This window comes from Bolinopsis microptera, chromosome 5, assembly GCF_026151205.1.
Source record: "Bolinopsis microptera isolate Bmic1 chromosome 5, MBARI_Bmic_1.0, whole genome shotgun sequence".
NCBI classification, from domain to species: Eukaryota; Metazoa; Ctenophora; class Tentaculata; order Lobata; family Bolinopsidae; genus Bolinopsis; species Bolinopsis microptera.
The window spans coordinates 15,192,012-15,264,100 of record NC_087076.1 but is presented as its reverse complement, the minus strand read 5'-3'; the positions used below and the strand labels follow the sequence as shown (position 1 = coordinate 15,264,100).

Sequence of the window (72,089 nt, the reverse complement as noted above, 5' to 3'; positions counted from 1 at the left end):
TGGGAGAGGTAAAGCGCCGGCGACGTTTCTGATCAATGACAAAATGGCCATCCTTGACCATACAGTTGGTGGCAGGCTTAGTATAAAATTCTGTCGCACTGGATATTTAACTTAGCTTAGGAGTAAACATCGACTCAAGATCTTTTTCTACTTTACATACACAAGAGGAGAGCCATCAAGTTGTATGCGATTGGAGGAGATAAAGATGGTTTTCCTGAAACAATAAGCAATTTAATTTTGCTGGATGGAATCGCATTTTGTTTCTTTGTGCCCAGTCAGAGGATAGTCTATATCATTGGTAATTACGTATTATCTAGAAGATGAATGTTTTACGACCAGATTTTTTGTTATCATCGGATACAAACCAATATCAGATTATCCGAAAGGCAAGAGGAATATCATGATAAACAATACAAAAAGTAGGGACCAAGATTGAGAGCCATAGGGGAACCAGAATTAACTGAGAGGGTAGTTGGATATCATACCAAAACCACTCTTTGGTAACGGCCTTGGAAGGTTATTGGTTAGAAATTTGTGAAGTTTGTTCCGTCAATGTTATATAAGGTCTTTAGCTTATGAAGAAGGATTCATGATTTACAGAATCAAATGCCTTAGAAAATCAAAATACACAAAATGATTGATATGTTTTGTTAAGAGACAATGCAGGCTATCACAAAAGTCAACCATATTGGTTGTGCATGACTTGTTGCTCTAGATAAACCATCGCTGCCTGGGATCAGAAGGGTACTTGTTCAAAGAAAGCAGTTTACGTTTAACAATGCGTCAAAACTTTCATGATAAACAAGTAAGGGATATTGGTCTATAGTTTTCAACCTCATTTTTCTTACCTTTCTTAATATTGGGACAACATTTGCAAGTTTCATTTCTTGTGATTGTTGCCGCTGTTGTAGATCACGGAAAAATGAGGTTAGAGGGTATGCTAACCTACGGAACAATTTTTGAGAATTTTACCGTGTATGCCATTTCTGGTCCCTTGGGCTTTATTGAATTAATATTTGGAAAGAGCATACGAACATCCGATGAATCGTAGTCTATATAAAATCAACATCTTTGTCATAGGAGATATCAGTGTCATAAGTGAAAGGATCCGATAAACTGGTTCTAAAAGAAAGAATTGAAAAGTTCGCTTGAGCCTTTGGGTTGAAACGAAGCTGTCCAGAATAACTAACACAATTAGGAATTGGCAGGAGTTAGATTGATTATTAAACTGTGACCAAAAACTTCTTCGTTATTAGCGCTGGATCATCACTATTGAAAAGATTGTCTCTTATTTGGAGATGAAAGCCTCTTAAAAATCTTTACAGGCTAGTAACAAACTTAACTCATCAGAAATAGAAACCAGAATTTTTAAATTAGATCTGAGTCTATCCTTTTTTACGGCATGAAGAAAATGTTCACTATCGAACCACGGGGTTGAATCTCTGATTTAATAGTTCTTTAGGAATAATGTATATCAATATATTCATAATGCAGTCTTTAAAACTAACTTCCAAGACGAATTCAGATCTAGGCATTCTAGGACTTGCCAATTAATCGAGCATATTCCACGATTAATTCCATGTCAGTTTGCTTTCTTATAATTATAGTTTTACGTTTAGGAGTTTTCTTGCGGGATAGGAGCTTTTAATTGAAAAAGTGACGGAAAATGATCAGATTTGCACACGGAATGAGGGTCACAGACATTAAGTTATCGATTGTGTTATCATAATTACTGAGAAGAATGATACTGTTTACCACTTTTATGGGGTGGGTTGATGTGATCAACTGGAGGAGAGAAAGATCACTGAAGAATCTATGAAGGTTTGCTCATAGGTACGGTACTGGATGAAGATAGCAGTCTGTATGGGGGAGTTTAAAAATCTCCAATAACATAGATTTTAGGGGGGATTCTTTTGGAAAACTAGCTTGCGTATATAACTACTATGACATCATGATTAGGTAACCCAAGAGTTCCTACTCTATAAACAAGTACAGATTACAATTATCTCTTTGTTTGGAAAAGCAATTTTAACGGCAAGCATTTCTGACCTTGGCTAAATGGTAGTCGGGTGTAGTGGCATCGTAGATCAGACCGAAATAGCCAAAGAACACCACTCCATTTTCCCTATACTTTTTTAGGGTTTTTAGGATCTCCTTTAACCTTCTGGGAGAGTCTTTCTCGGTGCGGTCATTGCGGAAGATGTCTATTGAGAAGAGGGAATGATTCGTTGCCTAGATATAGATTTTTTGAGCCAAGTCTATTTAGGGCAATTATGTCAGGCTGTCTATGTTAGCAAAGGATTGAAGTTCGGAAACTTATTACCTATCAAGAAGGGGATGGGAGGTGCTTAGGTTACTGAAAGGAATAAGACCTTGGAATTTTGGTAGATGTATAGATAGGGAGTTGGGACTGGAAGTATGCATAAAGATTACAAGAGTTATTCTCAAAAAAAGTTAAGAGAGAAAAACCCAAAGATGAATAAAGATACTAGACGCCTGAGGCGGCTGGAATACTTGACTCTATTCATCTTTCCTGGAGAGAAATTTCTTATAAACCATGAGGAGGATAATTACAAGAACAGTTTGATGTGGGAGCAAGCAAGAAATGGTATTAGATAAGTGGGGGCTGTCAAGGAGTAGAGAGGAATGAATATTAGAATCTAGGGGGGAATTACGGTGTTCATGGCCTAGTGTGGAGGAGAAAGAATTGGAGAAGGTAAGTCATGATGTGAGAATAGAAGAGAACATATGATTATGATAAGTTGTAGTTGATGTGTGGGGTTGCATGGAGATTTAAATGTGTAATTTTTGTTAGGGTATAAAGTGCTTGATATTGGTATATGTGCATTTCTTGACTGTGTACGAGGCCTTTTGCATGCAAAAAGACCTATTCTAAGTCTAACGATTTCTTTGTCTAAATATGGAAAAATGGGCAAGTGACGGAATGTTCTGAAATAGGAGGCATAAATTTGAGAAAAAGATGAAATCGAGATTTGTTTGAGTTTTATTTTTAGCGCAACGTCTTAATCAAAATATTAATTGAAAGAAAAGTCAAGATTTAATTCCCAGAAGATTATTTACAACCTTCAAAAACTGTGTTCGTTTACAACAAACTAAAGCAAGTGGACAGTAAACATACTCCTCTCATGTTGAGATGAATCCAATCATGGTATAGAAGTTTATTACATGTTCTAAGTCTCGAGTTAAAAAGTTTGAGAAACAGTCTTGGAAAACACGCAATATTCTTTAGGGCATAAGTTCTTAAGTAGATTGTTAAAATTAGAACATTCTTTGCTTTTGTAGGAATATAAAACACTATAATAGGAAGATCAACTTTGACATTTATATTTGCAGCGGAAATAACTGTAGTAGTGTCAATTAATTCAGAAAGTACTCCTATAGGATCTGAACCCCATACTTTAGAATGTTTATGTCATTAGTACCAACACTCCAATATTAATTTTTTTCCCAACATCGTCAGCTCTGCAGCTGCATGGTTTTATTGAAAATGATGGAAGGAGCTTGTAAGGAAAACATGGGATTTAATTAATTTAATAAGTTATTCTGACACTGTTGATTGCATTTGCATGAAACTCTGGAGTTTGTAGAATCGTTGTGTCATTAATAATATTATATATGTATATATATATATATATATATGTTATATATATTTATATATATATATATATATTTTATTTTAAACTTGAGAAAATTTCCCCGGCAACGGGGGACATAGACAGAAAAAACACGAAAATCGACCTCAAATTGACCCCTTGGTGATGCCAAACCCAGCTCGCAAATGGAGTTGAAACCTCGCCATTTTTAGCAGGGTTGTAGAAAAGGATAGGATAGGCTATAGGCATTCTTAGGAATTTTGATTTAGGCTTTCGATTTTTTATAATTAACGTCGGAAGTGAGGTTAAATAATCGTTAGATTATGGCGTTATCTTAGCTAGGGTTTTACTGCGCTGTTGCGTAGCAACGTTAATAATGCACGTGCGCGTGCAACCACAGATTAACATCGCGCGTTGTTATGCTGTATGTACGTCATTTATTTCTAAACTAGTCACTTTTACGCTCACGCTATGGACCTTCTTATAAAACTTTGTTTGTGATTGGTATTTTGATGCGGTAAAAAGTATCGTTTTGGGAATTCGTATATACAATCGCTGTCGCCATTGTTAGATAAATTCCATTTATGTCGACAGCGTTGTTAGTATTCGGATTCCCAAAACGGGTACTTTTTACGCATAAAAATACCATCACAAACAAAGTTATATAGAGTTCATAGCGTGAGCGTAAATGTGGAGCTATTTTGATTTATGAAGTAGCATACTGCTTATCAACGCGCGTTTGTTAATCTGTGGTTGCTCGCGCACGTGCATTTTTAGTTGCTACGCAACAGCGCAGTAAACCTTTGCTTAAAAACGCCATTATTTGAACGTTTATTTAACCTACTTTCCGGACGTTAATTATAAAAATCTAAGCCTAAATCAAAATTCTAAGAATGCTATAGCCTTTTTTCCTATCCATTTTCTTCAACCTGCTAAAAATGGTCGAGGTTTCAATCATTTGCGAGTGGGTTTGCATCACAGAGGTCATTTTGAGGTCGATTTTCGGTGTTGTTTTCTTTCTAGATCCCCGTTGCCGGAGAAATTTCGTCAAGTTTAAAATTTAATATAGATTTATATATATATATATATATATACTATTATATCTATATAGATATATATATATATATATATAATGAAAACAACGATTCTACATTTCAGAGTTTCATGCAAATGAATCATCAGTGTCAGAATAACGTATTTAATTTAATAAATTCCTGTTTTTCCTGACAAGCTCCTTTCATCATTTTTCATAAAACTCATTCTGCCTGCAGAAGCTTGGTCGATATTGATAACATTTAGATTGAGTGTTGGGGTACTAATTGACATTAAAAATTCTAAGTATGGGATTCTGTTACTTTAGGAGTTTCTGACTGATTTAATTGACACCACGAAGCAGTTATTTCCGCTGCAATTATATTGTCCCTTGTTCGTCTTCCTATTAGTGTTTATATTCCTACATAGAAAGGAATGTTCTAGATGATTTTAACAATCTACTGAAAGACTTTTGCTAAAGAATAATTGCGTGGTTTGAATGTTTCTCAACTTTTTATCTCGAGACTTTAGTTCATGTTATGAACTTCTATACTTGATTGGCTTCATATCAACATGAGAGGAGTTGGTTTACTGTTCACTTGGCTTAAGTTTGGTTGTAAACGAACTCAGTTTGTAAGGGTTGTTAATATTCTTCTGGGAATTTAATCTTTGATCTTTTTATTTCATTTATTATTTTGATTTAGACGTTGCGCCTAAAATTAAAACTCATATCAAATCTGCGGATTATTCGTGTCTCATTGTTAGGCCTCCTATGTCAGGTTCATTCGGTCATGCCCATTTTTCCATATGTTAGACATGAATCGTTTAGGACTTAGAATAGGTCTTTTTTGCATGCAATAGGCCTCGTACACAGTCGAAATGCACATATACATTCAACAGTTTATACCTAACTAAATTTACAATTTAATTCTCCATGCACCCCAAAATCACCTACAATTATCATAATCCTTTGTTTCTCTTCTATTCTCTCCATCATGACTTACCTTCGCCAATTCTTCCTCACGACTAGTCATGAACAACCGTATTACACTAGATTCTAATATTCATTCTCTTACTCCTTGACAGCCCACGGTTATCTTATACCATTTGTGCCTTGCTCCACATCAAACTTTTCTTTGTTAATTATCTTCTCAGGTTTATATGAATTGTTCATCTCCACCACGCGTAAGATGATTGCTCGTCTAGTATTCCAGCCCGCCTCTGGCGTCTCGTCTCTTTTTTCATTCTTTGGGTGTTCTCTCTTAACTTTCTTTTGTAAACTCTTGTTAATACTTCTATGGCTTAACTCCAGGTCCAAACTCCTATCTATACTTACCAAATGTCCAAGGTCTTATTTCCTTTCAGTAACTAAGCTCTCCATCCCCTTCTTGATGGTACATAAGATTGTCCGAACTTTCAATCCTATGCTACATAGAGCAGCATCCTGACCTAATTTCGCCCTAAATGAGACTTGGCTCATATATATTATTCTTGCAACGAACTTCTTTCCTTCTTCTCAATATGAAATCTTCCGGCAATGACCGCACGAGGAAAGACTCATCTCAAGATTCCTAATAACCCTAAAAAAGTTTAGGGAAAATGGATGTGGTGTTTCTTTTGGCGTTCGGTTGATCTCGTTGCCACTACAACCGACTAACCAGTTAGTAGTGCAGAATAGCTGCCGTTAAAATTGGCTTTTCTAACAAAGTGAGTATTGTAATCTGTACTTTGTTATAGAGTAGGAACACTCTTGGGTTACCTAATCATGATGTCATAGTTTGTTATATTCGCAAGCTAGTTTCCAAAATGAATCCCCCTTAATATCTATGTTATTGGTGATTTTTAATTCCCCCCATTCAGAACTGGCTATCTCTTCCAGTTACCGTACCTATTGAGCAATCCTTATAGTTTCTCTTCTGTGATCTTTCTCTCTCCCAGTTGATTCACACTCCACCATAAACGAAGTGGTAATACATTAGACATTCTTCTCAGTAATTATGATAACACATCGATAACTTGAATTTCTGTGATCCTCATTCCGTGTGAAATTGATCATTTTTCCTGGTCTCTTTTTCAATTAAAAAGCTCCTTTTTCAGCAAGAAAAATCTAAAGTATAAAATCTATAATTATAAGAAAGCACAAACTGGGACATGATTATCGGGAATTATGCTCGAAATTGGCAAGTCCTAGAATGCTAGATCTGATTTCGTCTTGGAAGTTTGTTAAGGACTGCATTATGATTTAGGTGTTATACATTATTCTTAAAGTAATATTAATTCGAGTTTCCACCCCGTGGTCCGCTAGTGAACTTTTTTCTTCATGCCGTAAATGGATAGACTCAGATCTAAATTTTAAAATTTCTGTTTATTTCTGATGTGTTAAAAGTTTTGTTACTAGGTAAGATTTTTAGAGGCTTTCACAGCCAAAATAAGAGGACATCTTTTCAATATTGATGATCCAGCGCTAAAAACTAAGAAGTTTTGGTCACATGTTAAGTATAAATCTAACTCCTGCCGGTTCCTAATTGTGTTAGTTATTCTGGATCAGCTTCGGTTCAAACCAAAAGCTCAAGCTTGAACTTTTCCATTCTTTCTTTTAAACCAGTTTTCGGATCCATCACTTTATGACACTGATATCTCCTTTGTAAATGATGGTGATTTTGATATTGACTTCGATAATCGGAGTTCGTTAAGCTTCCTTTCAAATATTAATTCATATAAAGCCCAGGACCCAGGATGGCATACAGGTATATTCTCAAAAATTGTTCCGGGAGGTTTAGCTTACCCTCTAACATGCATTTTTCGTGGATCTGTACAACAGGTACATTCCACAAAAATGGAAAACTTGCAAATGTTGTCCCAATATTTAAGAAAGGTAAGAAAAGTGAGGTTGAAAAAAACTAAGCCCAATATCCTTACTTGTTTTGTCATTGTGTAAGTTTTTGTGCGCATTGTTAATCGTAATCTGCTTTCTTTGACAATTACCTTCTTGATCCAGGCAGCATGGTTTTCTAGAGCACAAGTCATGCACATCCAATATACGGTTTGACTTTTGTGATAGCTGGCATTGTCTCTTAACAAAAATTATCAATCATGTTGTGTATTTTGATTTGCTAAGCCATTTGATTCTGTTAATCATGATATCTTCTTCATTAGCTAAAGACCTTATATTACATTGATGGTACATTCTCAAATTTCTTGCCAAGTACCTCAAGGCCGTTACCAAAGTGTGGTTTTTGTAAGGAGATGTCATCTACCCTCTCTGTTAAATTCCTGGTGTCCCCCAGGGCTCTATTTTGGTCCCTTACTTTTTGTATTGTTTATCAATGATATTCTTCTTTGGCCTTTCGATTATACTGATTTGTTTTGTTGCCGTTGATACAAAAATCTGGCGTAAAATACATTATCTTCTGATAATACTAATGTACAATGGATATAGACTATATCTCTGATGGGCACCTAAGAAACAAATGCGTTTCCATCCAGCAAATGTAAAGTGCTTATATGTTTCAGGAAAACCATCTTTATCTCCTCCATTGCATACATCTTGTTGGCTCTTCCTCTTGTGTATGTAGAGTTAGAAAAAGATCCTTGGAGTCGATGTTACTCCTGAAGCTAAGTTGGAATCAGTCAGTTGCGACCAGTATTTTATACTAAGGCCTGCCAACAACTTGTATGGGCAGAAAGAGATGGCATATTGTCATTGTTCAGAAACGTCGCCGGGCGCTTTATCCTCTCCCTGGTTGTAGCCAATTCGAAAATTGTTTCCATATCTGGGCCCTTGTAATAAATCACTTAGTTGATAAATTAGGAAGTCTCCAAAAGAGAGTATTAAATGGATTTCTGTCGGAAGAGGGCGCAGTTATCACTGAGCATTATTTCTAAAAGTCATGCTTGTGACATTCTCCTTTGTCTCAAAAAGTTTGTCTTGAATGTTCGTATTTTTTTCCACAAAGTTCTTAACAATTTAATTCCTGTATCACTTGCCTCACTATTCTCTTCTTTTATCAGGGCACTTCTCGACTAAGACGTTGCCACTCCGTCAGTCTGTCTATTGTGTCATCTATTTCCTAAGTTAAGTCTGAATTCACACACCACATGTACTCTATAGCCCACTGGCAAAATCATTTTTTACAGAACCCTATAATGTGGAAGGGACTCCTTTACAGGTAAGACAGATTGTGGTTTTACCTAGTCTTTTCAAAGCTGAGGTCACTAAGATCTATGGAATTGTTTATAGGATAGTGTAAAACAGTCTAGGCTAGTCTCTTTGCTACCATATTATTATTATTTTTTGTTTTATTAATTTTTTAATCTACCTTCCTATATTTCAACTCATATCACACTTCACCGCCACACATTCTCGACATTTATGACCATTTCAGACCTGTATCTAGAATGTATCTGGAAATTTTGACGTATTGAAATACAAATTTTTGATAATCTATATCCACAGTTATTCACATGATTGTTTGGTGTTTATATAGTTTTCATAAATTTTTGGATTTAGAGTTAATTCGATTAATGGGTCCAAGTTACTGCGGGACATAGTTCCTATGTGTTACGTGTTTGGGTGCCATCTACTATTTTACAGATGTGGGGCGATATTTTGTAGTTTCTATTTTTATTTTTCATCTATTGCTGTTTCTCTGTATAAATTTGGAAAGTATTTAATAATAAAAATAAATTAAACCTTAACTTATCTAATCATAATAAAAATCAAACGAAACGGAAACGCAATTTGAAACGAAAAAATGAAATACAAGAACAAAAACTAAAATTAAATTAAAATGCCTAAAAGCTTTTCTTCAGCATAAATTGTTGTGTGCCTACATTTACTTATGAGTTCCCTCCTCCTATTTAATAGATTGCCATCTTTTATTTAAAATAATATAAAGTTTTTCAGTAAGGCAGAGATGACAATCTTTGTACCCACTTGGTACGGAATGGCATGGGTTTGATTATTTCAAGATAAGTTATTTGGTGAATGTTTATCTTTCAACTCCATATTTTCTTGAAAGCTCGTCTGAATTCGTAGGTTCTCGAGTTGGAAAAGAGTTGTGTGTGAAACTGTAAGGGTCTAAAGTGTTTTTTCAGTAAGCCAATATATTTGTGCTCTTTCTTTTCAAATTTTCCACTGCAATTCGTTGCCTTCATATATCACAGCTGTTCCAGGGCATTGCCGTTCAGTGGGCTAATTTCGGCTTTCTGCAATTTCACGTTTTCGTTTAATAGTGGTTCTTTCTGAGCTTGGGCTGGTGCTCTCTAAGACGGATTCCTTCGTTGGGTAGGGCAACTGTATGGTAGCTTAATTGTGTTTTTGTTGAAAATTTTTGTGAAATTGGTGTCTCTGGGAAGTGCTTTTCTTTCAGTTTACCACTGCAATAGTTGCTTCATATATCACTGCTGTTCCAGGCATTGTCGGTTCAGTGGGCACATTTCGGCTTCTGCAAATGTAAACAAACAACTTAGCACGTTCCTCCGATTACTAGGACAAAGATTCCAGAGGAACCAATTTCACAAATGTTCAACAGAAAACAATTAAGCTATCTTAACAGTGCCTACCACGTAAGGAATCCATCTTAGCGGCACCAGACACCAAGCTCAGAAAGAACCTACAATTAATCGAAAAGTGCAATTGCAGAAGCGGAATTGTGCCCTGAACGGACCACTGCTGGAAGCATCAGTGATATTTGAAGCAAATATGCAGTGGAAAATGAAAGAAAGAGAATTATTGTGGCTGATGAAATCACTTTAAGACCGTTTTCAGTTCACACAAGTCTTCAAACTCGATGAAGCTACGATATCAGCGGAGTATTTAGAAAAATATGGAGTTGAAAGATAAACAAACACATATAAATATCTGGAAAAAATAAACTGCTATCGTACAAGGGGGTACGAAAGATTGTCATCTCTGCTTACTGAAAAACTTTATATTATTTTAAATAATGATGGCAATCTATTAAATGGAGAGAGGGAACTTCATAAGTACTGTAGGACACCAACAAAGTTTATGCTGTAAGAAATCGTTTAGGAATTATTTTAATTTAGTTTTTGTTCTTGTATTCATTTTTGTTTCAAATTAGTTTCGTTTCGTTTGATTTTGTTTTGATTTTGTTAAGTTAAGTTTATTTTATTTCTTTTTATTAAAAAAACTTTTCAAATTTTACAGAGTTCAGAATAGAGAATATAAAAATAGGAATCGTTCAAAATATCGCCACCATCTGTAAAATTGATGGGACCCAAACCACGAGTAAAACACATAGTGAAACTATGTCCGCAGTAATTGGAATTACATCGAATTAATGCTAAATCCAAAAATTTATGAAGAAATATTCATAACAACATAATATGGTGAATAACTGTGGATATAGAGTCCAAATTTGTATTTTCAATACGTCAACTTCCAGATACATTAGATACAGGTCTGAAATGGTCATTATGTGTGAGAAGGTGTGCGGGTGATGTGTGTTTGATGTTGAAAGGTATAGGAAGTAGATAAAAAAAAATTAATAAAACAAAAAATAATATTATGGGGAGCAAAGAGCTAGGCTAGATGTTGTTTTCACTATCAATAGAATTTCCATAACTGCTTAGTGATAGCTTGAAAAGATAGTAGACACAATTGTACTTACTGTAAGGGAGTCCCCCACCCCACCCATTCCACAGTATATGGGTTTGTAGAAAAATGGATTTTGCCAGTGGGCTATTTGAGGTACATGTGGTGTGTGAATTTGACTTCTTAGGTAAAATTATGGGACTCAATAGACCAGACTGTCGAGGTGGCAAGTCTTCGTCGAGAAGTGCCTGATATAAAGAGAGATTAGTGAGGCAGTGATCCAGGAATTAATTGTTAAGGGAACTTTGTGGAAAAAAATAAGATCATTCAAGTCAAACTTTTGAGACAAAGGGAGATGATTGTCGACAAGCTTGCACTTTTTGACATATTGCTAGGTGGATAAACTGCGGCCCTCTTCAGACAGAGTCCATTTAATAGTCTCTTTTGGAGGATTTCTAAATTTATCAACTAAGTGAATTTATTACAAAGGGCGCCAGATTATGGAACAATTTTCGAATTGGATAACGACCAGGGAGAGGTAAAGCGCCCGGCGACGTTTTGATCAATGACATATGGCCAATACTCTTCTGACATCCAAGGTAGGTGGCAGGCATTAGTATAAAATTCTGTCGCACTGATATTCCACTTAGGTATGAGTAAATCGACTCCAAATCTTTTTCTAACTTCTACATACACAAGAGGAGTGCCATCAGATTGTATGCGAATGGAGGAGATAAAGAGGTTTTTCCTGATAATAAGCACTTTACATTTTGCTGGATGGAATCGCATTTTGGTCATTAGTGCCCAGTAGAGAGATAGTATATATCCATTTGTAAATTGTATTTATCATGAAGATGATGTATTTTACGCCAGATTTTTGTTTAATCGGCATACAAAACATTATCAGTATTATCCGAAAGGGCAAAGGAATCTCATTGATAAACATCAAAAATAAGGGACCAGAATAGAGCCATGGGGACACCAGGATTAACTGAGAGGGTTGATGACATCTCATTACCAATACCACTCTTTGGTAAATCGGCCTTGAGGTAATTCGGTAAGAAATTTGAGAAGTGTACCCATCAATGTTATATAGGTCTTTAGGCTTATGAAGAAGGATATATGATTTACGAATCAAAATGCCTTATGCAAATCAAAATACAAACATGATTGATAATGTTTTCGTTATGAGACAATGCCAGGTATCACAAAAAGTCAACATATTGGTTGTGGCATGACTTGTGCTCTAGAGAAACCTTGCTGCCTGGATCAGAAGGGTACTTGTCAAAGAAAGCAGTTACGTTTAACAATGCGTCAAACTTTCAGGACTAAACCAAGTAACGGGATATTGGTCTATTGTTTCAACTCACTTTTCTTCCTTTCTTAAATATTGGACACATTGCAAGTTTCCATTTTTGTGGATGGTAGCCGCTGTTGTAAGATCCACGAAAAAATTGCATGTTAGAGGGTAAGCTAACTTCGGAAAAATTTTGAGATTTACGTGTATGCATCTGGTCCCTGGCTTTATTTGAATTATATATGAAAGAAGCTTACGGAACATCCCGATGATCGAAGTCAATATCAAAAATCAAACATCATTGACATAGGAGATATCAGTGTCGCATAAAGTGATGGTTCCGAAAAATGGTTATAAAGAAGAATTGAACAGTTCAGTTGAGCTTTGGGTTTGAACCGAGTGTTCCACGAATTACTAACACAATTAGGAAATACGGCGGAGTTAGTATTTATATTATAATGTGACAAACTTCTTTGTTATTGCGTGGATCTTCACGATTTGAAAAGATTGTCTCTTATTTTGGTGATGAAAGCATCTTAAATCTTTAGGCTAGATACAACCTTTAAACTATCAGAAATAGAACAGAAATTTTAAATTTAGATCTGAGTCTTTCCTTTTTACGGCATGAAGAAAAAAGTTCATATCTGAAACCACGGGGGTTGAAAATCTGATTTAAATGGTACTTTACGGAATATGTATATCAATAAATTCATAATGCAGTCTTTAACTAACTTCACAAGACGAATCAGGTTTAGGCATTCTAGGACTTGCCAATTAATCGGCATTAATTCACGAATTAATCATGATTCAGTTTGCTTTCTTATAATTATAGATTTTACGTTTAGGAGTTTTTTGGGGAAAAGGAGCTTTTATTGAAAAAGGGACAGGAAAATTGATCAGATTTGCCACGGAATGAGGATCACGACATTCAAGTTAGCGAGTGTGATATCATAATTACTGAGCAAGGGAATGTCTAATGTATTACCACTTTTATGGGTGGGTGTTGTGATAACATGGGAGGAGAAAGAATCACTGAAAGAATTATGAGGATTGCTCATAGTACGGTATGGATGAAGATAGCAGTCTGGATGGGCGGAGATTAAATTCACAATAAATAGATTTTAGGGGGATTCTTTTTTGGAACTAGCTTGCGAGTAACTAACTATGGGACATCAAGATTAGGTAACCCAAGAGTTCCTACTCTATTACAAGTACAGATCTTACAATACTCTCTTTGTTAGGAAAAGCACTTTTAACGGCAAGCATTTCTGCACCTAGGCTAACTGGTAGTCGGGTTGTAGTGGCATCGAGATAAGACGAAAAGCCAAAATGACACCACCTCCATTTTCCCTAACTTTTTAGGGTTATTGGATCTCTGAGGGATGAGTCTTTCTCGTTGCGGTCACTTGCGGAAGATTTCATTATTGAGAGAAGGAAAGGATTTAGTGTAGAATAGATTTTTTGAGCCAGTCTCATTTGGGCAATTATGTCAGGCTGCTCTATGTTAGCAAGGATTGAAGTTCGGAAAATTTATTCCATCAAGAAGGGATGGGAGGAGCTTAGGTTCTTGAATGGAATAAGACCTTGGACTTTTGGTAGAGTATAGATAGGGAGTTGGGACCTGGATTAAGCATAGAAGGATTTAACAGAGTTATCAAAGAAAGTTAGAGAGAAAACCAAAGAATGAATAAAGATACTGAGCCTGAGGCGGTGGAATACTTGACTCTATTCATCTTACAGGTGAAGAACATTTCTTATAAACCATGAGAGATTAATTACAAAGAAAAGTTTGTTTGTGGGAGCAAGCAAGAATGTATAAGATAACGTGGGGGCTGTCAAGGAGTTAGAGAGGAATGAATAATAGAATTAGGGGGGAATCGGGTTTCATGGACCTAGTGTTGAGAGAAAGAATTGGGAGAAGGTAAAGTCATGATGAGAGAATAGATGTAGAAAACATATTGATTATGATTAAATTGTGTTGATGTGTGGGGTGCTGGAGATTTAAATGTGTAAATTTTGTTAGGTATAAAACGTGTTGTATGTATATTGCATGTCTTGTCTGTGTTACGAGTGCTTTGCATGCAAAAGGTCCTTTTTCTAAGTCTTAACGATTATTGTCTAAACATATGGAAAAAGGGCAGTGACCGTATGTAACCTGAAATAGGGAGGCATAAAATTGAGAAAACAAAAAGGATTTTAAAAATAATCAGAGATTTCGTTTGAGTTTTTAATTTTAGGCGCAACGTCTTAATCAAAAATTATTAATAGAAAGAAAGATCAAAGAATTAAATTCCAGGAAGGGAGTATTTATAAACCTGTCAATAAACTGTGTTCGTTTACATCAATCTTAAGCAAATGTGGCAGTTAAAAACCTACTCCTTCTGTTGAGGTGAAGCCTAATATGGTATTGAAGTTATTACATGATCTAAAGTCTCGAGTTAAAAGTTTTGAGAATAAAACAGTCTCGGAACACGACAATTATTCTTTAGGCCATAAGTCTTGAAGTAGATTGTTAAAATCTAGAAATTCTTTGCTCTGTAGGAATATTAAACTTAATAGGAAGACAAACTTTGGACAATTATAATTGCAGAGGGAAAATAAATGCTTAGTGGTGTCAATTAATTCAGATAAGATACATTCCTAAGGAACTGAACGCATACTTAGATGTTAATGTCATTAGTACAACACTCTAATAATTTTTTCAATATCCGTCTGACTTCTGCAGCCTGCATGAGTTTTATGAAAATGATGAGAGCTTGTAAGGAAAACTTGGATTTATTAATTTAATAAGTTATTATGACAGATGATTGCATTTGCATGAAACTCTGAGTTTGTAGAATCGTTTGTTTTCATTATTATATATATATATATATATATATATATAATTTATTTATGTATATATATCTATATATATATATATCTATATTATATTTTAACTTGACGAATTTTCCGGCAACGGGGACATAGAAGAAAAAACACGAAAATCGACCTCAAAATGACCTATGGTGATGCCTAACCCCAGCTCGACAAATGGAGTGAAACCTCGCATTTTTAGCAGGGTTGTAGGAAATGGATAGGAATGGCTATAGCATTCTTAGAATTTTTGATTTAGGCTTAGATTTTTTATGAATTAACGTCGGAATGTGAGTTAAATAATCGTTAGAATAATGAGTTATTTAGTCAAATGGTTTACTGCGCTGTTGCGTAGCAACGTTAAAATGCACTGTGCGCGGCGCAACCAAGATTCACAACGCGCGTTGTTTTGCTGTATGTACGTCATAATATTCAAAACTAGCTCAAATTTTACGATCACGCTATGACTCTGATAACTTTGTTTGTGATTGGTATTTTTGATGCGGTTAAAAAAGTATCGTTTGGGAAATACGATTCTAACAACGCTGTCGCCATTGTTTAGATAAATTCCATTATGTCGACAGCGTTTGTTTAGTATTCGGATTCCAAAACGATACTTTTTACCGCATAAAAAATACCAATCACAAAAAAGTTATAAGAAGTATAGCGTGAGCGTAAATGTGAGCTAGTTTGAGATTATGCGTAGCATACAGCATAAACAAGCGTCGTTGTTAATCTGTGGTAGCTTCGCGCACGTGCATTTTAAACGTTGCTACCGCAACAGCGCAGTAACCTTTGCTTTTTAAATAACGCCATTATTCTAACGATTATTTACCTCACTTCCGACGTAAATTATATAAAATAAAGCCTAAATCAAAATTCTAAGAATGTATTGCCTATTCCTATCCTTTTTCTAAAACCCTGCTTAAAAATTGGCGAGGTTTCAACTCCATATTGCGAGCGTGGTTTGGGCATCTCCAGAGGTATTTTGAGGTCTATTTTCGTGTTGTTTTCTTCTATGTCCGTTGCGGGAAATTTCGTCAAGTGTAATATATAATATAGATTTATTTATATATATTTATATATGACTTATATAATTTATATATATATATATATATATATAATATATAATGAAAACAACGATTTCTACAAAAAGGGTTTTATGCAAATGCAATCATCAGTGTCAGATTAACTTAATAAATTAATAAATCATGTTTTCCTTACAAGCTCCTTCTCCATTTCTTCATAAAAACCATGCAGCTGCAAGAAGCTGACGATATTGAAAAAAATTATATTGAGTTTGGTACTAATGACATTAACATTTAAGTTTGGGGTTCGTTCCTTAGGAAGTATCTTACTGAATAATGGACACCACTAAGCGTTATTCCCGCAGCAATTATAATTGTCCAATGTTGTCTTCCTTTTAGTGTTTATATTAGACTTAGCAAAGAAATGTTCTAGATTTTAACAATCTACTTAAAGACTTATGCCTTAAAGAATATTTGCGTGTTCCTAGACTGTTTCTCAAACTTTTTTTAACGCGTGTCTTTAGATCATGTAATGAAACTTCTATACCTGATTGGCTATCTCAACATGAGCGAGGAGGAAGTTTACTGTCCATTGGCTTAAGGTTTTGTTGTAAACGAACACAGTTTGACGGGTTGTAAGATTCTTCTGGGATATATAATATAATCTTTGATCTATTCTTTTATTTAATATTTTGATTAAGACGTTGCGCAAAATTAAAACTAAAACAGAACTCTCTGTTTAACTTTTTTCTCAATTTTTTGCTCCTATTTCGGTACATTCGGTCTATGCCCATTTTTCATATGTTAGACAATGAATCGTTTAGACTTTAGAATAGGTCTTTTGCATGCAAAATGCCTCGTACACAGTCATGAAATGCACATATACATATCAACACGTTTTTTACCTACAAAATTTTCACATTATTCTCATGCACCCCACACATCAACTACAATTATCTAATCTTATTGTTTCTATTCTATCTCTCATCATGACTTACCTTCTCCCAATTCTTTCTCCAACGATAGGTCCATGAAACACGTATTCACCCTAGATTCTAATATTCATTCCTTTACTCCTTGACAGCCAACGTTAACTTTTACCATTCTTGCTTGCTCCCACGCAAACTTTTCTTTGTAATTATATCCTCATGGTTTATTAGATAATGATCTTCTCCTGGGTAAGTGAAATAGAGTTAAGTATTCAAGCGCCTAAGGCGTCTAGTATCTTTATTCCATTCTTTGGGTTTTCTCTCTTAACTTTCTTTTGATAACTCTTGTTTATCCTTCTATGCTTAACAGGTCCCAACTCCCTATCTATACTCTACCCAAATGTCCAAGGTCTAATTCCTTTCAGTAACTAAGCTCCTCCATCCCCTTCTTTGGTGGTAAATAAGATTTCGAACTTCATCCTTTGTTAAACCATAGAGCAGCTGACATAATTGCCCTAAATGAGCTTGTCAAAAAATCTATTTCTAGCAACGAATCTTTCTTCTTTCAATATGAATCTTCGCAATGACGCAGAGAAAGACTCATACTCAAGATCTTATACCCTAAAAAGTTTTTTAGGGAAAATGGAGGTGGTGTTATTTTGCTGTTCGGTCTGATCTCGATGCCACTCAACCGATACAGTTAGCCTAGGTGGCAGAAATGCTTGCCGTAAAATTTGCTTTTCCTAACAAAGAGAGTATTGTAATCTGTACTTGTTATAGAGTAGGAACTCGTGGTGTTACCTTAATCTTGGATGTCATAGTCTAGGTATATTCGAAGCTAGTTTCCAAAAAGATCCCTAATCTTATGTTATTGGTGATTTAATTCTCCCCATAAGACTTGGCTATATTCATCCTGTACGTACTATTGAAGCAATCTTCATAGATTTTTAGTGATCTTTCTCTCTCCCAGTTGATCACATCAACACCATAAAAGGGTAATACATTAGACTTTCTTTCAGTAATTATGATAACACAATCGATAACTTGAATGTCTGTGATCCCATTCAGTGTGCAAATTCTGATCATTTTCTGTCACTTTTCCAATTTAAAAGCTCCTTTTCGCAAGGAAAAACTCTAAACCGTAAAATCTATAAATTTTAAGAAGCAAACTGGGACAGATTAATCGTGAATTTATGTCGATTAATTGCAAGTCTAGAATGCCTAGATCTGATCGTTTGAAGTTAGTTAAAGACTGCATTATGATTTAGTTGATATACATATTCCTAAAGTAACTATTTAAATCAGAGTTTCAACCCGTGGTTCGATAGTGAAACTTTTTTCTTCATGCGTTAAAAAGGATAGACTCAGATCTAATTAAAATTTTGGTGTTTTACCCAGTGTTTATTTTGTGCGTTAAAGTTTGTTACTAGCTCGTAAGATTTTAAGAGGATTCATCAGCCAAAAATAAGAGACAATCTTATCAATAGTGATGATCCAGCGCTAATACTATGAAGTTTTGGTACATGTTAAGTCTAAATCTAACTCCTGCCGTATCTCCTAATTGTGTTAGTTATTTGGACAGCTTCGGTTCAACCTAAGTCAAAGCTGAACTTTTCAATTCTTTCTTTATAACCAGTTTTCGGATCCTTACTTTTATGAATGTTATCTCCTATGTAATGATGTTGATTTTGATATTGACTTCGATCATCGGGATGTTCGTAAGCTTCCTTTCAAATATCTTAATTTCAAATAAAGCCCAGGGACCAGATGGCATACACGTAAATTATCAAAAATTGTTCCGTAGGTTTTGCTTACCTCTAACATTGCATTTTTCGTGGATCTTACAACAGCGCTACATACACAGGAATGGAAAACTTGCAAATGTTTGTCCCATATTTAAGAAAGGTAAGAAAAGTGTGGTTGAAACTATAGACTGTTCGGCATTAATAGCCCTAATTGGTTACTTCGCATGCAGCTAGCTGACGCCGAGTAGGGTGTTTTGGCCGTTCTAACTTAAGACTTTTATGAATTAAAGCAGCCGTATTGATCTTCCAAACCTACAACTTTCGAGGGCTAGAATTCGCTGTATTTTGCCGTTAAAACACAACTTGTACTGTTTAACTTCATGATTGAGCCGTAGGTAATTCAAAAGCAAATTGGCAAGAAGTGATGCTCACGGTCTCACTTAACGTCACTTATCGCTCAGTTAAGAGCGACCATGGTCTTAAGCGACAGACAGCCTGCAGGCATATGATCCGAATACGAAATATCCTTGTGTTCGGCATTTAATAGCCCTAATTGGTTACTTCGCATGCAGCTAGCTGACGCCGAGTAGGGTGTTTTGGCCGTTCTAACTTAAGACTTTTATGAATTAAAGCAGCCGTATTGATCTTCCAAACCTACAACTTTCGAGGGCTAGAATTCGCTGTATTTTGCCGTTAAAACACAACTTGTACTGTTTAACTTCATGATTGAGCCGTAGGTAATTCAAAAGCAAATTGGCAAGAAGTGATGCTCACGGTCTCACTTAACGTCACTTATCGCTCAGTTAAGAGCGACCATGGTCTTAAGCGACAGACAGCCTGCAGGCATATGATCCGAATACGAAATATCCTTGTGTTCGGCATTTAATAGCCCTAATTGGTTACTTCGCAATTGACAAATAGTAAGCAATATTCATTTAATTAGACAAGCGATCAATTCTTGTAACACGCGATATAATATGATTTGTAATTTGTAAAAATTTGTATTCCTTAAACTCAAAAGTATGATTTACTTTTATTCCCCAAAGGACCTGTAAATAATTTACGGGCGATGCTTACCTAGCTTGCTAATTATTGCTTGTTTCTCTCTGCACGCACCCGAATAAAAGATTTTATGTAATATATAAGCTTTGACATGCGCACACGCTGTAACCCCTTTTGTGTTTTGATCGAGTGCACGAGAAGTATACAACGTGTAGCAAAATAAGCTTGAATCTTACCTGAGGACCCCAGGCTATCATGTTCATATAGATTTGGCGGAATGACAGGCTGAGCGCGGCCCAGTAAGCTTGAATCTTGAATCTTATAAATCTATTTTATTTTTGGAAATTTTAAACAATGTACACATAATTGTCACAATGACCCTATTATATATATAAAAACAACCTTTCTAAAAATCAATATATTCCCTATCTCAAATATTGGGAGAAACACTACTGGGCCGCGCATCAAACAATTCCTCTTGGTAGATCGGCGAGATTGGAAATGCACCATTGGGCCTCGCCGACCTTTGAAGGATTGACATCTTAAATCAATTGATCATCATAAATTTCACATAGTCATGAGTCGGTAAGCGCGCGCTATACTTGACCATTGTTAATGGTTTGGCCCGGCGCGCGCTACTTCATTTCGAGAAGAAAGTGGCAAGCTACTTCGAAGAAATTTAGAGGAGTAACATCCGTCAAGCGCTATACTACCTTACTGGGCCGCGCTCAGCCTGTCATTCCGCCTAATATAATTTCTATTAGTTTATGAACATGATAGACTATTATGTTTATGAACATGATAGCCTGAGGTCCCCAGGAAATATATTACCATGCAAGCACGAAGGCTTTCTCATCTCTGCATTAGGTAAAATCACAAATATTTATTTAGTAATAATTATGAGACATCCAATAATAAACTTAACGGGTGATACTCATAAAATATCTGTTCCATATATATATATATCCGTCGACGAGTCCAACTCGGCGCGCGTCCTGGTAGGTTGTAAACCTACAATAATAAACTTGTTAGGTCCAGTACGATTTATAGAATGTCGCCCAACTAACAAAATAAAAAGAGCTAGCATGTTCATTGTTCATAGTTTAATTCAAACGCGCATACTTAAGCTGTACGGGAATAGCTAAAATTTTACGTTATATTAAAAACTCAACATTATTTTTGAGATACAAAAATAAATTTTATTAAATTTTAAAGAATATCAACAGTCAGAACTGGATTGGTTTAAATCTAAATAATTAATAACAACTGTTGGCATAACATAAGCTGTTATAGTAGTGTAGTGTACCTTACTCGGGAATATTATAGCGGGTTAATTTATGACTGGGAAAATTAATAACCGGGAAAAATATGGCGGAATTTCCCAAAACCCGCCAAATTATCCCGGTCATGTATTTACCGGTGGCCGACCTTTCAAGTTTTTTTTTCAGAGGTCAACAAATTTTCAACCGAAATTTCTGTTTTTGTTACTTGTTAAAGAAGTTATTTCAATTTACAGTTACTGATATTACTCAGAAATAGAAAAAAAGACACGTCTAGTATTTAAAGGAAAATAAATCTATAGCAATAATAAGTCAAATCTTCATTAAAGCGTATTCTCATTCTCATTATCGCTAATGTCCCCTCCATTATCATTATTGATATCCCCCTGCTGCTGACCGTCAAATTCGAAGTTGTATTGTTGTCTTAACAAGACTTTCATTTTGTCCGCTAATGGGGCTACTGCTCTGAAGGTCAGCCGGAGCTTAATTTCCTGCCCACCGCTTGGTATTGGGGAACGTCTTGGCTTTGCATCTTCAACTGCTCCAGTAATCAATCCACCGTGGACCATGAAATAGTGGCACAGTTTACTCACTTCATGGGCAAGAAAAGTGAGAATCACGGTCCACCCTGAAATCTGATTTCTATAACCAAATTGTGATTTTTATAACGAAATTATGGTAGCAACCGCCAATAAAGTTACAGCCCTCCATCCACTGCTTCAAAAGTATTCTCTAGCACATATGAGACTTCAGGTAAAATATGATGATCACCACCCCCTTGGAACCCCATAATCTGAGTCGGCGGGTTTTTTTATGACTGGTAAAATTTTTGACCGGGAAAAATATGGCGGAATCTTTCAAAACCCACCACTTTATCCCGGTTATAATAATCCCGAGTAAGGTATAGTAGTGCTGCGATTTACTGAAGGGTACCCTTAGAAAAAAAAATTGTTTTACTAAATCTTTCAGCAGGATCCCCAATCCCTCGATTACAGATTTCCCGATTATTGGTGTCCAAAGACTTAGCCAGAATTTTTCGTTGAAGCATGCATTGCCCCAGCCGTGATCACACAAAGCTGGGTAATTCACATGATTGACGATAAACCATGGAGCAATTTCAAAGCAACTCCGAAGATTAAAGATTGTGGTCACTGAATGCGTTTTCCATGCATCCTAGCACAGAAGTTTTCAGGAAAAATATTGTTTTCTTGTGGATAAAATTTTTGAATTTTTCACCTTTTCAAGCCCAAGATTCACAAGATAACCCATGAAACTCGAAGCATGGTGGCAACTGTGGCTTTTGACCTGTTTCTGCACTTGCTGCAGTTGAAATTTGGTGATTGATATCAATGTGAACACTAAAAGTGTGTGCTTTTTTCTTAATAACATGAACATTATTACATTGTTAAATTTTCAAGAGCAGGCAAAGTGTTTTCTGGAGCAAGCATTGCCTGCTTTTGCCACAGCCTATCTATGTCTCTGTTGGTACCATGACTGTTCTGTTACCTCTGAGCTATGTGACAGTGGCATAACGTTGCCTGTTGGCACCCCTGCCGAAAATGCGCCCCCCTGTTGGCGCCCCTCCCCTTTTGGCGCCCCTCCCTAAAATTGAACAAATTTGGTGATTTTAGAGGATACGCCGGTAAAATCTCTAATAAAGTGTGTTTCTTGAGCCCCTAAGATGGCGCCCACCGCACAGCTGGGTCAGCGGGGCCCTTCGTTACATCACTGCTATGTGAAGGGTGGCAGCATTTTTATGAATTTGAGACTAAAAGGTGTACAATATCTGAACTAACTCTAAGTACTGTTAATGGATAGTAATGTTATTAGTTATGCCATGGTGGTGAATTTATTTGTTACTGCCATATAATGAATCTAACTCTGTAGACAAAATTGCCTGATGGCCAAAGAGCAAGTCCAAATGTTTCCTTTCCTCTTGTGAATATAGTTTGGCCTTGGTCATGTATCAATTAAAGGATTTTAAAGACTTCAATGAAGCAGTGTCAGAAATATTGATTACAGATATTCAATAGCTATGCAACTAGTTGTAACAATACTCAATGATTGTACTTCTACTACAATCCACATATTATCTCAGCAGGCTTATATCTAACAAAGCAATAACCTGAGTACTGCATGCTAATTTAACTCTCTCTCTCTAGACTTTACCATGTGAACTGATTCCATTAATGCTTGTGACAATTGTGACAAAAGTGAGGTCGAGTTGGTTTAAAGCTTACTGATATAAGGTACTGTCATTCAAAGATCAGTATTACTATATTTAAATATTTATGATATCACCTTTCCTCTATAATATTTCATGTACACAGTCGTACTGAAAAATATTTTAAAATATAAAATATGGTGCTATTCGATTATTCAGATCAACACGTAATATAAATATGCCATAAATTATATTGTCTGTGTCCAAAACTTTACAAATCTGTGTTTTTATTTCTTAGTGAATTATGGTATAAATAGTATTAGATTACCAGTTTTTTATGCCACTTAGAATAAATATATTCTGTCCTTGTTATTGTAATGAATCGCAATATTATACAGAGATCTCTTTCAGACATGCAGCAATACACACGAACTAGTTGCTTTGGATTCTGGCTGAACATCAGACTTCTTTCTTATGGCACGAAAACGACCAACATTTTCAAAGATCTTTTTCGAGGATTTACATTAAAGCACCTTGCAGAATCTTTTCTTGGTATGAGATAAACATTTATGATTAAAATATTATCATCATCATTGCTAAACTTCAAAGTGATGAATGACAAATAGATTTCAAATCAAGTGATGTTACCTTTCAGATTAAACTTCATGAGAGTGTAAACTTAAACTTTTCCAAGGTCGTGAAATGAAAAAAGTTCAGTCGTGTGATGAGTTGACAGATCAACAAAAAAAGACACGTATTGAGTGGATTATTGCAGAACTACAAGACAATGATATTTTACCTTACAACTATGTGTACGACAGAGATCGCTTAGTAATCGGTGACCAGGAGGAGGTTAGTTAGTTTAACTTTTTGCCAGTTTTCAACTCTCAAGAAGTAAATAAATAATTGAAATTTAAATGGGTCAGTGAACTTTTAGCAGCGCGATATAATATGATCCACACCGACTGTTTATTTTTATAGGAATGATCTTTTAAAGTTGTAACTCAGCTTTTCCAATCAAGATATCCTGGTTCCTTTGGAATCTAGTAAAATACGACATTCGTGAAACGTGGGACAAGACAGGAAAGTACCATGCCAACGAGTTTATGATATTAAACGAGTCCTATTCCTGGATACCACAACCCAGACCAGAGAGTCCAGGCTACACTGATGGTAACAACTACTCCTACAAACAAATGCAAAATCAGGTGAGTGTCGTTTTATACAATTGGATGTTTAAATGGATAACGGAATTATTGTATTATTCCTTTGTTTAAACTAAGCCTTCAGTAAATTCGTATCTTATCCTAAGATTCTGTCAGTGATTTTCCAGATGATTATTTTAAATTTAAAAGAGCTTTAATCAATTACATAATGCAGGAAAAGCAGCGAAAATTGAAAGACAAGAAAAAGAAGATGAAACCCGAAGAATCAGTCATTGAGGTACTTGTTTAATTAATCCAGTCTTCAGCTAATCTGTTAATCATCTCCGACAGTGAACATTACATTCCGTTTAATCACATGCACTCACTTTATTCCTGTTCTAATCGGCTTATACACGCACTGGATTCATTTATGCTTCTTACCATTTGATAGCATGCATAATATGATTATTGATCTGATTCTATTGTCATTTATGCAATGTGTATTGGTATGCTTGTAATATAAAATAGCAACAATGGACTAAATATTACTATAATCAGCATGATATATTGTGGATGATGGAATCGGTTGTGGTAAATTAGATCGTGAAATAGTAGTGCAGTGGTCTGAATCATCTGTGTAGACCACATCGTTTTTAGATTAATAATTTTCTGGGTTGATAGTGTAGTGGTACTTCAAATTAACGATGAGCATTGTTGAGCACAGGTAAGTTTCATTAAACTGCATTAAAAGAGTCGTCAGACTTCATCTCACTATTCATAGAATAGTTCTAGTGAATGCATCTTTATTCCAGGCGATACAAATATATATCGATCATGAAGGTTCAAGTGGCAAACGATCACCACCTCTCAACGATATTGAAGATCTCTCCGACACAAGAATACTCCTCAGATTAATAAACGCTCTCTTCCCCTCCACTTTTACACCTGAGGTCCTCCTTAACGACAGGTCAGTAATTTCTAGTTTCTTGCTAAACTAACAGTTGTACTAGTGCTGTTCAAATAAGATTTTGGTTTCTCAATTCATACGCCATAAAGCAAGATTCAGTAAAAGTGTTCTTATCTTTTGTTTTGTTTTAAATAGAACTGCTGTTCAGATGGACAATAAGACTAGCACTGGATTTAGTGGGTGAGATGATGGGAGTCGACCACAAGGTGGACAGTGAGGACCTGGTCCACTGTGATCTCATGGCTATCTGCGCTTTCTTTATTGCCCTCCTCATGAGAGGTCTTCAGTTCAAACAGGCACTTGCTGTCGTCAACCGAGTAGGTAATTCTGAGCTATCCTGCGAGCCCTTTTATCATCCTCACCCCTTTTAACAAGAGCTCAATTTCTACATATACTTGTTTTGTTCAGCGAATACGTAATAAACGAGCTTGGTGAATCGCATTAAATAATAAGAATACAATTTGGGTATTATTTGTGATGAAAACTGTAATAAAGTACCACTGCCTGTGTTCCAGATTCGCTGCAAGACAAGTTAGTTCTAAACACAAAAGCACTGGAAGAGTTACCCAACATCGCACAGTCTCTTGACATCATCAGACAGAAGAAGGAGTACACACTGAAGATAGAGGTTATTGGAAAGGAGCTGTCAAAGTTGGAGGGCGTTCATGAGGTCCCCAAAATGAGGAGCTGGTCCAAGAAACTGTCAGTTCTTCAAGCACAGGTGGAAATTGTGTTTTAAGAATATTAAATATAATACTATTTTGCGGAACAGTGGATCAGATTTAAAGTTTTCTTCACGTTCTATAACTATTATTTGTATAATTCTATTTAAATATTTATCAGGTAAACGAGGATATAAGTACGAAGATAAGGGACAGGTTTGAAGTAACGGACGTTCCTCGCTCCACGACTATTAACAGTCTGGTAAAGTTCATGTACATCAACCTCAACCTTACTACAGGTGAGTAGCAGAACTGATTGTTATACGATCAAGATATTAAATCTATCACGTGGTTGATATCACCTGATTTTGTATTATCACAATTTTTAAAGTTATTATTTCAAAATGATGGCCATATGAAATAGTAAAACAACTTTTTGGAGACAAGACTGAATTTAAATAAAATACCAGATTATTTTATTAAAGCAAGCTTCTAAATTCAGGATAGCCTGTGGCAGGCAACGCCCGATTCTAATGCTTCTACAGACCTACACAAGTACAAAAAATTATTAAAAACGAATTATAATTTGGTTGGCCTGCACTCAATAGCAAGATAAAGATAACCACAAATCAGAAAGCACAGAATACCACAAAAAATACCCCATTTTAGTTCAAATTAAATCATACATCTAATGTTTTAGGGACCTCTTTTTTGATCTCTTTTTTTCGATCTATCTTTCGTAAAATAAACGGTAGTACTACGCACACATTCACCAGTACAGGCGCCCAATCAAGAGTCCAATGAGTTCCGTGACCAATGATTATTCCTATTATCTGTAACAAGATGGAAGCTAAAAATAGAACTATGCAGACGGCTCTTTTAACGTCGCTCGTTGTACATTTTCCGCATGTCAGACAACAAACTATGTAGCTACACATACTGTAACTGCACTGATGTGGAACCAAGTCTCAGAACAGGTTCACGTTTCCGTTCATACCTGGGGTGACGAACACGTTATGTTCACGTATAATACTTCTACTGCTTGAGTACTTGTAGTCGAGCGCTTTGAACTGCATACTACAATTCTCTACCTGACTATTGCAAATTAGATGGATTGGTATGGATTGATAAAAATCTATCCTACACCTACCTTTTGGCCGGGTATTGGCAATGTTCAGATGAAACGAAGAAACATTATTTCCAACGGTAAGAAAATTATGCAACTTACGAAACACAAGGAACGAACAAAGAATAAAGCACTTATCCGACAAACTCGATCACAGAGTCTTATGACTTAATGCTAAGTGCAGATCAAAAGCATAAATGTTGAATATACTGCTTTTTGTATGATTCCACGCAATTTCTAGTGATCATGCCAGCTAAACGGATTTCTTCCCGCACCCGGTGTCACAACATTCTGGTGAAGTTCATGTACATTGTAAATTGTACATTGTACATTGTACATTGTACATTGTACATTGTACATTTTACATTGTACATTGTGCATTGTACATTGTGCATTGTACATTGTACATCAACATTCAACCTCCATCTTACTAGGTGAATAGGGTGAACTAATTAGGAGAGATCTAGATATTATCCTCTATCACGTGGCTCATGGTTCATATCACCTGATCTTATAATACTTTTCGGGATGAGTCTTCAATGATGGAGTGCCATCTTAATGATGACACAACGTTTTTGTAAATAAAACAGATCTAATGATAAGATAGACAAACATCTCATGTTAAAAAATAAAATACTGAAATGGTAAATTACAAATTGGTTGGGCCATAATTTCCAGCATATGTACACACTACACAAGATCAATATTATTGCCAAAATAGGGAAAGTTTGAAACTCAAAATGATCCCAAAAAGACCACATGTGTGTTAAAGTTAAATCATATGTTTGACGAAACTGAACTTATGTCACTTAACTAGGTAGTCCGACCTCATTTTTACAACATCGTAAATGGATTATTTCAACTAATATGCAGACATTTATAAGTAATGGCATCCATTTGTAAAACTTTTCCCAATCAGGGTCTTTAGAGGAGATTCCTTTTATCTGTAGAAAGATGGAAATTAAAAAGAAGACTATGCAGACAGCTCTCCTCAAGCCGCTTGTTGTACATAATCCGCATGTGAGACAGCACACGATATCTGTACACATACTGTATTTATCTGCTGAAAAGAGATGGTTGTCTTGAAATAAGCCTCACAGATTATCTTGATTTCTTAACTATCAAATTTGTAAAGTTTGATTGTGACACAACTGGGCGATAATATACGTCATAAGTGTTGCACTTGTAGTTGTATACCACTCCTACTCGTACTTGATCACTTTACATGTACGATTTTCAAAACAAATGTTGCAACTTATAAAGATTTATCAATATTAATCCTACACTTACCTTTTGGCTGGAATGTTCAGATGAAACGAAGGAATATGAATTTCTCAAAGTAAAGCATATGATATGCTAGTACGAAATAAGAACGAATAAAGAATAAAACAATCAGCCGAAAACTTGGTCACAGAGGTTTATGACTGCTCAATGTACGCATTTGCCAGTGATCCTGCCAGCGAAGAGTGGTTCTTCCACCCAATGTCCAATCATCAGTTGCCACGTCACAATGAGATGCGATAACAAGCTAATGTTGTTATTTGATACACCTATATAATATTATTATTTTTTTTTATTAAATACTTTTCAAATTTTACAGAGTACAGCAATAGATGAATATAAAATAGAATCGTTCAAAATATCGCCCCCATCTGTAAAATATGATGGGCACCCAAACACGGTAAACACATAGTGAACTATGTCCGCAGTAACTTGGACCCATTACATCGAATTAATCTAAATCCAAAAATTTATGAAAAACTATTTAATAACAAACAAATCCATGGTGAATAACTGTGGATATAGAGTCAAAATTGGTATTTCAATACGTCAAATTCCAGATACATTAGATACAGGTCTGAAATGGTCATTAATGTGTGAGAAGGTGTGCGGGTGAAGTGTGATATGATGTTGAAAGTATGGGAAGGTAGATAAAAAAATTAATAAAACAAAAATAATAATAATATGGGGAGCAAAGAGACTAGGCTAGACTGTTGTTTCACTATCCAATAAACATTTCCATAGATGCTTAGTGACCTCAGCTTTGAAAAGACTAGTAGACACAATCTGTCTTACCTGTAAAGGGAGTCCATTCCACAGTATATGGGTTCTGTAGAAAAATGATTTTGCCAGTGGGCTATTTGAGGTACATGTGGTGTGTGAATTCTGACTTAACTTAGGTAAAATTGATGACACAATAGACAGACTGTCGAGGTGGCAACGTCTTAGTCGAGAAGTGTCCTGATATAAAGAGAGATAGTGAGGCAGCGATACAGGAATTAAATTGTTAAGAACTTTGTGGAAAAAAATAAGATCATTCAAGTCAAACTTTTGAGACAAAGGGAGAATGTCGACAAGCTTGCACTTTTTGACATATTGCTCAGGTGGATAACTGCGGCCCTCTTCAGACAGAATCCATTTAACAGCTCTCTTTTGGAGACTTTCTAATTTATCACTAAGTGATTTATTACAAGGGCGCCAGATTATGGAACAATTTTCGAATTGGCTACGAACCAGGGAGAGGTAAAGCGCCCGGCGACGTTTCTGATCAATGACAATATGGCCATCTCTTCTGACCATACCAAGTTGTTGGCAGGCCTTAGTATAAATTCTGTCGCACTGACTATTCCAACTTAGCTTAGGAGTAACATCGACTCCAAGATCTTTTTCTAACTCTACATACACAAGAGGAGAGCCATCAAGATTATATGCGAATGGAGGAGATAAAGATGGTTTTCCTGAAACAATAAGCACTTTACATTTTGCTGGATGGAATCGCATTTTGTTTCTTAGTGCCCAGTCAGAGAGATAGTCTATATCCATTTGTAAATTAGTATTATCAGAAGATGAATGTATTTTACGCCAGATTTTTGTATCATCGGCATACAAAACAATATCAGTATTATCCGAAAGGCCAAGAGGAATATCATTGATAAACAATACAAAAAGTAAGGGACCAAGAATAGAGCCCTGGGGGACACCAGAATTAACTGAGAGGGTAGATGACATCTCATTACCAATAACCACTCTTTGGTAACGGCCTTGAAGGTAATTGGTAAGAAATTTGAGAAGTGTACCATCAATGTTATATAAGGTCTTTAGCTTATGAAGAAGGATATCATGATTTACAGAATCAAATGCCTTAGCAAAATCAAAATACACAACATGATTGATAATGTTTTCGTTAAGAGACAATGCCAGGCTATCACAAAAGTCAACCATATTGGTTGTGCATGACTTGTGCTCTAGAAAACCATGCTGCCTGGGATCAAGAAGGGTACTTGTCAAAGAAAGCAGTTTACGTTTAACAATGCGCTCAAAAACTTTCATGACTAAACAAGTAAGGGATATTGGTCTATAGTTTTCAACCTCACTTTTCTTACCTTTCTTAAATATTGGGACAACATTTGCAAGTTTCCATTCTTGTGGAATGTAGCCGCTGTTGTAAGATCCACGAAAAATGCATGTTAGAGGGTAAGCTAAACCTACGGAACAATTTTTGAGAATTTTACCGTGTATGCCATCTGGTCCCTGGGCTTTATTTGAATTAATATTTGAAAGAAGCTTACGAACATCCCGATGATCGAAGTCAATATCAAAATCAACATCATTGACATAGGAGATGTCAGTGTCATAAAGTGAAGGATCCAAAAACTGGTTATAAAAGAAAGAATTGAAAAGTTCAGCTTGAGCTTTGGGTTTGAACCGAAGCTGTCCAGAATAACTAACACAATTAGGAATACGGCAGGAGTTAGATTTATACTTAACATGTGACCAAAACTTCTTAGTTATAAGCGCTGGATCATCACTATTGAAAAGATTGTCTCTTATTTTGGCTGATGAAAGCCTCTTAAAATCTTTACGGCTAGTAACAAACTTTAACTCATCAGAAATAGAACCAGAAATTTTAAATTTAGCTCTGAGTCTATCTTTTTTACGGCATGAAGAAAAAAGTTCACTATAAAGACGATGAAGACCTAATAATATCACAGTCCAGCTCCATTTGCACTTACTCAATAGGGGCTCCGCGGTCACTTGAGTTTGTGCTCGATACAACCCAAGTAGAACAACGCACAACTAGGGCCTCTAGGTCAAGGCCAGCCCAAGAGTTGATTAACGCAGACTTCACCCTTCCTGCCACCAATGGCACACTGAACATCATGAAGCCTGGTGCACAGCAAGTCATGAGGCACAGGATTGCCCCAGGAGTTGCACCTTCTGACAATGAAATTTGTTGGAGGTATAGTCTCTCCTTCAGAAAGTTAACCACACCTTCCTCTTCCCCTTCATCTCCTATTCTTCCCTCTCCTACATCCGACAGTCCTAATAAGGTACCCCCAAAAGCTCCCATCACAGACTCTCAAAAACACCAGAAGTCTATCATCCTCATTGCTGGTGACTCCTTTGCTGCTCGATTGGACGCTGATCGCCTCAGTAGAGGTAAAGAAACTGTCACCAACATAGCTAAGGGTGGGCTTAAGATCTCAGCTATACAGAAATCTATTGAGGCCTTTCATACAAAGAACCCTCTTGTGCAGGTAAAGAAACTGTTCTTAAGCTTCGGTGCCAACGACATCCGGTACTGTACCCAGGGTGTCAATCATCTCAAGACCCCTGTGAGTGACCTTATGAAGACAGCAAAAAAAACTTTATCCAAATGCACGTGTTTTTGTACAAGCTATTCCACCAGTCCACCCCAACGGACAAGATAAAATCCCTGGTAATGTTTGTGCTATGAATAATTTGATCTTTGATCGCTGCTCTAGGCATAAACTGTTTTACCTTGATGTTTTTTGGGCTTTCTTAGACCGCTATGGAAACAGAAACGAGAGATTATTTCCTAAATTTGACAAAAGGGGCTTTTATGATATTCATCCCAGCCCCAAGGCTGGGATGCCAGTGTTGGCAAAGTTCTATCTCAGAATCATACACTCAAAGTGGTTTAATCCATTGGGATACTGATGTGGTAATTCAATTCAATATTTAAATTTTTCATTGTCTGCATCAGTATCCTATTGGATCTGATCATTTGGATGTTATTTATATGTATTCAAACGAAGTGATAGCATAATGTATGTTACTTCATATTATAGCACAATACCTAACAAAACACAACGGCGAGACACAATTCTGTTAATCATATACTTTAAAGTTCCATGGGAATATCGGCTCAACAACACCGTGTTGCAACTGGTATGTTTTCTAGGTATGTTATCATCAGTAAAAGTAATAGAGGTAACGGGGAAAATTTGTTGTCCTGTCTTCTGTCTCGTCATATGTTATGTGCTCTATTGGGTATATTTTATTCTTATGTTATTTTGTATATATTTTCTTTGACTATCGATGCTAATATACTCCCCTACAACCTAAAATACACTCTGTACCATGTTTGAGGTCATCCATAAATCTTTACTTTATGGTAATATTTTGTACCATTTTTCTCAGACACTTTAAACTTGTGTATAGGGGGGAGGGGGGCATTGGGACAGCCTTAGCTGCAATTTCTGTAAAATTGCTATCTACCACAAAAACCGAACTGTCACCTACCATGTCACCGAAACAGACTGTTAAGTTACTTTTCGGTATAACCAGCAGCTGGCTTGGGGTCATGTCTAGGTGTGGTCTGGTTTTTCTATCTCTCCTTAATATTTCCCTGATAGTAATTTGTAATTGTTCCTTACTGAACCCTGGACCAAATTTATCCGTTGTTTACAATAATGTCCATGGTTTCCTAAATACACGCGATTTAGCATCAGGAACACCACCACTAAATATGACCAAGATACATGAATTCCATGGTTATATCTACAAACATAAGCCTCACATCATTATTCTAAACGAGACATGGCTGAAAAATTCCATTCTCAGTAATGAGGTGCTCCCTGACAAATACAAAGTATTTAGGCTTGACCGATCCTTAAGATCGCATCCAGTGGATGCAACCCAGCCCAAGAAATTCAGAAAAAACGGTGGTGGTGTTCTGATTGCCCATAGAACAGACATTGATATCTCGAGTCTAAAGTTCTCTAAAGTTAGTGTTCAAGCTGAATTATTATCCATCATAATTAAGACTCAGTGTGGAAGAAACTTTTGTATATCAACATTTTATAGAGTAGGAACGCTTGGCTTAGATAATTTTGAATCTTTCAAGAAACATTTTGTTACTTTAGCATCTGCCAGAAAATTGCAAAGGCACATTCTGGTAGGTGACTTTAATTTGGCTTCGATTTCCTGGCCAGATGGTCAGTCATCTTGCCAGCTACATTCTAGCTTTGTAAATTTTCTCACTGATGACCTCGGACATACACAACTTATTAGCTCCCCTACTCACAAGTCAGGCAACACCTTAGATCTTGTGTTCACTAACATTCAAAACCTTATTAAGAATGTTAAAGTTTTAGATCAAAACGAAATGTGTATGTCCGACCACTTTTGTATCACATTTGACATTGATATTAAGACCAAGTATATTAAGCAGCCTAAAAGAAAGATCTTTAATTATAGTAAAGGTAATCTTAGGGGCCTGAATTCTGAGTTATTTAGCATCGATTGGGATAGTATATTTGAGTGTAATGATCCTTATCTTGCCTGGAGTCGATTCAGAGGAGTTCTCGGTGCAGCCTGTGACCGATGGATCCCTAAAAAGACCATTAAGTCTCAGTTCCAGCCCCCATGGTATGACTCTGAATGTGATCGTCTCCTACGAAATAAGGAGAAATGGAGAATAAGGCATAAGGGAAGCAACTCTGAGTCTCATAAACAAAAGTTTCGTGCATTTCGCACAAAATTTAAAAATTTGATGGACGAAAGAATGAGACTCAGTGTTGAGGATGACTCCGATGATGCTCTTATCTCCAAGAAATTCTGGACCTACGTTAAATCTAAATCAAAGTCAACCAGGATCCCTGAAACTGTCAAATATCTTAATCGCTTTCGAAACAATCCATCTGATCAAGCTGCCCTTTTTAACGAATATTTTTATGAGCAGTTTTCTCAAGAGAGCGATTATGGCATTGACATAGATTTTCGTGATGATTGTTTTTCAAGTCTTGTGTTTAGTAGAGAAGATGTTCTGTTGATTCTTAAAAAGTTAAATCCTAACAAGGCCCCTGGCCCTGATGGGATTCATGGGAGAGTCCTCAAAAACTGTGCCCAAAGCCTTGCATACCCACTTAGTGTTTTATTTAACCTGTCTTTCTCGAGCGGATGCATACCCCCTGATTGGAAGCTGGCACTTGTAGTACCAGTGCACAAAAAGGGCGATAAGTCTTCGGTTGAGAACTACAGGCCTATCTCGTTAACATCTCTTGTAATGAAAGTCTTTGAAAGGTGCATAAAGACTGCATTATACGCTGCATGTTCTGATCTGTTGGATGACCGACAACACGGTTTTGTTAATGAACGTTCATGCACAACCCAAATGATACCTTTCACGGACAATCTTGCACTTGCATTGAATAACAGGTCCAGGACTGATATAATATATTTTGATTTTGCGAAAGCTTTTGATAGCGTTTCGCATGACCTCATTTTAAGTAAATTAAAGAATATTTTTAATGTCGATGGACTAATGCTTAAATTTATTAAGTCCTATCTTGAGGGGCGACAACAACAAGTAGTGATAGGAGGCCAAACATCTTCTTCTCTACCAGTTCGGTCTGGTGTCCCTCAAGGTTCTATACTTGGCCCTTTATTGTTTGTAATATTTATAAATGACATGTTCTCCTGTGTCTCTGAAGGCACCAATATCGCCCTTTATGCAGATGACACTAAAATTTGGAGGGAGATCCTTGGTTACCCTGACCATCACATAATCCAAAATGACATCAACAGATTATATGATTGGTCAGTGAGAAATCGAATGAAGTTCCACCCACAAAAGTGCAAAGCCCTCTCTGTGTCCCTGCAAAGAAACGTGCTGGATAACTTGCCATTCAATACCTTCTTTTATAAACTTTCTGGAAGTGATATTGACTTTGTGCCCTCTCAGTCAGATTTAGGAGTCGCAATAAACTCCAGGTTTAATTGGGGTGCACAATGTAAAGCGCTAGTTTCCAAAGCTACCTCTAGACTTGGACTACTTAAGAGAACATGTCATTTCACTACTGATAAAAGGCAGAAAAGATCGTTCTATTTAGCGTTAATTAGGTCTATATTTGAACATTGTTCTGTCATATGGTCCCCTCAATCTGCAACTCATCTTCAACAGTTTGTTGCTATCCAAAAGAGGGCTATTAAATGGATCAATGGTGAACCTTACTCCAGTTATAATGACGATAAACTTGCTACAGAGCAAAAGAAACTAAATATTCTCCCTGTTAAACAGAAGTTTATTTATAACGATCTTACGACCTTCTATAAAATTGTGAATAGCATAATTCCAGTTTCGCTCCCTACATATATAGTCCTATGCCGTCCAGAGGGCACCCGATACACTAGGCACAATGCTCAAATAATTGATATGTCGGATACTTCAACTTACATGAGTACCACTGTGCCCTGCTCGGATGCCTTCCGAAATAGCTTTTTTCATAGATCTATGCTGAAATGGAATAGTCTACCAGTATGTATCCGGCAGTCAGAGCGGATTTCTACTTTTAAGGCCAAACTGATCAAGTACCTCTGGGCTGCCGATACAGTCTGGCCAGATTAGCTCATCAGTCTTATGAGTCTCAGAAATTTGTTTTTGTTGGTTACAATTCTGTCCGTCCAATTTCCTATCTGCTTGTCCTTTTCTTTTTTCTTATCAGTTGTGACGGAATTGTAATGAACAAAATCCTTATAATTATTTATGATATGTTTGATTTCTTGTTAATGTTTGTCATTCAAATTTGGTAGACGGCCCCAACGTTAATGTGGCTCTTGCTATGTGTTGGTTCAGCCGAATTAATTATTATATAATCAAGTTTATTTTTCTCGTTAGTTGTCATCCGGCCAAACATTAAGCAACTTATATTGCAGTACCATTTACCATTTAGTATATCAAAATATGTCATTGTAATTTTGCATGGCTGAAATGTAACGCTTGATTTATACATATAATGATTAATTAAATTTTCAAAAAAAAAAAAAAAAAAAAAAAAAAAAAAAAAAAAAAAAAAAAAAAAAAAAAATCGAACCACGGGGGTTGAAACTCTGATTTAATAGTTACTTTAGGAATATGTATATCAACTAAATTCATAATGCAGTCTTTAACTAACTTCCAAGACGAATCAGGATCTAGGCATTCTAGGACTTGCCAATTAATCGAGCATAATTCACGATTAATCATGTCCCAGTTTGCTTTCTTATAATTATAGATTTTACGTTTAGGAGTTTTCTTGCGGGAAAAGGAGCTTTTAATTGAAAAAGTGACAGGAAAATGATCAGATTTGCACACGGAATGAGGATCACAGACATTCAAGTTATCGATTGTGTTATCATAATTACTGAGAAGAATGTCTAATGTATTACCACTTTTATGGGTGGGTGATGTGATCAACTGGGAGAGAGAAAGATCACTGAAAGAATCTATGAAGGATTGCTCAATAGGTACGGTACTGGATGAAGATAGCCAGTCTGTATGGGGGAGATTAAAATCACCAATAACATAGATTTTAGGGGGATTCTTTTTGGAAACTAGCTTGCGAATATAACTAACTATGACATCATGATTAGGTAACCCAAGAGTTCCTACTCTATAACAAGTACAGATTACAATACTCTCTTTGTTAGGAAAAGCAATTTTAACGGCAAGCATTTCTGCACCTAGGCTAACTGGTAGTCGGGTTGTAGTGGCATCGAGATCAGACCGAACAGCCAAAAGAACACCACCTCCATTTTCCCTAAACTTTTTAGGGTTATTAGGATCTTGAGGATGAGTCTTTCTCGTGCGGTCATTGCGGAAGATTTCATATTGAGAAGAAGGAAAGATTTCGTTGCTAGAAATAGACTTTTTGAGCCAAGTCTCATTTAGGGCAATTATGTCAGGCTGCTCTATGTTAGCAAAGGATTGAAGTTCGGAAATCTTATTACTATCAAGAAGGGGATGGGAGGAGCTTAGGTTACTGAAAGGAATAAGACCTTGGACATTTTGGTATAGTACAGATAGTGAGTTGGGACCTGGATTAAGCATAGAAGGATTAACAAGAGTTATCAAAAGAAAGTTAAGAGAGAAAACCCAAAGAATGAATAAAGAGACTAGACGCCTGAGGCGGCTGGAATACTTGACTCTATTAATCTTACCAGGGAGAAGAACATTTCTTATAAACCATGAGGAGATAATTACAAAGAAAAGTTTGATGTGGGAGCAAGCAAGAAATGGTATAAGATAACGTGGGCTGTCAAGGAGTAGAGAGGAATGAATATCAGAATCTAAGGGGAATACGGTGTTCATGGACCTAACCGTGGAGAGAAGAATTGTGAGAAAGTAAGTCATGATGAGAGAATAGAAGAGAAACATATGATTATGATAATTGTAGTTGATGTGTGGGGTGTATGGAGACTTAAATGTGTAAATTTTGTTAGGTATACACGTGTTGATATGTAAAAGTGCATTTCTTGACTGTGTACGAGGCCTTTTGCATGCAAAAAGACCTATTCTAAGTCTAAACGATTCATTGTCTAACATGTTGGAAAATGGACAGTGACCGAATGTACCTGAAATGGGAGGCATAAAATTGAGAAAAAGATTAAATCAGAGATTTGTTTGAGTTTTAATTTTAGGCGCAACGTCTTAATCAAAATATTAAATGGAAGAAAAGATCAAAGATTTAAATTCTCAGAAGATTATTTACAACCCTGTCAAAACTGTGTTCGTTTACAACAAACTTAAGCCAAGTGGACAGTAAACCTACTCCTCTCATGTTGAGATGAAGCCAATCATGGTATAGAAGTTCATTACATGATCTAAAGTCTCGAGTTAAAAAGTCTGAGAAACAGTCTAGGAACACGCAATTATTCTTTAGGCATAAGTCTTTAAGTAGATTGTTAAAATCTAGAACATTCTTTGCTATATAGGAATATAAACACTTAATAGGAAGACAACATTGGATAATTATAATTGCAGCGGGAAATAACTGCTTAGTGGTGTCAATTAATTCAGTAAGATACTTCCTAAGGAACTGAACCCCATACTTAGAATGTTTAATGTCATTTGTACCAACACTCAATATAATCTTTTCAATATCGTCAGCTTCTGCAGCTGCATGAGTTTTATGAAAATGATGAATATTTTCAGTGATGTCTCTAATTTTTGCACCACTTTGAGACACATTGATTACTTTCCTTCCCCGGAATCCCAACTTATTTGTCCGTACGAATTTTGTCATTGACGTACCAAACAGGACAGTGGTTTTCCTGCTCTTCGGTTTTCTTGGAGCATTTCGGTAGTAAAGGGTTGGTGTTGAGGTGGTGGTGGGCGGCATAGGAATTGTAGGGAGGACAATCTGCTCTCTGACTACATTTGTATCTGTCTTCGGTATCTGGCAGCGAAAAGATAAGCTATACCGAGTCCCCTTAACTGAGCTCTCTGCACGAACCTTGTGAAGACAATATTCCTGACACCCCGGTTTCATAATATACAAACTACAGTCCTTTGGGGTGATATAGCATTTACTGTTACATCGCTTATCCCCATTTTCTGGAATTATGTCGAGGGTCCTCTCAGCTCCAAATGAAACTACATAAATACCTTGCGACTGGTCAAGAGCCACCTCGTCGTCGTTGTGGTACCTAGTTGCACAAGAACCAGACTTGTACATGCTTGCTAGGCATGAGTTTAGCTTGCAGCCAAACTTGGAGTTGATATCATGCATAAGCTCTGATATCCCAGGATAATTTAAAATATCGATTGGCTCCTTAGTCGTGGTGTGTCCATTTGAGGAAGACCATACATATTCTTCTCCAGTGGAAGTGAGCCACTTTGTGGCAGTTTTCACAGCAGTTTGCTTGGCCATAAGTGTTTCAAGTTCAGACATCAACGTGTCATGTTGAACACTCTTGTTCTGAACAAAATCTGAATGCAACTCCAAGAAGTCCTCGCATTTAACAGAATCCCTCTTAAGTTTCATGACATTCTCAACACTGGCCTTAAGAGCTTTCAGCTCATTTAATGAAAACGAGTTTAAAACATTGGTAACAGAATTCAGATCCATAGTGATGGGAGGAGGGAAGAGAAGATGGCAGTGAGGGAGGAGAAAATGGCGAAGTCAATACTGTAGCCCAGGAAGTAGATGCGTTGCTTAGGATACAAACGGTCACGTCATAGTCTCTTCTATCGCTTTGACATTGGGACCTAAAATTATTTGTTATATAGTAGTGTTGAAAGTATTAAAACTTCAAGTTGAATATATTGTTATATTTTATTTGTTGGAACAAGCCTAGACGATTTACTTTATAAAAACAACACAATTAATAGTCGAGCAGTTTGAACTGAATACTACAATTCTTTAGCCGAATATTGCAAATTAGATTTATGGATTGATAAAAATCTATCCTACACCTACCTTTTGGCCGGGCAATGTTCAGATGAAAAGAAGAAACATTATTTCCAACGGTAAGAAAATTATGCAACTTACGAAACACAAGGGACGAACAAAGAATAAAGCACAAACTCGATCACAGAGTCTTATGACTTAAAGAGATCATGAAGTGTAAATTTGCGAATTTTTCAAAAATACTCGAAACTTGGGTAGTGAGCTAGGCTTGATAATTCTGCCAGAATCCTGAAATAGCTCCGTCGTAATTGCTTCACAAGCTGAGATAACATAAGGTCCGTGTAGGCCTTACACTGTGCTTTCAGCAATACTCATAGGGTATATCAATTACATTTTTTCCAAGTGCAGATCAAAAGCATAGATATTGAATAGATATTGAACTCCAGCCAAACGGAGTTCTTCCTGTACCCGGTGTCACAACATTCTGGTGAAGTTCATGTACATTGTACATTGTACCCCCTTCTTACTACTGGTGAATAGGGAGAACTAATTAGGAGATATCTAGATATTATCCTCTATCAGATCACGTGGCTCATGGTTCATATCACCTGATCTTATAATACGTACGTGTTAAATAACGGACCAGTCTCAGCACCTTTGAGGTCAAGTTTAGTTGAAAACTGAAGTCCCTCTTCCTCTAGATCCTAAACTCTGATGGAACTCTCTCCAGAACTATATTAATTCCACTCTTGTCCGACACGTGCTTTAACTATCAGGGTAACAGCCCCTGTACTCAGCTGGGTACGTTTGGTGGCCTGTGTCTATAGATAATTATAATGATATATAAATATCATTTTATATGTGCATAGTGTCTAGGTGCCTAAGAAGCAACGTGTTCTTAATCTTGAAAGGAGCTAGAATCTTGAAAGACTGTAGCTACAGAGACTGTAGGTGCAAAGACTGTAGGTGCAAAGACTGTAGGTGCAAAGACTGTGGGTGCAACTGTACAATTCATGACGAACTGTACATTTCTTCAAACTAGGCTCAGTCGAATTGCATTTTTAACTAAACTATGTCAGATACTTGTCTCAGATTACAATCGCTTTTCTTCCATGTAGAGTTTTGTACCTGATACGTGTATTATACACTATTAGAACCATTATAATATCAAGATAAAATACTTATTACTATGAGGTGTTATCAAACAAATTAAACCAGAAACTCGAAACATTCAGCAGATTTTAAGATGATTATATAAAACAGTTTTCAGATGTTTGAAATATTATTGAATCACTAAAAGTAAACATATGAAGTATTATAAGTGCATCTAACGAGAAGGTATAATTAAGTTGTTCGTACATGGTTGGGACTTGGGTGTCACTGCATAGAATCCAATGCAACGTAAAATAGAAGGTAATAATCATAATTCCTGAAAATTCTTAAATTCATGCAACGATTAGAAGTTTGATTCTCGAGTTACTGAGTCATTAGAATGCCTGGAGCACAGTCAGTACAAAAGACAGGATGTTTATGCAATGTTGCTTGTCTGATATATTGTCCTCCTTAGTTCCATGATACTAGAAGTAGTTTGCATTACAAGCAAAAATTTGTGCCTGGCAGTTGGCACATTTGGTATACACTTTAAGAAAATAATACCAAGATACAAAATTTTATCAATTACTATTCGATTGTTTTCAATCGAATATAATCAAAAAATTCAGGAGAGTTTATCGTACACAAATCAGTTTTCAAATGCTTGAAATACAAAGATTATATAAAAAATGATAACTACATCTAGCAAAAAACTATAGTGCAGAAGTAAGTACATGCTTACATGGTTAGATGTCACCGCTATTCAATGTAACTAAATAGATGGTAAAGTTAGAAAAAATACAATTTTCTGAATTCTGAATTCATAAAACGTTTGATTTCTGAGTACAAAGTCAATAAAATACTTGAATTGCATTGAATATAAAAGAGAGACAGTTCATTAAATGCTGCTCCACTGATATTTGGTTCGCCTTCTCCGTTTCATAGTTATAATAGTACACGTAGTTCAATATCATTATAATCAGTAGCACTGAAGATACTACAAGTTTCTTAAACTCTCTCTCACTCTCTTCTCTGTTCTGGTTTCTAATTGTATCATAGTACAGGATTGTATCAGGATCCATCGTGTCCATCGTATGAAATGTCACACGTCTTCTACCTTTGGTAACAAATTAATGTGAATAAAATCAAAACTTGTTCACGTAAAAATGAAAAGAGTCGTTCGATAAATTTAAATCATTAATCAGTATGATCTTATAAGGATTAATCATAATATGATGCAAACTAAAAAGTGTTGCCCTTACATTTGGACAATAAAAATTGATGCCACGACAATGAATACAAAGTAAAAAGATTAAAGTTCGCGAATTTTGATGTTATTTTCGAATTAAAGAAAAAGATATAGTACCAAAACACTTAGCTGACAAGTTAGTCAAAGTTATAAAGATAAAACAACTGCCAAACCGCCAGAGTAAATTTTTGATTTGGTTCAAAAATGGAAATCAATTAAAAATTGTTTCAAGTCAAAGTTTATCGTACATACCATTACCTATTTGGTGGTGCGATATTCAGACGGAACGTAGAAACAATTTCAAAACAAGGTATGTGTAATAGCCCGACAAACTTGGTCACAGAGTCTTATGACTTAATGCAGAGTAACGAGCATTAGCAACTATAACATACGTGTCGTCCCTTGCGTTGCTAGTAACCATGCCAGCCAAACGGAGTTCGGGAGTTCTTCCCACCCAATCGTCAGTTGCCACGTCACAATGAGATGACAAACAAATTGTGTTATCTGATATTATGGTACACCTTTATTCTTATTCAAGTTGAATATATTATATTTTATTTGTTTGGGCAAGCCTAGACGGTTTTCTTTATGAAAACAACACCGATTTACCTCATGAAAACAACACGCTTATTATAATTCCTAACGCTATATTTATACTTTATGGATTTGTTTGATTCATGACGAGGTTGAATAAATAGACTGGTTACTTTAGTCAGTATACCGCAACATTTCACCATAAGGAAACCGTGAAACTTAATCCTCAATTCTATTTTCATTTAAATTCCTAGCACAAATGTGTTTATAACATGGTTAAATTTCAAATAAAAGAAGTATGATAGTTCGAAAATACATAATATAACTGTTCAATTATTCATGTACATAAAATAGCATACAAGAAAGATAGAATCCACCAGTATCCAGAAAGATCTCGAGAAATTTAAAAAGCATACATTCCCCACCATTCTGCAAATTTTAAAAAGCGTAAGAAAAACGATAAAAGCTAATCGCATACATTATCATATAACTGATGTAAACAACAATCTATATTTAGAACAATAACCTATCTGCCTATAATAATCCACTATATATAAGTACTACCGGGCTGGTCTGAAAAACAAAAATAACTGCACCAGCCCCATCAACAACTGTATAAAGTTCAGCCCATCCTGTTGTTTCTCTGTCATCCAATTGTTCTCTTTGTCCATGCTATCCCCGAATACCCACACGTTAATTGCTAGAGACGAGACTGTGAGTACTCCTGTTATCAACTTCAGGTACTGTGCATTCATCAGCTGTTATAACTGGTCAATATGTTATCAGCTGTTATAACTGGTCAATAGGTTATCAGCTGTTATAACTGGTCAATATGTTATTAGCTGTTATAACTGGTCAATATGTTATCAGCTGTTATAACTGGTCAATATGTTATCAGCTGTTATAACTGGTCAATAGGTTATCAGCTGTTATAACTGGTCAATAGGTTATCAGCTGTTATAACTGGTCAATATGTTATCAGCTGTTATAACTGGTCAATATGTTATCAGCTGTTATAACTGGTCAATATGTTATCAGCTGATTTAACTGGTAAATATGTTATCACTATCAGCTGTTATAACTGGTCAATATGTTATCAGCTGTTATAACTGGTCAATATGTTATCAGCTGATTTAACTGGTCAGTAGGTTATCAGCTGTTATAACTGGTCAATATGTTATCAGCTGTTATAACTGGTCAATAGGTTATCAGATGAAAGAAAATATTTGATTTATAAAACAAAGGCTTGTAAATCGTACTGGAATCGTCCGGCAAAAGGCAGCAAAGTAACAAGAAAAGCACTGTATAACACTAGCACTAAGAAACTAAACCTCTCCGAGTGGGTGTAACATATTGTGTGTTGATAACCGGTACTGTGTAACTAGTGTGTAACTAGGGTGTAACTAGTGTGTAACTAGTGTGTAACTAGTGTGTAACTAGTGTGTAACTAGTGTGTAACTAGTGTGTAACTAGTGTGTAACTAGTGTGTAACTAGTGTGTAACTAGTGTGTAACTAGTGTGTAACTAGTGTGTAACTAGTGTGTAACTAGTGTGTAACTATAGTGTGTAACTAGTGTGTAACAATATAAAGTATAAAATAACAGTGTATTACACTCTCACAACACAAGTAATGGCATGTTGTAAGTATTATACTATTATATATTATTATATAAGGTATAATAAATAACACAAGGTGAAAATAGAAGTCAGCACAATTATAGACCCATTCTGTGATTACCAGTGCGCTTACTCAGTTACTGTTCAGTTCATAGGATATTCAGGGGTGGTAGAAATAGTTAATTACTTACTAATTAATTAGTAGAAATAAGCTGTGTAGTTAATAACTGTGGGGAGGGGTTACACTCGCGTGTGTGGTAACATTAACCGTGTAACTACTGCAGTGTGTGTAGGTAGTACAGTAACTGTATAGTAACCATAGTGACTAGCTTTAATAACTAGTTTTTAAATGTAAATATTGATCGTTATAATTGAATTAATACTATTTCAGAATATGAGTATGACGTAGAAATGTCGATACGTTACTCAGCTATTTATTTTCATTAGAATCTGTCTTCACTGAGTCTATTCAGAAACAATCAGAAATTTGAATGAAAGAACTGCACAGTAACCATAGTGACTAGCTTTAGTAACAGCTGTAGTGCAACATGTTATTACCTACTTACTGTCATATTGTATTAAAGTATTTATATCCCAGCACTCTTATCTGTGTTACACTCGGAGCTCAAAAGAGTGTATCACAATTACAATTGCACTACACTCTGTTTTTGCTGCACAATATTCCGTCACGGAATAATTTTAATAACTCTAGAAAAGTGTAACTTCTCATGTGCTTTGCCCTCGGAGTGTTTAATAACTCGTAATTAAAATAACGAAAACTTGAATCATTTAATGGCACTGGTATGTCGTGTGGGGTATGTCGTGTGGGGTATAATATAACACTACTGTAATATTAAGTTGGAAACTGTGTACAATACTGGCATACTAATAACTACGGTCAACTCCAGCAAAACTAGAAGCTCACAAAGCAACGGAAACGGAGAGCGAGTTCGTACAATGGCTGTCGAGTGAGTGTAATTTGATCTCCATCAACTGAAGTGTATGATCTAACTTGTATGCAAATATTCGGTAAATATTTGATGAGTAAAACTAATGGGAGAATGCATAAAATACTCAGTTCATTAACGTTTGCCAGAAAACAGAAAGCAGCGCTGAAACGGACATATCTTGATCTCATATAATGACGATACCAAGGACACATCATGGAAACATCGCGTTCAAACGCCAGCCTAGTACTATTATTATACAAGTGATACTGATCTGTTGTGTTTTATTGAATTAAAGTGTATCGCGCCACATAATTAAGTAATTACTGAACATTGAACAACATGGAAGTTGGAACACAAGATCTTATACTACATACTGTATATTGTATAGTGTATAGTGTATAGTGTACAGCGTATATTATACAGTGTATAGTGTATAGTGTATAATGTATAGTGTATAGTGTATAATACAACCTCATTGTGTCATCTGACCCAGGTTAGTCTGGTTCGTTGGACTGTCGCCCCAAGGTTAGACAACTTTCTGTTAGGTGGTAGAAACGCAGGTACATATTATGTTAGTTATGAGTATGACCATGGTCCATACTCCATGACAAACACACAATTGCGATAAGAACTGAAGACAGAGAAAAAGGCAATGCTGATTAATAGAATTGAAGCAAACAATTAACAATTTAAATCACAGTCTGAATGAGGCCTTGAAGGCTGCAGCTGGACGTAGTGAAATAAAAATGAGGAGTCTGGTAATGCTGAATATCAGCCAGCACTCACACACCAGTGCTCATAACAAGGCCTATCCAAACAAACCCCACACTTCGATATGTCCCACAAATTAGTGCTTTTACGGGATAATTGTTTAGATTAGCCCTTTGTTTCGCGTGATAGGCTCCGAGTGTGGATAACCTACCCTGCTTGAATTTAGTGAATGGTAATCCCCGATAACAGAAACATCGTACCGGAGGTACTCTTTGCTTATTTGGAAGAATCACATAAGCTGTCATAGTTTTTTCGAATAGATTTTCAGTAGCATCGTCATTTCTAAAGAGAGTTCTTGAGACACCGAATTCATCATTTGAATGAGAAACTTTTAAAACTTTAAAAAAATCATATAATATTAAAGGTTTGAAATAAAAATTATTATAATAGCAACCCGCTCTTCTCGAGCTTGTTATGGATATTTATAAAATATACTTAGATCAGTTTAATGATCTTATTAGAATAATCTTAAGAGTTATTAATAAAGTTAATGTTTGGCAGAACAATTGTAAGACCAGAATGCACGTCCGTATACTGTTCTCCATATCATTAACATTTCGCAATAAGATAATCACTGATATCTATTGCTAAACATTTCTGTTTTTCTTTCAAGTCAGACTCTGGTAACCACTTCTCAAACCACTTCCAGTGACCTATTGAAGGTACAGGTGTTCCTTTATCTGGTCCAATACCATCAAAAAGGCGGTACGTGCATATGTCCTGAGCTGACGAAAAGCCGTGATAGTGTATTCCTGAGTCCTGATAGTCCTTATCGTCAATACTTAGTTCTCCTATCCAATAATATCTAACTGGTCTACGAAACTTTACTATAAATCCACACTCAGAGTCAGATCTATCACAACCCTGAGGATGCTTGAAGACAAAGCAATGCTTCTTTTTATTGTCAACACGCTTCTCTTCATGCTTTGTGATTAAAACAGTATGTATGTTAGTTGACAGGTTCTGATTCCTCTTCATCTTCTTCAATAGCTGAATGAGCTGTTCTTTCTGTTGTAGCGGAGAGGTATCTAGAGCAGATATTATCATATTTAGATACTGGTTTGGTACTTTCTGAATTCTTGTACTACAACTGATGTCAGAGAGTTTACTGATGAATGACGCTTCCATCTCGTCACCGTTAGGTGGATCATGCAAGAAAACCCAGAGTAATATTTCAACTACCACCAACATAGACGACACCTGTTCATTGCTCACTGCATCTAATACGTCTTTCAATGTTTGACAGTTATCTCGCAAATTCTTCAGTTTCTTTGTATCAAGTATCACTCTGGTTTCTTTGTTTTTCAGCATTCTATCGTTTCGTGAGCGTGTTAATCTTGTCGTTTCCGTGGTCAGTACTAAAATAAATTTCAAATCAGTTGCTGATATATCTGGTAGCTTGGCTATAGCATCCAACATATCAGTATACAGTTTATTGTTTGCTTCATGACAAAATGGCAGGTTCATTTTCTGGAGTAGATGCTTGATATTTTCTTCTAGCTCATTTTTACTGATCAAATTATCTAGAACTGTTTGAAGAAAGAGTTTACTGTTACTATATCCAAGTTTCAGCATCAGTTCTAGCTGAACTGTGTCAAGGTTGTCAAATTCTTGAAAATACTTCAAAATAAAGGATGAATTGTCACCCGCTGCTATTTTACCAATCAAAACATCCATCAAATCACAATGCTTCCAGTGCCATTTCCTGAGGATATACCAGCATTCCTCGAACACGAAATGTTTCTCTTCATCCAACATATCTCTGTTCATCCTGCCGGAAAGCCATGTGTAGCATTTCACTCTTAACCATTCTACTTCAAAGACTTCAGAGATTTTATTGAGCTCCCTAAAGTGTACCTTTTCGATGTCATCAACTTGTCTATCTTCGAGTAAGGTAAGAAATAATCTCACTGTGTCTGGTTCAAAATCCGTCATATCTATTTCTTCCCGGAACTGCTCCTCAATCATCTCCCTGAAAACTCTGCTGTCCTGTGTCAACCGCTTTTTGTCCACACATAAAGCATGTAAAGGGTCACTTTCTTTTACCTTGATAATGATATTGTCGATGAACGTTGGTCTCGCTGAAATAAACCAATTTTTACAGATCGCTTTTATTTTTTCTTAACAAGTCGACATCTCTATCATACTCAACGTTCTTGTCATATTCAGAAATAGTAAGGTGTTCACGATTGTTATATGATTAAGGTATGTGAAAATAGTAAGATGTAACTCACCATCAAGATCCACATCAGGCATCAGATCAGGGGCCACAATATATTGAATGCCAAGCGCTTGATCAGAGGCCAGTGCCACGATTTCTTGAATACCAGGTCTCAAATCAATGGCCTCAAGAAGGGTGTCAGTGTTCGCATTATCTAGTGCAGTGTCTTCAGATATACCCTGCAGGGCGTTGTCTTCATCAGGACAAGACGTAAACGATGTCGTATCAGAATTGTTATTATCATATTTGTCGCACAATTTTTCCAGGACTGTTTTTATCGCTTCTTCGTCACCTCTGAAATTATGTTATACATATTGCAGAAGTATAGCCGATTAATACTTTGATGCTACAACATGATCAACTGGACTCTGATACTTCTACTAATGAGATTAAAACGGTCTGTAGATGTGGATACTGGTGGGGAGGTGAACCATATTGACACGTGATATTGATTCTGGGTTTTGATTGGTCATTGCTAAAAAGTGGTTGCTTAAAATATATAATTTCTCAATATCTATAATAACCTGAATATATCTAAAGGCTGAACATCAATCTGTGTTTCATCTTCGGCAAGACATGCCAGAAACGTTTTAATATTGCGGATAGAATCGGTCATGCCAGTTGGTGAGACTGCTGTTTCGTTGTGTGGTAATAGCAGGACTGCCAATTCTACCAGCACAGTTCCTGGACAAAAAGTGAGCTTCAAAAGCATCTACAATACAACGCAAATTCTAGCACTACAACGGTTCTTAGCATTAAGCCTCATCACTGAAAATAGAAAGAAAAAAGAGGTTATTCTGCAGTACGATTTTAGAAGAACAGGATCCTAATTTGAGTTTATGTTGTGGTCAGTGGAATGTTTATGCGACGTACCATTACGAAACTCTGTCGATGAGAGTCCATCAGTTACAGGTGTTATCACTTTAGAGTTCACCCATCTAACCACATCGCTTTCCTCCATTACACGTCCACAGTCTTACTATCAGTATCTAAATCTCATTAATTTACGAAACATAATGGGAGCATTAAATGAGTTAAATTCTAGCTTTGCTACGTAGTAAACTCGACAAGTGAGATGACTAGACGAGGTAGATTTATAAGTTACAAATATTTGTGATTATCAAAATCTGTATCAGTCTGAATACATAAATATATTACTCAATAACAATTCTAAAATGAGCGACACAACGTAATTGTAGAGCATAACACCTGCTACTGTGTGTACGAAACCTCAGAATATAATGTAATATCAACACACACCGGATAGGCCTTGTGATATAATTATTAAGTTATTGTGAGAGTAACGGACATACCTACATGTAGTAGGAGTGTCAAATGAATAACTAGGAACTGAATAGATAAATACTGAATAGAGGCGTGTGACATTTAAGTTTTATCTCATTCTCTGTAAGATTGTCAGTAGTCCACCTGGTTTCCATATGGAATGTTGGTACAGCCTCTTGAACGAATGCCGATGCAACAATAAGACAACACTAAGACATGACAACAATACGACAACATTAAGACAACAATTGGTACATATTACTACGTCCATCATGAAGCTTATGGCTCATCAAAAAGAGTAAACGACGCGATAAAGGGACGAAGAGTGAGATGATCAATCTGAAACCACCGCTGTGTAATATAATACTCATAAATATTAAATAATGCTGTAGAGTATAATAATACCACGTAACATCCATCCAAATTTCGGTCCTTCATCACCAGACACCATCCCGCTATAACTGCATCGACTCGTCTGTGTCACCTGCTGGAGCAGCGATGCCAGGGTGAGTGGCACAAGAGTGGCACAAGAGTGGCACAGTTGTGATACAGCATTTTCGGGGCAGTGACGCCAGGGTGACTCAAATTATTTTGTCGTCTTGATCTTTTTGGTTTTACGCGTTTATTAGCGCTTCGTAGCTCTTTTAGGATTTATTGGTGCAGATCAAACACTGAGGAATAGATCTTTTGAATTTCCCGCCAAATCGGCCCTTACTTTTTCATCATAATATTGATATCATTATGATTATCATTTATTCAAGAAATAAATCGCAACTTGTATCATACTTTGCAAGGAGGACAGAGAAAGAAAACAAGGTAATGAATAAAATAAATCAAATTTTTGATGACTCCACACATTTTTCAATTGAATAGGCTAAAAAGTAAAAGTAAGAAAATATAGTTTATTTAGTATTTGAAAGTCTGTTACTTTTGTAACAGCAAGTGCGTACTTTGATCTGGTCGAAATTACAGATAGTAACGAATAATCATTTAAATTAACTCTACGCCCTACGAGTCTGTGTTGCGTGTGATTTCGGAAGAATAATAATTGCGTACTAATTAACTAATTATTTAATAATAATTGCGGACTTCTTTACTTCTTTATAATGTAGACACTCGCTGAACTGATGTGTCTATCAACCTCGTTCCTGATACGCAAATAAAATATGACATCGATACGCGTTGATAATTCTTTATGTTCTCCAAGCGCCAGTGAGAATCATTTGAAGAATGTTCATCTATCTGTTGACTGTTCCAGTAGTAGTAGAGATGCCTGCAACAGATATTTTTGATTTGAGTTTAAAGTTTGGGGTAAGAAGCATGTAGATAATGGGATTCAGTGTGGAGATAAGAGAAGGAAGAACTGTTTGGAACATCAGATAAGTTATACCATCCCCTACAGAAACTTCATCCGCATTCGATTCACCTTGAAATGTTGTTATCACGGATATAGTAACAAGAATCAAGCTACCCAAATTGGTCAACAATATCTTCGAACAACTTCTTATCCTGTTATGTTTCTTTGCTGTACCTTCTGAAACTGGGTTAAGATAAACCTTAACCAGCTCAGTGATTGTAAGAATTGATGCAATCATGGCTCCAATCTGTAAAATTACAGGAATGGCAATCATGAACCAGAAGTATTGGAAGATATTCATATCAATTCCCAGCACCCGCGGACAGTAAGTCCACGCGAACGCAAGTAAGTTGCTTTTAGCGGGTGGATTGCAACCCTCTCTGTCACTCACATCAAACATAAAGAAGCTAACAACCACTGGAACCCAGGTACATGTCACGAGAAGTGATGTTATCACGTGTTTCAGCTGTAATGGATTGAGAGGGTATCTGATCTGGAGGAAACGTGTCACAGCCAGAAATGCTGTGATGTGAGCCGGTGCAAGAGACATGGTCAAACCGATGACTGTTAAAAGTTTCATTCCAAGAGTAGCTTCAACTTCTTTCCAGAAATATCTTTCATTGCAAGTCACCTCGTCGCTAGTTCTGCACTCCTCCTCCTTTTCTTTTAGAAAGTCCACCGAGTTGGCCCCCAGTAACACCCACGATGTCAGAAGATCTGCGGCAGATAGAAAGAGGTACAGGTTTCTTGCCACGGAGCTCTTCTTCTGAAGTTGTGAACGAAGACTAGGGAGTTGAGGACTGTACATACAATGATAACACAGATACAGGATACTGCGATGTAAATGTCAGGCGAGCTGACACCGCCATCACTGAAAACTGCCATTTTTTCAAACTGGTTACGATTAAAACTTCAAGAACTGAGCGTGCTTTAAGCAGATAGGTGCAATTTATATGTCTGTTAATTACCAGTAAATTACCACCAAGTTTTAAAATAGACGCAACTGCCATTAACCCCAGTCTGCAATTTGTTTTTAACAAGTTTCAGCTGCCTTTAATTACCCCCGTGCTCAATTTCAGACTTACGACCTTTATAATTTGCTCTGTGACGTAAACATCTCTTTAGATAATTTGTAGCTCTCTATGACCCACGTGTCGTCGTAAACAGTAGTGTGTCCGTGAGGAAAAGTGCTTTCATTAGCTTAGAGAAGACTCCCTACAATTTTAATTGCTACATCTTATCTATTTTGTTGCTTCGGCACATGCCAAAAGCCGTGTGGTCCACGTGGGAGGTGACTCTCGTCTCTTATCTTCGTGTCTGTCACTAAGGGCTGTCACCTCGATAAGTGGTGACTGCTGGCCTTCTGCAGTGACAGAGCTTGACGAGTGGCAAAGTTGGGACTCCTCTCACACCACGGACCATGGGTTTTGGCAGGTTGCATCTAAAAAAACAAAAAAACAAACTGCCATCTTTTAAAACCCAGATACGGCCATTAACTCCAATCTGCAATTTTTAATCAGTTCCAGCTGCTTTTAATTAACTACCCCGTGCTAAGTTTCAGACTTACAACCTTTATAATTTGTAATCATCTTGTTAGATAATTTGTAGCTTTCTATTACACACGTGTCGCCGTTATCAAGAGGGTCTCCGTGAGAAAAGTGTGGACTGAGTTATTCTAAGTTTAGAAAGTGGAGTGTACATTCAGTGGCGTAACGTTGCCTGTTGGCGCCCCGCCCCCCTCAAATGGTGCACCCACGGCGGGGTCAGCGAGGCCCTTCGTTACGCCACTGTGTACACTACACACCTACTGTGGACGAGTTGAGGGTCCTACTGTGTAGAATACAGAACTAATCATAATATTAATTATGTGTTTAAAGCTGAATAATGTATGGTTTATAATGCCGGAGATCTAGTCAAGATAGTTGAAATTCATGATATAAACAACAATGATCTCATCCCATTATGTCTTATTCCATTATGTCTCATTGTCTCATCTCTGTACCACTGCAAATGTCAGATCTACTTATTCCAGTCGAATTCCGAACTGATGAACAGGTTTCGATTCACCCGAATGCCTGAAGTGCACCTAAAAGCACCAGGAAGAAGTTGATCATGTGCTGATCCGATGAGATCGTCTTCTCCTCCGCAGTTCTAGTCGTGTGGTAGCCAATGTAAACGAAGATTATTGTGGTGAGGATTATAGCAGAAAACAGCATCTTAACACCTGTATCCAGCAGTGCCATCGTGTGCTGGGTTTCTGGCTCCCTTCTGCTTTCTTGCTAAAATTTGAATCTTATGACTCGAATGATAAATGGTAGATGGTATCATGATGAGATAAAACAAATGATCAAATTCTACAAATTCTAGGACAGGCCGCACTAAAATATACTTTGCGAGTCAGGGTTTAATTTAATGATATAATAAATGTTTAATTAACAAAACAAAATTCTGGAAAATTGCAATAATGTGCATACTAGATAAATGCCGTGCCTATCAATGTACGTACAATGTACAAGCAGAAGTACACGAAATATGAGTAACGAATGACTCTGAAAGGTTCATCTCATTCGACTGTGTATTGCAATAAATTTATGGCCTTCGCAGTGTCGCCCAATAATTCAATTAAAGTATCAGTAAGGGTAAGGATGTATGTGATCGCGAGAAGAGAGGTCGTACGTGGTGGGCAAAATCTCTGGCTAAAGCCTTTTAATTTCACTACACCCCGAAGCCCTCAGAGCTCACGTACGGGTTAAATAACGGACCAGTCTCAGTACCTTTGAGGTCAAGTTTAGTTGAAGTCCCTCTTCCTCTAGATCCTAAACTCTGATGGAACTCTGTTGGAACTCTCTCGAGAACTATATCAATCCCACTCTTGTCCGACACGTGCTATAACTATCAGTGTAACAGTCCCTGTACTCAGCTGGGTAAGTTTGGTGTCCTGTGTCTATATATCTTAAACAATAATCTCAGAATGTGTGTTTTCTGTCTGTCTGTGTGTGCGTGCGTGTGTAATTTCCGAGCGGCTTAATCAAGAAAATGGTTAGAGTTATGGGACTGGTTTTTTCGGTATAGTGCCGAAAAAACTCTGACAAAGCCAAATGGTAAAGGTTTTTTGAATCGGTCGGTGGTAAGTGGTTTAATTGATGGTTTTGTACCACAAATTTTACATAAAATGGCTTGAGCAGCTTAACAAGAAAACGGTAAGAGTTACGGAGCTCGCTCTCTCTCTCATTACTGCATATTATGTAGCATTGGTATATATATCATAATTACACTGTCATGAATACTATAAACTTATTAGGGGAGGGATCGCTCATAGCGGTCTGTTTGGACTGTAGAGAGAGAGTTCATACTTTCATACGACAATGTAATGCATGTTTTCAAGTATGCGGGTGTGGTGCGGAGTTAATAAGGGTTACTTTCTATTAATTATCGTTTAAGATACTATTGTTTAAGATACTATTGGATACGTGACGGCACTTCGAATAAAATTGCTCACTTAATGCGGGTTTTGACTCAGCGGGTAAATACTCCTACTCTTTTTAACTGCGGCAGTGAAATCCCGGCCGAAAGCCGGGTTACAATAGTTATATAGATAATTATAATGAAATATAAATATCATTTTATATGTGCATAGTGTTTAGGTGCCTAAGAAACAACGTGTTCTTTATCGTGAAAGCAGCCAGAATCTTGAAAGACTGTAGCTACAAAGACTGCAACTGTAGGTGCAAAGACTGTAGGTGCAAAGACTGTAGGTGCAAGTCATGACGAACTGTACATTTCTTCAAACTATGCTGCAGACGAATTATATTTTTAACTAAACTATGTCATATACTTGTCTCTCACAATTGCTTTTCTTCCATGCACAGTTTTGTACCTGATACGTATATCATACACTATTAGAACCATTATAATATCAAGATGAAATACTTATTACTATGAGTATGAGGTGTTATCAAACAAATTAAACAAGAAACTCGAAACATTCAGCAGATTTTAAGATAATTATATGAATCAGTTTTCAGATGTTTGAAATATTATTGAATCACTAAAAGTGAACATATGAAGTATCATAAGTGCATCTAACGAGAAGGTATAATTAAGTTGTTCGTACATGGTTGGGACTTGGGTGTCACTGCATAGAATCCAATGCAACGTAAAAATAGAAGGTAATAATCATAATTCCTGAAAATTCTTAAATTCATGCAATAATTAAAGGTAAAAGGTTTGATTCTCGAGTTAGTGAGTCAAAAGAGTGCCTGGACCACAGACAGTAAATTCATCCAATGTCGCTTGTATGATATACTAGTGTAACCTGGCCTTCGACCGGGATTTCACTGCCGCAGTTAAAAAGGGTAGGAGCAATTACCCGCTGAGTCAAAACTCAAAACCCGGATAAGGCGAGCAATTCTATTCAGAGTGCCCTCACGTATCCAATAGTATCCTTAAAAGATAGTATCTTAAACAATAATCAATAGAAATTAACCCTTAACACCATGCACCACACCCGCCTATCATATTTGTGAACATGCATTACATTGTCGTATGAAAGTATGAAATCTCTCTACAGTCCAAACAGACCGTTTGAGCTCTTCCTCCCCTAATAAGTTTATAGTATTACATGACCATGTAATATATACGACAACAAGAGAGAGAGCTAGCCCCGTAACTCTTGCCGTTCTGCTCAAGCCATTTTATGTAACATTTGTGGTACAAAACCATCAATTAAACCACTTACCACCGGCCGATTTTTATAAAATTTGCTTATTGGCTTCGTCAGAGTTTTGTCGGCAAAACCAGTCCCGTAACTCTTACCGTTTTTTTGTATAACCGTTCGGAAATTTCAACCATACACACACACACACACACACACACACACACACACACACACACACACACACACACACACACACACACACACACACACACACACACACACACACACACACACACACACACACACACACACACACACACACACACACACACACACACACACACACACACACACACACACACACACACACACACACACACACACACACACACACACACACACACACACACACACACACACACACACACACACACACACACACACACACACACACACACACACACACACACACACACACACACACACACACACACACACACACACACACACACACACACACACACACACACACACACGGATTTCTTGAGATTATTAAGGTTGATAATTATCCTCCTTAGTTCCATGAAAGTAGAACTAGTTTGCATTACAAGCAAAATCTTCGGTCCCTTTTGGGGTTTTGGGGTTTTGTGCCTGGCAGTTGGCACATTCGGTATACACTATACACTTAACTCATAATAGCAAGATACAAAATTGTATCAATTACTATTTGATTGTTTTCAATCGATTATAATCAGAAAATTCAGGAGAGTTTATCGTACACAAATCAGTTTTCAAATGCTTCGAAATACAAAGATTACATAAAAAATGATAACTACATCTAGCGAGAAACTGTAGTGCAGAAGTAAATACATGGTTACATGTCACCGTTATTCAATGTCACTAGATAGACGGCAAAGTTGAGTAAAAAGTCGCCATAATGCTTTAACTGCATTGAATGCAAAAGACAGAAGGTTCATGAAATGCTGCTCCACTGATATTTGCTTCTCCTCCTCAGTTCCATGATTATAACAGATCCAGTAGGTGAATACCATTATCACCAGAAGCCCTAAAGATACCTTTGTCTTTATATCCATCGGTGTATGAAATGTCACACGTCTTCTACCTTAGGTAACAAATTAATGTGAATAAAATCGTAATTTTTCACTTAAAAATAAAAAGAATCGTTCAATAAATGAAATATAATCAGTATGATTGAATGAAAGTAAATCCTATAAGAATTAATCATAATATGCAAACTAAAAAGTGTTACCCTAGCATTTGAACAAGAAAAATTGATGCCACGACAATAAATACAACGTAAAAAGATTAAAATTCACGAATGTTATAATATTTAAGCTAAAAATACAAAACGCTACAGGTAACACAAAATGTAATGATTCAATTTCGTTATATTATAATGTTATATTTTAATGTTGCCATGGGTTGGCAAGTTCCCATGCATCGTGATCCGGTTGTTTCATTGCGTCCTAATATTCATAACAATATAACTATTATGTCATGTTTTTTAAATGGCTAATGGCGAGTATAGTCTTTTTTACCCTAAACCAAGTTATTTTTTCATTTTAGCATTTTGGAGGTCACTTTACCTAAAAACAGGGCCGTTTAAAATTTTGGACAATTTGCATTTTCTTGCCCACCCCTAGCTCAGTCTCGTGAAAATGAATAAATCTTTCCGGCTAATTATGACCAAATCAATTTATGCAACTTTGCGAAGGAACTACAGAATGTGTAAAAAATGTATACATGGCAAGTAAACTATTTAAGAATAAACTTGCGCCACAAACTACACAACTACTAGGCCCCACACAACTACTCAAACACCAACTCTTACAACTCATGCATATTAATCTACAACACTACTACAGGTGTCGCATTCTACACAAGCAACTGCAAAGAGGTTGTGTCACCAGAACGGAAGTTAATCCTGTATGATCTTAAAAAGAAAGAGTTCTTCGACGACTTCTCCGGAGCTGAGAACTGTAGCCAGTCAGTGAGACAGCTTCTTAATATTCCTTCACGGGAGATTGTGGAGGTAGGTTTTGTGTTCGACGGAGATTGTGAGGTAGGTTTTGTGTTCGACCACATTATCATGTTGTTAATAGATGGATATTGGATATGTGATGTGGATTCTGGTGAGGGTGAGGCATATTTTTTGACACGTGACCAATCAAACCTCAGAATAACTGTCACATGTAAAAAATATGCCTCACCTCCGCATCAGATTCAAAATCTATTGTTTCAATTTATTAAAAAGGACTCCACTTTTTCAGCTCTTTGTTGTTTATTATTCTCAAAAGTTTATTTTCTATTTCCAGGTTAAGAGTGACCAGTACCTTTCTATTTCTAGGTTAAGAGTGACCAGTACTTTTCCATTTCCAGGTTAAGAGTGACCAGTACTTTTCCATTTCCAGGTTAAGAGTGACCAGTACGAGGACAAATTTATAATCTACTACGAGAGTCCGTCCAGAAACAAACTTCTCAAAGCAGGATCCAAGCTTCTGTACCAGGTAAGATTATTGTAAAATTTTATACGTTGTAATATTGTTGTTAGATTGTTTTAGGATTGTTGTATAATAGTTGGGCTCTGACGGTCGAGGTTGCTTATGTGGAATGAGACTGCTAATGTTCAAACGTCTTACGGATGTAAAAATTTTAAAATAACTTAATAACTTAAAGTCTGTTAGTTATTTTAAGATGCGATAGCAACGCCGCGATAGCTGCAATAAAACAAAATATGCATATTGATCATTGAACTGTTTAACTCCACTATACTTCAATGCTGAGAAGTAACCACTAGACCGCATTTTGCTACCGCATCTACTTAACAGCTATAGTCTATACTGTGTATAGTATACACTATTGCTATGTGCGGGATATTTGTTACGTTGTCTGGAATCTGCTGCTTCAGCTGCAAATGCGATATATTGGTCGATTTCGTTAATCATATCAAATGAATAAAAGAGATTTTTGTAAATTACAACCTACCCAGTTGATTTATACTCGGAATTCCTTATTGCCACAATATGCTGGAAGCCCTGTCTAACGGCATATGGCCAGATACCCAGTGAAAAACGAGTATTATATAATGAGATCAATCCAAAGGGAGCTCCTCTTGAACGGAATAATTGTTGGACCGATAACTTCCTTGGTGGAAGTATTTTCTTGGTATTTGAGCTTATAAAGAGGGTCCCCAAGGAGAATCCTGCACTCTGCAAGTTGTAGGTCTCAAAAGGGGTTTATCTGCGGTTGATCCTTCTCAGAGGACTACTTATTCAATGCAGCATCTTCATGTTGACGGTGCATCCCTTAAGTTATCCAAAGGAAATAACGTTAGACAAAAATAAACAGTTTTAAGAGACAGTATTCTGTGTAATTAGTACTCAATGAGTAGACAAGGTTATTCTATAAAAAGTAAGAGACATTTAAAGGGTCATTAGATAAAGCCGAGTTCGTCCATTATCTTTATAGATCGGTATAAAATTGTACAGTGAGATAAGGAAGTTGACTTATTTTTCATTCTGAGTCGGAATAATGGTCATTAACAAGGTATGAGTCCTCTCCTCTCCCATCAATTTAAATCAACTTTTAGATACAAATTGAGTATAATACTCGTTTTAGAATACTGTATAACGTGACTAAAGGTGAATCATAATTGAATTAATTTGAACGACAAATGTTTAGAAAATTCTCAATACATTGACATTTAAATGTTTTAGTTTTCATTTGAAGTGAGAGTCATGAACAACTAAAGCACTAACAGTGGCTAGCAGTACCTGTCGCAGAACCTCTTAATTGTCCACAACAACAAACCAACTTGAATTACGCTTACAAGAAACTGAATCGTAATGAAACCCTCCTGAAAACTTGCATTTTCTGACGCATAAACTGCACGGCTGTCATAGAAACCCTCCCGATCCCGAAATTCTGCAACTTGGTACTTATAATATGCACGGATGTCGTAGGATTTATAGGCGTAAGCGCTCAGACCAAGAGAAATAACCGTCAGCATCCCTTGAACAAAGCGTATGCAGTCTTTACATTGCAGCATAATTCTTGGAGATCCTTGAAGATAAAATCATGTCATTTTAATTGTAACAGAGGTCAGGGTTTGTTTTGTAGATTCTAAAATCAGAACATTCATCAAGTTAGTTATTTAAAGAATTAATCATAATATGCAAACTAAAAAGTGTTGCCCTAACATTTGGACAAGAAAAATATATGCCACGACAATGAATACAAAGTAAGAGATTCACGAATGTTATAATAAACTGAAAATAAAAACCGCTACAGGTAACACAAAATGTAATGATTCAATTTCGACCGTTATATTTCATAACAATATATTATGTCATGATTTTTAAATGGCTAATGGCGACTATAGAGCTCAGTCTCGTGAAAATAAATAAGATTGTTAACTAATCCAGAATTTGTTTTCTTCTTCATCAAACCACACAGGATTTGATAATGGTGCTAACATTTGAACTATTTCCAGGTATTTCCAGGATCACCCACCCAGTGCGAGAGAGCCCTCTTCAAAGCAGTTAAAAGTGGAGAGTTGGACACTGTCGAGAAACTCATTCGTTTCTACAAGTGTGATCCTTCCTTCGTGAACGCTACTTATCGTGATACTGGTATGTTATTTTATTTGGCAAATGGTGGGGCTACTAAAAAGGGTGTGCCAGAAATGTTGGATCCTTAATTTCTAGCTCACCTTTTTAAATAAATTTTTGGCCATTTTACCAGATGGTCATTCCAAATGTACTTTTAGCATTTACATTTGATATTTTGTTGTAATCAGTAATGTTTCTGCTGGTGACATGACCAAGTTTTATTTGCCTAAAATGTGCCTATGCAAAGAGTATCTCAAAGTTCAGGCGCCAATTTGTTTGTGACTGTGGGCCCTGGGTCGTATCCACCAAATAGAATGATCCAAATCAAACATTTTGTTCTAACTTAGTTACTTAGCAGTAACACTTTGTCTCCACTGGATAGGCTCTGAATGGTAATTTCGTAACTGATTTGTAAGATAACGTCATACATAACATGTAGTGACATGCCCTCCTAATAAACACCTACTAATCAAATCCGGTATTTGATCTGAAGGGCTGTATTGAACTAACCCTAAATATCATGTTACCCTGATTATCTACCTAGCCACCACATTAGCCACCACAAATTTTAATAACTCTTATCTTCTTCCGGAGAAGAGGAAACTGAAGTACGGGCCCCCTCGTTACCTGTCTGGCAGGCTGGAGTATTTAATCCAAAATAGTGCCAATAATCCTAGATATTTGATAATGGTTAAGAGATAAACTTTTCCTGTTTGAAATATTTGACCTGATACTGGGACCCTCCCCCAGGCAACAGTTCACTGCATTTTGCGGTGAAAGGAGCACACTTCAAGATAGCACTGTTTTTGTTGGAATCAGGTGCGGGTGTGAACATGCAGAACAAGATACTGCAGACACCTCTTTTCTTAGCGGTTAGATAGCTTTTTTAACACTATTTACTAATAAACAATAACAGTCAATAACTTATAAACTCATGTTTATAAGCTCAGACGTTATATTTGAAAATCAAGTTCGTTGATTCCCAAGACTTCCCACTTGATCAAAGAGTACAGTTTCGACAATCTAGTCAAAGAATTTTCATTGGCACTTGGTGAACTGTCCAGATATTATTGCCATTTAGCCACTCTAATGACATATAGATAGTTAATAGTACTATGTTTATAGTACACTACGATGTAGATTTACTGAAGGGGTATTCTTGTAAGATTCTCCATCTTTTAGCAGGTACCCCTCCTCATTTAACCCTCAATCAAGTTTCCTAACATTCGGCTGAGTCGACCGAACATATTATAGTTAATCAAGTTTCTCGTTCTTAGGTTGAAGCTTTAGACCGGCAAATGTCAAGTTTACTAATAGAATGGGGAGCAGACATCTACATAAAGAACATCAACAACATAGACGTGGTCAAACTGTCACGTAACGACGCTCTTAAAGAGTTCCTCTTGATAAAGTACGACCAGATAAAAACGCTCCAAGCAGCTATAGCTGCAGGAGATGACGTGGCGCTTATCACGGCAGTTACTAACCACCACCACAACCAGCGGCCCTTCGCCTCCCTGCGCAGTCGCATGTTTAACGGGTTGACGCTGGTCCATGTGGCGGCAAAGTTCGGTGCTATTCCTGTGTTGGAGCTGCTACTTGAGCACAGGTTGGTACTTTGTAGTAAGGAATGTTTTAGGGGAATATTTTATGTGGTATATTTTATGGGGTTGGTTCTGTAGTCAGTCATATATCACGGATATATTTTATGCCCCTATTTACTGCAATTAATTTTACGTAAGCACCATTCACTGGGTTCATTGTTTACCAAATTAGCTGCAATATTGAAATTACATCCCCGTCAACCCCCAATTTCCTCTAAAATTACACATCAGTTATAAATATTAGGTATACCTATGTTCGGTAGATTTCTTCTTCCGAAGTGCTCTAATAGCTTAATAGTTAAACTTAGGAGCAAATACGAACTATAAGCTTACCCAAAAGTTTCATGTCAAAGAATATGAGGCTTATTATTGGTAGAGTGGGATTTACCATATATTATCTAGACTCAATAGAGTTAGACATTGCAGTTCAGCTTAACTGTAACTAATTATTTGATTACTGCCTTTGAAATAAAACTGTGGATAGCTCACTCACAACAATCTGTTTATCTAGTGAATGTTCAATATTTATCTGGTTAACCTCGGTAAATGCCATTTGTAAAGACGCAACCTAAAAGCAAAGGCGAGCAAGATCAAATGAAACTTAAAATTACCACACACCACCAAAGGATTAGGAAGCAATATAGAGTATAGACAAAGTATTATAAATAACCAAACAAGCCAAATGAACTGTAATGAACAAAGATTCAGTCACGTAAATAACTATTTAACCGAGACATATTTTGAGACAAATCCAATATTTCCAGGTTAGAGATAGATCTAAAGGACGATAAAGGGAAGACAGCCCTACACTACGTACACGACCTCCAAACTGCGGGAATGCTGCTAGAAGCGCGCGCGGACGTGACCTGCGCAGATAGCGAGGGTAACACACCCCTTCACACGCTGTGTCTGGGTAATAGTGTCCAGGGCGACGACCAGGTATGTGTGGTGTTTCTAGCATTCCACTCTTTTTTATATCTCTCTCTTCAATTTTCTATCCTCCTTGCATTTCTTAACCAAATTTTAAATTACGTATTAGCCAGTGTTTTCTGAAATTTGTGCATATTTCAAGTTATTTTAACTTTTTAAAGCAGCTGTCCAGTGGAGCTGTACTGTAAAAGTGTAAAGAAGTGTGGCCGTACCTTTTCAGAGTTTCACTTTTGCACCTTACAGCATTAACTTGACTAGCAATACTGGCTACACTAGATGAGGCACTATAGCTGCTGGTAGGCTAGTTCATGACATGTAACCAGATAATTCAGCTCGATGTTGGAGAGTTATTCCTTGAGAATGGAGCCTCAGTGCTGGCCAGGAACAACAAGGGGCTGCTTCCAGTTCACTGCTGTGCTATTCAGGGTAAATGTCACTTTTATTGTTAATTTGTAGTACAAATTAGGTTGGATTTATAACATTTCGTTTTACTTTTATCACAGTTGTTCTTCCTTGCTTGTCAATCTGAATTCGATTGTTTAAATTTTGCGATATAAGTCACCAAAATATAACATCACTCTTGGTCGCAGGAAGAGCAGACTACATAAAGTTGATACTGGGTGTTGGAGGAAGTGAGCTACGAGCAGAACTTGACAACGAGGAGCGATCTGTCATCTCCATGTTGCGTCTCTCCACTGAAGCTGGACACTGGAAGTACGCTGCTTGTTGAGAGCTTTTTAATATATTAATTAAAATATTGATTGCATCTTCTCATTCTGTGCGGAGTACCGCTTTTGAGCTAGAGCTTTCAAGTAGTTTTGTGTTTGTAGGCGGTCATGCGGTGCTTTTAGCGATCATATTTCATGTGATCACGTGACTTGTTAATTAAAGAATTAAGCTTGTTAAATCAAGCACGACAGTACAATCGTCAAATCGTGTGCAATCTGTGGTTATGTAATATGTGACCGGTGGCCTACACACTTTTCATTGAAAGTTTGCAGTTTTGTGATTAACATGTGGTTTATTTCTTTTCAGGTGCTCAGAATGGCTCCTGAAAAACTCCTTCAGATTCAAGGAGGGAGAAGGGGAGAAGATTCTAGAGAACTTGTTATCTCAGAAGATAAGCCACACAAATCCGCAGGAGACCGTTAACTTCCTGATCGATCTGGGAACTGATCCGTGCTACAAGAATCCTAAAACTGGAAATCAGGTAGGAGTAGGGCTATATTACAGTTTACTACTCAGGATGTAGACAATATAGTTCCAGACATGATGATTTTAATTGATAATCTATTCTTTTCGTTCCGCTTTCAAATATAAATTTACTATTCTGGACAAATGCTTGTGTTCCGAAAACCCAATTTTAACGGAAATCATAAGTCTTCACACTGTGCTTGAAATTATACTCAAACAATGCAGATCCTCTTCACTGATAAATCACCCCAGCCGTTACACTACGCATCTAAAGATCCTAAATTTGCGGAAGTATTGTGTTTGCTGATGGATATGGGGGCGGATATAGAGGGTGAGAATAGTGAGGGGGAGACGCCCCTTTTCTCTGCCGTCAAGAGCAACAACTTCCACGCGGCTCAGCTTATCATTGAGGCTGGTGCTAACATCAATCACAAGAATAAGATGTTACTTACCTCTTTCCAGTTGATTGAGGTTTGTGTTCTTAGTCATTAAATCATATTTTTAGGTGATAATTTAGATTTTTTTGGGTTTCTTTTTCCATGTTTCGGGTTTTTAACATATCTCAAATTTTTAACCACCCGGCCCCTCTTGCAGGACTACGATGAGTGGATAAACAGTGGCACACTCAGTGAAAACCACAAGAACCTGTTACGGGGCCTGTCTCTGGAACAAAACCAACAAACTATCAAGTCCATAATGAGAGTGGTCCGGAGTAACGAGGCCCGACCTGTAACCTCTAATAAACCTACCCCTTCCTCACAAAGACAGCGCACCATGGTCAGCATCAAGTGAGGGAGATCTGTAGGTTATATATATATATGTATGTGTAGTTTAGTCACGTGGTTTGAAAACGGTGTCACGCGTGATTTCCTGGAGATATTGCGTGTTTTTCTTTTGAGAAGATGCCTGATTTTAGGTTTATGGACTTTTTATCCATGAAAAATCTTTGAGAGCTGTATTTTATTTTCGGAATTTTTTCCCTCGAAAGAATTAGTTCAAATACATATTATACAGCTATGAGATGATCCATAATTCGCGTTTTTAGATGACTGTATAGATAATAGATATTTTAGATTAATTTCGTTTTAGTTTTAGGTCTGTTGTACAAGCTGAATTTCACAATATTTACATTTTACAAAAGCTTCTATTTCACCGATCTATCACTGATGAATTTAAGAATTTAGTATTTATTTTCAAGTGAGATGATTTGAATTGTGATTTATCATTATAATGTTATTTGAATTATTCTGTTTCGTTGTAGTACATGAAATTTGTTTTTTATTCTCGCTCGAAATTCGGCAAATCAGTGAGATATATCCTATATTCAAACAATCTTTTGTCGTGAGACAAAGCCCTTTGTTATAAAACGCAGTAAATCTGTCCCTTCCCATTCATTCGCTGTACAGCTGTGTATTTACAACTGATCCCTGGATTTATACTCAGTTAAACCTCTGAACATAGGTATGTAAGACACGGGGCGTATAACAGACAATATACACTAGAGAACATACCTCTACGTAAGTGGATACTGCATAGTCCCTCCAACTATTACCCTGCCCTAATCACTGTAACTATATAGTCCCGCCACTCACAGCACATCAAGTGCTGAGAGGAGGAGAACAGGAGAGGAGAACAGTCCAATACTCTGCATCCCATCGCACTGTCATTACCACTGGCGGAAATACTTAAGTTCGTTGCTATGGCAACGGGTTAAGGTAAATACGTTATGAGCTAGCGTAGCGTGTAGAGTATTAAATGGTTATGGAGCTATGAGATGAGAGATTAAGAGACTGTCGTCCTCTCAGGCAAGATATTTAACGGCCTATCATCTCTGTAGTAGACCGAATACTGCATTAACAGTCCGAAAGATGGGGAAATTAAAGGTGAACTGCCTGTTACCGATTAAATGTAAGGGCTCAGGTTCTAATGGCAGCTTTGTATGACTTAACTGGAACAATATTGTAAACTTTAAAGCTCTCATTCTGAATAGCCCTAACCACTTATCACTTTTAAACCAACAGGTAAAATATTGTCCATCTTACTCCTTCGTTCTTTATAATTGATATAGGCTATTACATTTTACCATGATTGTTAGGCTTTTAACTGTCCAAACCTTTTATCGTTCAATAAGTAGACGATAATTTGTTCATTTTCGGATATCTATTGACTCATTACCCACTTATCGACGTTTTGTAGTGGGACTAAGGACTTCCTCTAAAGAATAGGCTGAAAAGAATAGTTCTACTTGAAATTTTGCTGGAGCGCGCGAGTACGCTTTTTGTGATGCAAACTTTCATTATGAAGCGTTACTGTGACCGAAATTCGACGCGCGCGGTTGGCGATGCGCACTTGATAGCACGAGGAGTTGAACATTGAATGAGTCAATGAATCATGTATTACACAATACAGCTGGGGTCTGGATATTAACGGGTGATACTCGTAAAATATCTGTTCCATATATTGGACCGTCGACGAGTCCAACTCGGCGCGCGTCCTGGTAGGTTGTAAACCTACAATCTGGATACAGACGTCGTGCGTCGGGCCCATTCAACCCGAGCACATTGTGGCAGAATTTTGGATAGTGTGCTGTGTTTTAGAAGCTGAAAGGTGCCCTAAATAGTGTCTTTAGGGGTCACTCACATATTACGTATTCGTAATCAGCCGAGGGGGGCTAGGACGGAGACGGGGTCTCCAAATGATTGCGGGGGGGGGAGGGGGTGGAACATTACCGGCTGCGGGCTCAGTGGCGTAACTTTGCCTTTTGGCGCCCCCCGCTCAGTGACGAAAAGCGCCCCCCTTAAATTTTTTGTGTCCCTAAAAAAAAAAAAAAAAAAGGTCGGGTACTTTTTTTCTCGCCCCCCTACTATACAGCTTTTTGCGCCCCCTGAAGCAAAAAAGGGTACCCCAAATATTTTTTTCGCGTCGACCGAACGCTAAATTGGACAGGGAAATACACAAACAAGGCGTTTTTTCAGTGAAAGGGCCTAAAATTCAGGAAAATTGCGCCCCCCTTATACATTATACGGCGCCCCCCCCCCCCGCACAGCGGGGTCTGCGGGGCCCTATAAGTTACGCGGGGCCCTATAAGTTACGCCACTGTGCGGGCTCGCAATTAAGAGGTGCTTTTTTTCAATAACAACAGCCGGTTTGACATAATTGAGCCTCGCGCGCGATATTAACAAATAAATACACTGTACTGGTAGTATAACTATAATAGAGGTTACACATGTATAATGGGGACATCGAAGTATTGGCTGTATCGAAGTATTGGCTGTATCGAAGTATTGGCTGTATTTGAGTACTGGGAAGCCTCAATTCGGTTTTCTTAGATGGATGTAGTTAAAAACTAGGCCTAGGACTTAGGAGCTATCAAAAGTTGCATGAAATTACCCATGAATAACCAGACATGAACGAAAATGAACATATTCTCCTCAACGTGCTCAGAATGGCTCAAAATTGGTCGTAAAGAGTTAATATTGGTCCATACCAAGGACCACTCAAACCAAGTTTGGGAAGCAATGTATGTCTAAAAGCGATGTAACCAATATTCCAATTTTGTCCCAATAATCCTCCTGAGTCCTGATTATCCAGATTTTTGGAACATGGAGACATCGAAGTATTGGCTGTATTTGGGTGCTGGGAAGCCTCAATTCGGTTTTCTAATATAGATATAGCCGTAAGCTAGGCCTAGGAGGCTAGGAGCTATAAAAATCGCATAAAATTACTCATGGAATGGCCAGAAATGAACGAAAATGAACATTCTCCTCAACGTTCTCAGATTGGTTCAAAATTGTTCGCAAAGAGTTAATATTGGTCCTAAGACCACTCAAACCAAGTTTGGGAATCAATGTATGTCTAGAAGTAGAACCGATGTAACCAATGTTCGAAAATGTTCCAATTTTGTCCCATTAAATCTCCTTTTTTTGGAACATGGTAGTATGGGAACATCGAAGTACTGGCTGTATTTGAGTGCTGGGATTCATCAACTCCCGAGGAGACTCATTTGGTCGGAATATTGTTTGGTACTGCTCGGCAATGACCGAGGGGACTCATTTTCGTCATATTGTTTGGTACTGCTCGGCCTTGGCCAAGGAGGTTCATTTATTGTTTGGTACTGCTCGGTCATGGCCGAGGAGACTCATTTATTGTTTGGTACTGCTCGGCCATGGCCGAGGAGACTCATTTTCGTCATATACTTTTTTTTAAATTACAAAAATGACACTCCTCGGCCACCATACAATTACAGGTCACCATCAAGCCTCGAGGTACTGGAAGCTGAATATCTGGAGAAAGCTTTGAGGAAAAGAAAATCATGAAAATGTGTCACCGGTCGTTTTCAGATATCAGCTTTCCTCGACCCAACTTTTCTTCAATGACCAATTAATGAGTTCACTGTAAATGACACAAGACAAGATTGAGGTAATGAAAGCTAGATTGCCAACAAAATACAATTAAAAAACGAAAGTTATCAGAATAGAAGGAGACATTTTGGGAGATTTTTAAATATAACCCTTTCTGCCGTTTACTTGATCGAAACTTTACAGTTTTTACTGAATTTTTGACAAGTAACCTATCAATTATTTCATTGTGAGTGGCACAAGTGACAAGTCACCATTGAGGTACTGGAAGCTAAATATCCGTAGGAAGCTTTGAAGTATTTATGAGTGAGATTATTACGGATCACTTTTTTAATAATTAAAGTGGTTTACTATAAGAGTATAAAAAAGGCATCTTTATTGCTTGCACAATACATCACTACTCCAGTTTAATTTGTGAAGCATACTCAAATCACCTTTAAAATTTAGGTATATCTGTTGTTAAGATTTGTACTATTGTCGAAATCAGAAATCATAATACATAACTTCAACTTCGACACAAAATGATTTCGATTTGATTTTAAGACAATCGCTTTTGAAATACCCATCAGGGTCAAAGGACAACACCATCACATTAGTACTTGAATCATAATCGGTGTTTTTATTATTTTAAACAGGAAAATAATCATCAAGTTTTCGACACACAAAACAACTGTCAAACAACCCGTTAAAGTTCACAAATTTCATTAGACATGTTACAAACAAGAATCAATGGAACATTAAGATGCAGATTATCCATTGAGTATCAGTAATACTAATTGAACGAAAACTTTCATCGAATAGAATCAACTTTAGTTATCAATGACGTGATTGAGTTACTGATAGATTAAGTCTCACCTGGGTTGACACACTTAGGACGGGTGGATTGGTGAGAGAACAATATTCCCTGCTCACATGTGATCTCCTTACTCCCCATCAAGGAGTAACCTGGCTGACAGGACACTGAGATCGTAGTCCCGTATACGACAGGGAAACTCGAGTTAGTGATGAGATAGTTCTCTGTCAGCAGTCTTCTACATTGGTCTGAGGGCCAGAGTGAAGATTAAAGATAAGAATAAAAGGAATACAATTACTCATATTTCGGGATCGGGACTTTTACAAGAACTTTCCTTCAAAGCTGTACAATTGGAAACGACCATAAGCGACCATAATGGTTGCTTTTGGGCAGTTTGTGCCTTAACCGTGCCTTAACTGTGCATTAACCGTGCCTTAAGTGACCGTGCCTCAACCGTGCCTTATGTAACCCTTGTTCCCTAGCCGTGCCTTAACCGTGTCTTAGTTAACCACTTGTATGTTTATATGTTATATTTCCCCAACCGTGCGTTAACCGTGTGTTAACCGTGCCTTAAGCGACCATAATGGTTGCTTTTGGGCAGTTTGTGCCTTAACTGTGCCTTAACCTGCGTTAACCGTGCGTTAACTGTGCCTTAACCGTGCCTTAACTGTGCTTTAACCGTGCCTTAACCGTGCGTTAACCGTGCTTTGCCACACTACCGAATTGCCTAGACTTGAAAGGGTTTAATGATATCAAACGCCCCTCATGCCCAATCATACTTAGTACATTCGCTATTTAACAGACCTATGGTGCAAGTAGGACGTTGCTCCATGGTGAAGACTACTCCCCTCTCACATGTAATAGCATTGTCCCCAGCTTGAGCGAGACCCGGTTTACAGGCAACTTCCACCACTGTTCCTACTATCACGGGGAAGGTGCTGGTCGTTGTCATTTCTGACAGAGCTGCTGGGAGTTCTGTACACGTGTCTGCGGGGAACAATTCACTGTATAATTCTTATGTCTCAACAAAATCGACCGTAGTTAGGTCCGTGATTAACAATCGGATCTCACCTAAAACACAGCGAGGAATGTCTTCATACTCCCAGTTCTTTTCCTTGATACAGGTGATCAGACCGTTTCCTGACAGACTGTACCCCGGGATACAATCCAGTTCCACTTTTGTGTCGTAGTCCACTGGAAAAGGGATGTTTGTCTTCATGTCGAACATTTCATCCGGCAATCTAGTGCACTTGTCGATAGAGCAGCTAGGGAAGTTCCGGGGGGAGTTGAAGTCTGCGTCCTGGACGCAGGTGATGGCTCTGTCTCCGGTTAAGGAGAACCCAGTCACACAGCTCACATCCACTGCTGTCCCCTTCTTCACAGGGAACTGGGAGTCACTGTAGAGATTACTGTCTAGCGGTAATTCCGAGCAAGTTCCTGGACAATGGAGTCACTGTTAATTTATGTTTAAAAACTCCGCGTGAAAGATGACTAAGATTCAGATAAAGCCCACAATATGAAGAAGTCAGCCTCTGAATCTCACAGAATTATTTCCAGGATAATGATTTTGTTTCAATATCAAGCAACTTGGCAGGTACAGGTTAAAACAAATTGATCTATTTGTAACCTAGAAGATCAGCTCACGAACCCAGTTCATTACAGCGAGGTTTCTCCTGGAAGAGGAAGTCAGTATCCTGGTCACACGTTATCACAAGATCCCCCCTTAGCTCCCTTCCCTCTGAACACTGTACTGGTACTGTAGTGCTGTGAGTCACCGGGAACTGTGTGTCTGTCTGTAGGTGTGTGATCTCCGGGGGTAGCCGCGTGCAGGTCTCTGGTCAGATAGTACTGTTAGCTTATTAGATGTTTATCTTTAATTTTGATTTTTTAATTCTTTGAGCTCATCAGAAATTATGTTTACCCCGGGAATCCAGCTCAATTTCAGTAAGTCTGCTGATTCACAAACCCTCGAGTACTCACTTGCAATACAAACAGGATCCTGGTGTGACTTGTATATCCTATCTTTAATACAGGTGATAGTATCAGCTCCTGACAGATAGTATGCAGTCTCACAGTCCACTGTCATCACAACACCGTACTGCACCGGGAACTCGGTACTCGTTCCTAGTTTTGCTGTGTCGGGGAGGGACCCACACATGTCTATAATGGTGAGATGTTAATTTTATCTGTTCTGTAGGAGGGTTGCAATGTCATCACGTGATTCACCTGTTTAGAAAGTTTAAAGTTGCTAAAATCACTTTTAATAATCGACAGATTAGAAACAAAACATTTTATCTTCGAACCTAGGACACAAGAGGGGGTGTTAATTGAGGAAAAGTCAGTTCCCTCAACACATGTGACAGTGCTGTCTCCAGCCAGAGTGTGTCCGGGACTACACTTCAGGGACACTTCAGCCCCAGGTGGGAGGGGGAACTGTGTCTCTGTTATAATCTCCTTCCAGTTAGAAGGCAGACTCTCACAAGAAACTGAACGATTTGAATAATTGAATATAAAAAAGGGCAAGCTAAAATGAACAATCTTAAAACAAAATCTGTAGTACCAATTTCGATTTAACTCAGAAGGTCACCTGTGAAATATATTAAATGTCTTAATAAAGGTTATTATAGAAATTACCGCAGCGAATGTGATCCTCGGAAGCATGCGATCCTCTAGGACACGTTATACACAGCCCTGCTCTCTCCGCACTATAACTGTTTGTGGGACACTGTTGACATACTGACAGTGAACCGTCCTTAAAGGTCCCTCCCTGGCATGGAACTGAAATTGGTGTTTGGTAAGTAGACCACCAACCAGAATAAGAGAGGGTATATCGTTTTATATTTGTAGACATAAACTGGGTCACTCTTGTGATGTGCTATTTTCAAGAATATATTCTTAGGAGCTCACTGCAAGCCGTTTTTTCAATATTAGGTTGCTCTCCAACGTCGCATTTATCACAGTTCGTCATAGAAGCATCCCGATACGTCCCTTCTTCACATGGAACTGACAGTAAAAAGTTGTCATTTTA

At 37.1% G+C, this 72,089-nt stretch overlaps 3 protein-coding genes across 5 annotated transcripts in view; 1 reads left to right on the top strand and 2 right to left on the bottom strand.

Annotated features, from left to right (window-relative positions):
- Positions 1-23,499: 23,499 nt before the first annotated feature.
- On the top strand, positions 23,500-65,177 carry LOC134816023 (uncharacterized). 2 transcript variants are annotated; one of them, XM_063824687.1, is made up of 20 exons: positions 23,500-23,588; positions 23,915-24,055; positions 24,198-24,355; positions 24,526-24,711; positions 24,884-24,946; positions 25,461-25,615; positions 25,764-25,936; positions 26,131-26,336; positions 26,459-26,576; positions 57,438-57,604; positions 57,984-58,079; positions 60,065-60,203; positions 60,933-61,054; positions 61,460-61,791; positions 62,551-62,725; positions 63,049-63,142; positions 63,307-63,430; positions 63,752-63,926; positions 64,163-64,381; positions 64,505-65,177. In XM_063824687.1, the coding sequence occupies exons 2-20, from the start codon at positions 23,917-23,919 to the stop codon at positions 64,700-64,702; spliced, it is 3,039 nt and encodes a 1,012-aa protein (XP_063680757.1). In that variant the 5' UTR covers positions 23,500-23,588; positions 23,915-23,916; the 3' UTR covers positions 64,703-65,177. The 2 variants fall into 2 exon arrangements, with proteins under 2 accessions (XP_063680757.1, XP_063680756.1); XM_063824686.1 differs by having other exon boundaries at positions 63,040-63,142.
- Positions 46,367-49,248, bottom strand: LOC134816024 (uncharacterized). 2 transcript variants are annotated; one of them, XM_063824689.1, is made up of 5 exons: positions 49,127-49,241; positions 48,778-48,937; positions 48,267-48,547; positions 47,890-48,113; positions 47,311-47,390 (listed from the first exon to the last, which is right to left on the bottom strand). In XM_063824689.1, exons 1-5 carry the CDS (start codon positions 49,212-49,214, stop codon positions 47,385-47,387), a joined length of 759 nt encoding a protein of 252 aa, XP_063680759.1. In that variant the 5' UTR covers positions 49,215-49,241; the 3' UTR covers positions 47,311-47,384. The 2 variants fall into 2 exon arrangements, with proteins under 2 accessions (XP_063680758.1, XP_063680759.1); XM_063824688.1 differs by having other exon boundaries at positions 46,367-48,113; positions 49,127-49,248.
- A 3,935-nt stretch (positions 65,178-69,112) lies between the features above and the next one.
- LOC134815479 (sushi, von Willebrand factor type A, EGF and pentraxin domain-containing protein 1-like) overlaps positions 69,113-72,089 on the bottom strand; it is an 11,847-nt gene continuing 8,870 nt past the window's right edge. The window contains exons 14-20 of the mRNA XM_063824015.1: positions 71,696-71,839; positions 71,365-71,547; positions 71,042-71,221; positions 70,710-70,895; positions 70,133-70,498; positions 69,866-70,048; positions 69,113-69,309 (exon numbers count right to left, since the gene is read on the bottom strand). Coding sequence (XP_063680085.1) covers positions 69,113-69,309; positions 69,866-70,048; positions 70,133-70,498; positions 70,710-70,895; positions 71,042-71,221; positions 71,365-71,547; positions 71,696-71,839 — 1,439 coding nt within the window. The remainder of the gene's footprint in view (positions 69,310-69,865; positions 70,049-70,132; positions 70,499-70,709; positions 70,896-71,041; positions 71,222-71,364; positions 71,548-71,695; positions 71,840-72,089) is intronic.

Excerpts from the sequence above, each read along its gene's own strand:
- LOC134816024 (XM_063824688.1), bottom strand. The coding sequence starts at position 49,214 with ATGGAGGAAAGCGATGTGGTTAGATGGGTGAACTCTAAAGTGATAACA. Across the intron at positions 48,548-48,777 it reads CAGCCTTTAGATATATTCAG|AGGTGACGAAGAAGCGATAA; the intron begins GTTATTATAGAT and ends ACATAATTTCAG. Across the intron at positions 48,114-48,266 it reads GCCTGATGTGGATCTTGATG|CGAGACCAACGTTCATCGAC; the intron begins GTGAGTTACATC and ends GGTTTATTTCAG.
- LOC134816023 (XM_063824686.1), top strand. The coding sequence starts at position 23,917 with ATGCAGCAATACACACGAACTAGTTGCTTTGGATTCTGGCTGAACATC. Across the intron at positions 24,947-25,460 it reads CCGAAGAATCAGTCATTGAG|GCGATACAAATATATATCGA; the intron begins GTACTTGTTTAA and ends TCTTTATTCCAG. Across the intron at positions 64,382-64,504 it reads CCTCTTTCCAGTTGATTGAG|GACTACGATGAGTGGATAAA; the intron begins GTTTGTGTTCTT and ends CCCCTCTTGCAG.